This window comes from Phragmites australis, chromosome 11, assembly GCF_958298935.1.
Source record: "Phragmites australis chromosome 11, lpPhrAust1.1, whole genome shotgun sequence".
NCBI classification, from domain to species: domain Eukaryota; kingdom Viridiplantae; phylum Streptophyta; class Magnoliopsida; order Poales; family Poaceae; genus Phragmites; species Phragmites australis.
This window is the reverse complement of record NC_084931.1, coordinates 26,919,564-26,988,761: the sequence shown is the minus strand read 5'-3', so window position 1 is coordinate 26,988,761 and position 69,198 is coordinate 26,919,564. Positions and strand designations below refer to the sequence as shown.

At 43.1% G+C, this 69,198-nt stretch overlaps 7 protein-coding genes and 2 pseudogenes across 10 annotated transcripts; 6 read left to right on the top strand and 3 right to left on the bottom strand.

The window, feature by feature from the left end:
* The first annotated feature begins 9,072 nt into the window (after positions 1–9,072).
* LOC133885668 (probable protein phosphatase 2C 49) lies at positions 9,073–10,850 on the top strand. Its single transcript, XM_062325405.1, has 4 exons — positions 9,073–9,636; positions 9,735–10,082; positions 10,171–10,276; positions 10,391–10,850. The coding sequence occupies exons 1-4, from the start codon at positions 9,256–9,258 to the stop codon at positions 10,738–10,740; spliced, it is 1,185 nt and encodes a 394-aa protein (XP_062181389.1). The 5' UTR covers positions 9,073–9,255; the 3' UTR covers positions 10,741–10,850.
* A 5,499-nt stretch (positions 10,851–16,349) lies between these two features.
* Positions 16,350–18,862, top strand: LOC133883910 (small ribosomal subunit protein uS8z/uS8w). The gene is made up of 4 exons (XM_062323312.1): positions 16,350–16,452; positions 18,105–18,248; positions 18,339–18,499; positions 18,616–18,862. Exons 2-4 carry the CDS (start codon positions 18,116–18,118, stop codon positions 18,712–18,714), a joined length of 393 nt encoding a protein of 130 aa, XP_062179296.1. The 5' UTR covers positions 16,350–16,452; positions 18,105–18,115; the 3' UTR covers positions 18,715–18,862.
* A 909-nt stretch (positions 18,863–19,771) lies between these two features.
* LOC133885795 (CASP-like protein 5B2) lies at positions 19,772–22,293 on the bottom strand. The gene is made up of 3 exons (XM_062325540.1): positions 21,917–22,293; positions 21,054–21,186; positions 19,772–20,190 (listed from the first exon to the last, which is right to left on the bottom strand). Exons 1-3 carry the CDS (start codon positions 22,045–22,047, stop codon positions 19,990–19,992), a joined length of 465 nt encoding a protein of 154 aa, XP_062181524.1. The 5' UTR covers positions 22,048–22,293; the 3' UTR covers positions 19,772–19,989.
* A 1,363-nt stretch (positions 22,294–23,656) lies between these two features.
* LOC133884103 (NADPH-dependent aldo-keto reductase, chloroplastic-like) lies at positions 23,657–28,287 on the top strand (annotated as a pseudogene).
* Positions 28,288–29,584: 1,297 nt separating this feature from the next.
* LOC133885197 (NADPH-dependent aldo-keto reductase, chloroplastic-like) lies at positions 29,585–33,134 on the top strand (annotated as a pseudogene).
* Positions 33,135–35,041: 1,907 nt separating this feature from the next.
* LOC133885071 (uncharacterized protein At2g39795, mitochondrial-like) lies at positions 35,042–36,579 on the top strand. The gene is made up of 3 exons (XM_062324704.1): positions 35,042–35,357; positions 35,694–36,055; positions 36,147–36,579. The coding sequence occupies exons 1-3, from the start codon at positions 35,118–35,120 to the stop codon at positions 36,304–36,306; spliced, it is 762 nt and encodes a 253-aa protein (XP_062180688.1). The 5' UTR covers positions 35,042–35,117; the 3' UTR covers positions 36,307–36,579.
* A 912-nt stretch (positions 36,580–37,491) lies between these two features.
* Positions 37,492–42,492, bottom strand: LOC133885302 (uncharacterized). 2 transcript variants are annotated; one of them, XM_062324993.1, is made up of 7 exons: positions 42,203–42,492; positions 42,069–42,120; positions 41,918–42,004; positions 39,337–39,496; positions 38,411–38,681; positions 37,920–38,135; positions 37,492–37,818 (listed from the first exon to the last, which is right to left on the bottom strand). In XM_062324993.1, the coding sequence occupies exons 1-6, from the start codon at positions 42,254–42,256 to the stop codon at positions 37,944–37,946; spliced, it is 816 nt and encodes a 271-aa protein (XP_062180977.1). In that variant the 5' UTR covers positions 42,257–42,492; the 3' UTR covers positions 37,492–37,818; positions 37,920–37,943. The 2 variants fall into 2 exon arrangements, with proteins under 2 accessions (XP_062180977.1, XP_062180978.1); XM_062324994.1 differs by having other exon boundaries at positions 37,962–38,135.
* Positions 42,493–50,501: 8,009 nt separating this feature from the next.
* On the top strand, positions 50,502–54,295 carry LOC133885522 (uracil phosphoribosyltransferase). The gene is made up of 11 exons (XM_062325248.1): positions 50,502–50,843; positions 50,949–51,027; positions 51,256–51,314; positions 51,840–51,917; positions 52,006–52,087; positions 52,594–52,642; positions 53,063–53,124; positions 53,533–53,600; positions 53,680–53,735; positions 53,813–53,860; positions 54,012–54,295. Exons 1-11 carry the CDS (start codon positions 50,589–50,591, stop codon positions 54,061–54,063), a joined length of 888 nt encoding a protein of 295 aa, XP_062181232.1. The 5' UTR covers positions 50,502–50,588; the 3' UTR covers positions 54,064–54,295.
* Positions 54,296–60,509: 6,214 nt separating this feature from the next.
* Positions 60,510–64,546, bottom strand: LOC133885459 (PRA1 family protein A1-like). 3 transcript variants are annotated; one of them, XM_062325178.1, is made up of 8 exons: positions 64,116–64,546; positions 63,083–63,123; positions 62,926–63,004; positions 61,219–61,305; positions 61,040–61,128; positions 60,883–60,954; positions 60,687–60,811; positions 60,510–60,619 (listed from the first exon to the last, which is right to left on the bottom strand). In XM_062325178.1, the coding sequence occupies exons 1-7, from the start codon at positions 64,271–64,273 to the stop codon at positions 60,708–60,710; spliced, it is 630 nt and encodes a 209-aa protein (XP_062181162.1). In that variant the 5' UTR covers positions 64,274–64,546; the 3' UTR covers positions 60,510–60,619; positions 60,687–60,707. The 3 variants fall into 3 exon arrangements, with proteins under 3 accessions (XP_062181162.1, XP_062181163.1, XP_062181161.1); XM_062325179.1 differs by having other exon boundaries at positions 60,707–60,811; XM_062325177.1 differs by having other exon boundaries at positions 60,510–60,811.
* Positions 64,547–69,198: the final 4,652 nt, after the last annotated feature.

Here is a 69,198-nt window from a genome sequence, read left to right as displayed (position 1 = left end):
GACTATGCTACTATCATTAAGAAGAAAAAACAAAAATTAAGTCTCTTGAAAATATTAATGATAAGCTTAGCTCTAATCATGATAACTTACTTGCTAAATACAATGATTTGCTTAAGAAACATGATGAAGTAGTCGCATCTAGCAAATCTCTTGAAGAGAGCAACAAGAAGATTAAGCTTGAACATGTAGACTTGAAATGCAAATATAAAGAACTTGAGTTAGCTTATGATGCTATTGATCCTAGCATAAATGAATTACTTAATATTGATGTTGTTAAGGTCAATACATCTACTTCTTATGATGATCTTTTTGATATCCCAAGCTCTTCTTCATGTGATACTATATAATCTTCTAAGACTAACCATGCAAGGGAGTAAGAACTCATGAATGAGATTGAAAATCTCAATTTGTTTGTGTCCTGGTTGATTAAGGGAGAGTACAAGCATAAGTAAATCCTCATAAAGAATGTCATGTACTATAAAAAGAGAGGCCTTGTATGTTTCCCTAACCCGGTGGAGAAAATCATCAGGTCACTGGAGATCAAGAAATGCTTCATCAAGGAAGTGGGTTCATATTGCCAACATTGCGAGATCACTGCCCATCACACAAGGGAGTATCCAATTCCTACTAAATCCCTTCCTACTTTGCCTCTAAATAGAAGTCCACTTTTAATGATCATCATTTCCTATTGTATAAGCTTAAAAGTAAAAAAGTCATAGCTAAATTCATTAGAACTCAAGCTAAGGGTAAGCTTCCTAGGCAACTTTGGGTGTCTAAAACTCTTGTGTTTCACTTCAAAGGTACCAACTTGGTTGGTACCAAAACAAAAAGCTTGATCCCATGTGTATTCGCGAACTACAAAGCCAGTAAAAAGCATTGAGTGTTTGACAGTGGATACACACAATATATGACCGTGATGTAAAGATGTTCATCAATCTAGAAGATAAAGTGGGCGATCATGATAAAGTCACTATTGGCGATAATTCTAAGGTAAATGTGGCAGGTTTGGATAAGGTGGTAATCTCTCTATTTCTAATGTGCTCTTAGTAGAGTCTCTTAGATTTAATTTGCTTCATGTAGCTCAACTATGTGATGTAGGCTTCATATGTTTATTTAGTGATGTTGATGTTGTCATAACTAGCAAAAAGTATAATGATCTAATCTTTGAAGGATTTAGACATAGACATATCTATTTTGTAGATTTTTTTTCTCTAATGAAGCTAGCTTGACAATATGCCTCTTCACCAAGACATCCATGGGTTGGCTTTGGTATCGTCGACTTGCACACATTGGAATGAGCTAACTCAAGAAGGTGTTCAAAAATGAAATGGTGATTGGTTTGAAGGATGTAGTGTTCGAGAAGGACAAATTGTGTAGTGCTTGCAAAGAGGGAAAGCAAGTTGCAAGCTCCCATCCATACAAGTTAATGATGTCTACATCAAAAACCTTGGAGCTTCTACACATGAACCTCTTTGGATCAACTACCTACAAAGTATTGGTGGTAATCTCTATTGCCTTGTCATTATTGATGATTATTCGAGATACACTTGGACTTTGTTTTTAGATGACAAGAGCAAGACCATTGGGATCTACAAGAAGTTCACGAAAAGGGCTCAAAATAAGTTTGAGACCACAATTGTGAAGATTCGAAGTGACAACGGCACAGAGTCAAGAACACTCAAGTTGAAGATTATTGTGATGATAGAGGCATCAAGTATGAGTTCTCATCAATCTATACCCCTCAACAAAATAGCATGGTGGAGAGGAAGAACATGACATTGATCACTGTTGCAAGAGCAATGTTAGATGAGTATGGTACGCCAGAGAAGTTTTGGGTCGAAGCAATCAACACAGCGTGTCATGCATCCAACCGAATGTATCTCCACTAACTCGTGAAGAAGACGCCATATGTGTTTCTCATTGGGAGGAAACCCAATATCTCCTATTTTCAATTGTTCGGGTGTAAGTGTTTTATCTACAATAAAAGAGAACACATGTGAGGAACCGTCCAAATAATATTCTAATTAATCACCAAGAGGATCATTATTCCTAATCACAACCTCGATGATTAACTAGAATATCATCTCGGTAGTCCCGGCACGTGTTTTGTGCCCAAGATCGGAACACATACCTTCCCAACATGTATATCACAACAAAGCTTAAGAAAGAGCGGGTAATTAACATTATATTACAAGTTCTTAAGCAAGCAACAAGTTATCACAATTTACAACAAAAGAGAGCTAGGAGTAGACTAAAACCTGCTCAACTCCTAACCAACAAAAGAAGTAAGCAGCGGAAGACTAAAAGCTATACAACAAAAGGATATGGAGCCACATGCCCTTAGGCTCCATACCAAAACACTGAGTTCGGAGTAGAGTGTGCTACTCCTGCCCGCCACCCTGATCGGCAGGCACAAAGTAGCCAAACACCGCCCCTTCCTCGCCAACCAGTGAACTTGCATCAACTTAAGGGCAGCACTCTGAGTATGAAGGTACTCGCAAGTCTTACACAATATAGGTATATAATATCCCGACTCCAAGGATTATGCATTAAGCTGTTAGCAAGAGTAGGCCTAAAGGTTAAGTAAAACATATGCGGTAATCAACCTAGACATATGTGTGAGCAACTAACTTAACCAATATATATGAAATTACCCTGTAACTACCAACTGATCATATGAAACTGAAACCACATTAGTATCAATGTATAACAAGTACCATCTCGACCATCTCCCACATATTCGAACCACAAACCACATATCCGAACCATACAACTGAACCAACCACGAGAACTCTACGACTGGGTGCAAATGAAATAATAGCATGCTCATGACCGAGAGCGCGACAATTTGAATTGTTTATACACCATGCAGGGGGATCCTCCTGGACCCACACGATTCGGGGACCATACGGCTTGTGCCACCCGCTAAAGTGCACATAAGGGGGTACCCATGCCAACCTTTCCCAACCAGCCCCAACTGTGTGCGACATGCAATGCTCGGTGTGGCGGTACCAGAACTATTCCCGGAACAAACTAGTACCGCTTACAAGCCCGCTAGCTCACACCGTCGTTGTTCAGGCCCCACAAAGCCACATCTACGAAGGTATTCGGCTCGCCTTACCATTAGATCGGCATGTGGTGAGTAAGGTAAGTGCTAAAGCCAACGACGATCAGCCTTAAACGATGCATGCGGCCTACGGTGTCCGGATTCCCTTCCCGAACTACCCCCGGACTTTCCTTGAGGGCAGATGACACCCCTAACACCGCCCACATCTCGTCTCATACTCACCACTCGACCAACCAACATCATCGACCCAACATTGTAATCATTGTGAAGGTAATTAACCTACAGCTCGCGAACGATGGGACGTTCCACCGCTCGACTTCTACCGAGGACCTATGCATTGCTAAGCATCTCGCATTACTTTTAAATTAGACCTTAGCATAATTAAACCCAGGCTACAAGGATATGGATCAACAATACATCAAGGTAGAGACAATGCAATTCAACATAGGACCTACCCATCAAAACCCAACATTGACTTCCTATACATGCAAACCTATACATAAGCATAATTTATCAATATTTAGACTCCATTCAATACAACCGACAGAGTTCAATATGATAGATGCTTGCCTTGATGCACTGGTTCACAAAGGTGCGGCGCCTCGGGATCGACCTCGCTCGCCGGGATCGTTGGTTCGACGATCTCTAAAAAGAATAACGCGTGCAATGCAATGAGTATGAATGAAGTGCAAATATATGCCACAATATGCATATAATGGATGAAAATATTTTTCCTTGATATAACAAGTCATAAGGAAACTAGCAAAATTGGATTCATCAATTTTGGACTTATGATGAATTAACGGTGAATTAATGAAGCTTTAACTAATTAATTAATCTTAGAAATATAATTCATTATTTAATAGCTGGGGATATTTTTAATAGGTAGAGTAGGTTATTATGAAAACAAAAAATTTGTTTCATAATTTTTAGAGCTACAGAGAATTTATTATGAATTTTACAAATTTCAGCAAGCAGTAACTGTGCTTTCTGGGTATACAGCGGTTAGACCGCAGGTATACTGGCGGTCAGACAGCCAAGAGTCCCGGTCAGACCGCCGGAAATGCGGTCAGACTATCTCCATGCAGAGGGTTTTGGCCCCTGGTAGTCTGACCGACCTTGGGGTGGCGGTCAGATCGCTGGGAGTCACCAAGGGCACTTTGGGAGCTCATTGGCGATGATTTCGGCGACATTTGGAGTGAGGACTTGGACCTAGAGCATCACATTAACTCCCTCTACCGTGTAGGACAACATGTATACGCCAAAATCGACCAAAACTCGGCTATTGCTTCTAATTCACTAAGAACTCATGAACTTCAAACCCCTAGCTCAAAATTTGAAATCCAACCATCTAAAAGGTGGATTCTTGCCATGGGAGTTTAGGGGACTCACCCAAAGGCCTTTACCGAGGTTGTGGACCACTGATTGAAGGAGGAAATGGAGGGAAAAGCTCGGGAGGCGTTCTTCATATTTCAACCCTAAACACCAAAAGACACTAAATCCGGCTCAAATCCTCCGGGAAAACGAAAATGAATTAGGGGGATGGATAGCTCATGAGCTTTTGATCGCAATGATACCACATACTCACCTCAAATCCCTCTCTTGAGCTCGGATTTTGGAAGAAAAGAGAGAGGGAGTGAGAGGGAGAGTGAGAGGGGAGGGGAGCACGGGTGGGGGATGTGAGGAAGAGTGAGAAGAAGAGAGAGTGAGCTGCCACTTTAGAGGGAGAGAGAATGGGGTGGTTGGCCCACTCCGGTGGGGCTCATGTGTTAGAGAAAGAGCTCGTTTTAACTATGAATTCAATTCTTTTCTTTCCCGAATTTCTTTCTCTCATCCAATTGTTTTCAAATGAAGTGCTCTAGTACATCAAAATAATTTACCTCAAAATTAATTATTATGCTAATGATGCATGATTAAGTTTAATCATGCGATTATGGAATTTGGAACGTGACAACACCTAGGCAAGCTTGAAAAACATTGTGATATTAGTTTTCTTGTTGGTTATTCATCGAACTCCAAAGCATATCGAGTATTCAACAATGCCACCAATTTTGTTAAAGAAACTTGTGATGTGCAGTTTGATGAATCTAATGGCTCCCAAGTAGAACATATTTCTTGTGATGATGTAGATGATGAGGCATTGAGAGATGTGATAAAAAATATGATGATTGGGGATATCAAGCCTAAGGAGGAGGATGAAGATGTACCTTCTACTTCAACTCCCCACACCTCCTTGGTGTTGGGGATGATCTCCCCCCCCCCCTCTTCGGAGGATAGCTCGAAGTCTCCTGGAAAGACCACATGTTTGTCACTACATGTTCGTTTCAGGAACTGCATCTAAAGGTTGCGAAAGTCGCGAAGCACCATCGGTCAAAGGATGTAGGTGTGCCCGCAGTCCTGGCTTCCCGTGTTGGCAAAGACGGTGGCGATCCTTCGATCGAAAGCCTAAGTCTGTGCCAGCGGTCCTGATTGACCGCAGCGGGCGAAGGTAGCAGCCGATCTTCGCTCAGAAGCCGAAGGCCATCCCACGGACGACAGAATGGAGAAGACTTTAGCGGATCTCTGGAGCTGAAGATCATGACTGGATAGCGGGGCCCGCTCTGGTCGCCCGGGGCAGAGTTGTGATTATGTAAATATGCTTAATTGTACCATAATGCCCTCGAATATTCTAAGAATGTAGCAGGTAAGGGGGTAAGGACTGTAAACCACACCTGGAGTGGTCGAGTACGGGTTATAAATAAGGCCATACTGTACCCGGAAGGGAGATCGAAAACAGTTCCACCCCAAACATGAGTCACCCCGAGGACCCTTCGGCATTTCTGTAAGCGAAGGTCCACCTTGTTTGGGATTTCGGTCCTAACACTTAGCACCCCAAGTTGATCAAGATAATTAGAAGAATGATCAACCACATCCATCACAAGATGTTCATATCTCTTAAAAGGAAGCTCGAGCTCGTGCTAAAGATGTTGGACCACTATAAGATATACCTCAAGAACCACAAGTGAAGCAAACGTATATTTCTAAGGATCACCCAATTGACTATATCATTGGGAGCCCATCTAGGAGAGTAAGAACTCCCTCTCGCCAATATGATTTATTTTATGAATATTACTTGTTTGTCTCTTATTTGAAACCCACATATGTAGATGAGGTACTTAAAGATCTGAATTGGGTAATTGCTATGCAAGAAGAACTCAACAACTTCACCCACAATGAAGTATGGATACTTAAAGAAAGACCTCAAGACAAGAATGTGATAAGAACCAAGTGGGTCTTCGGCAACAGGTAAGATGAACATGGTATGGTGGTACGCAACAAGGTAAGACTAGTCACACAAGGCACAAGTTAAATGTTTGGATTTTGGCAAAATATTCACTCCCGTGGCAAGGATTGAAGTCATCCATATCATTCTTGCATTTTCTTAATATCTTAACATCAAGCTTTATCAAATGGATGTAAAGAGTACATTTTAAATGCCTTTATTCATGAACTTGTTTATGTTGAACAACCTCCCTGTTTTAAAGATTCTAGGTATCTTAATCATGTCTATATGTCGTATAAGACGCTTTATGGACTCAAGCAAGCCCCAAGAGTTTGGTGTGAACGCCTACGTGACTTCCTTATCAACCAAGAATTCAAGATCGGAAGGATGAACACTACATTGTTCACAAACATCATCAACAATGAGCATTTCTTGTGTCAAATTTATGTTGATGATATAATATTTTGTTCAACTAACAAAGAGTTTTATAAGTAATTTGGTAACATGATGTCTAGAGAGTTTGAGATGTCAATAATTGGCGAGCTCAACTACTTCTTTAGATTTCAAATCAAGCAATTACCTTCCATCAGGAAAAGTACACGAGGGGCATCCTTAAGAATTTCAAGATAGATGATTACAAGCCAATCAAGACCCCCATGCCTACTAATGGGCATCTCGACTTGGATGAAACGGGTAAATTGACCAAAAATTTTATTGTTCTATGATTGGGTCACTTCTTTCTTTACCTTACTGCATCTAGGCTCGATATTATGTTTAGTGTATACATATGTGCTCATTTTCAAGCTAATACTAAGGTATCACATCTTGGCGCATTTAAGAGGATCCTTAGATACCTAAAGTATACACCTAGCATAGGCTTACGGTACCCTAAAGGTGCTAGTTTTCTACTCTTGGGTTACACGGATTCGGACTTTGCCAGATGCCATATGGATCATAAGAGTATTTTGGGTGGGTGCCACTTTCTAGGGAAGTCCCTAGTCTCATGGTCTTCTAAGAAGCAAAATTCAGTTGTCTTGTCCACCGCGGAAGCCGAATACATAGCCGTCGGAGCATATTATGCTCAAATATTTTATATGAAGCAAACCTTGTTAGACTTTGGTGCTTATTAGAGAAGGTTCCACTCCTTTGTGATAATGAGTGCCGTAAAAATTGCTAACAATTCCGTTCAACACTCTCGCATAAAGCACGTTGATATTCATCATCACATTGTGATCATCTTCGCCCCCATTCTTCCTCACCTCCGGAGGCATTTTCTCGTCATCCTTAGCCCCACCCTATTCGCCTCCTTCGTCCCCGATGACTCTTGCTGGATCCGTCGCTGCCAGCCACCGCCATGCTAAACCCGTGTTGCCAGGAAGTTGATTTGACCCCCCCCCCATCACCAGCCTTGCGCACTGCCCTTCTATTGCTATTGGCTCCGGTAGCACTATTGCCACCCACCTTGCCGCCTGCTCTGACCTCCCTCTAAACCAGAGGTACAAAGAACCCTCGAGCCCTAACCCTAAAATCGGGAGGTGTGTGGTGCCGACGTGGAAGGGCGAGGTGGGACATTAGGGTGGGAGAACATATGGCGGTGTTGGTGCCATGGGAAGGGATGAGAGAAGGAAGAAGAGGATGTCGGTGCCGGAAGGAAGATGATACGCAATTCACTTAAAGACCACATGGCACTTGCGTGTTACGCGATAATGTGTGTATAGTATGCTCCCTCTAGTCACAAATAAGTGTCGTTTTGGATTGCATGTTGTCAATATTTTTAAACTTCGAGTACAAATTACTTTTTTTTTATTGAGTTTGGACATTTAAAAATGATACCGGAAGATTTGTCCCAAAAAATAGTTTTATAATAATATAACTTTGCTAGATTCTATAAATATATTACACAAATAATTAATAGTTAAATATATATTTTAAAGACTATGTCAATATTCAAAATAATACTTGAATCACGGAGGAGCCGATCGCAGCAGCGGCAGCCTTCAGCTCGTCGAGAAGGCCGTGGTGGGCCGTGGGCGAGCTTGCGCACAGCGGGCGGCCTCCAGCTCGGCAGGAGCCTCCGTCTCGGCGCAAGGCCTAGCCATGACTAGCTGCCACGAGCCGCTCCATATTCTCGGCCGGCGTCCACCTTGACGAAAGCTTTGATCGCTCTTACCAATTTCGACAATCACATAGGCCCGACAAGGCGGTCCCACACGACAGTGAGGTCTCCACGATATTTTTAGGAGCCGGATCGGGCGGCCCGCGAGAAAGCAACTGTCGAGCCGCTGTGCCGCGCAGGCATCAACACCACGCCGCCGCGTGTACGCGCTGGCCCGCTAATCACAGGCGCCCCACGAGGCCACGCCGCTCGTAATCTCCGCTGATATCTCTCCCTAGCCAACAGTCGGCGCCCTGTCCCCTCCACGTGTAGGGCCGCAACGGGCGCCGTCCCCCGGGCTGATGGCTCCTCCGGTCCTCGCGCGCGCGCGAGGGGAGCACGGATATTTTACGAGACTCTTTAAAAAAATCTCCAGGACATTTTGATCTATATTATTTTTTCTGATTCAATAATTGTTATGTGTAATTAGAAGAAAAAAAGACATGTAGCATATATAAAAAAGAGTCTTCCTATAAGTTTGAATCTATGAGTTTGAATCTTATAGAATTTGCATGGCGTTCTTAAATCCCGTCGCGGTTCGCGCTCGGAGGCTCGCTCACGCGTCTCGTTTCGGCCGCGCGGTTGGTTGCTCGGGTTCCCTGAGGGCAACGGCAACGGCGACGCGGGTGGCTTAAGGAGACGAGGCGCGACAAAAATCTAGCGCGCGTCGTCGCGGTGGCATTGCGCCTCTGCCTTACGTACGTTCGCTCGTACGTAGGGGGCTGGAACCGATAGCCCTGTCGGCGCGCGCGCGTCGCGAGCCTGACGCGCATGGCCGAGGTCTACTGCGAGGAGGCCAAGTCGACGCCAGCGCCGGCGTCGTCGGTGGCCGCCACCACGCTCGCCAGGAGCCGCGCTAGGGTTGAAATGGCCGTGGCCGGGGGATTCCGCCCCAAGCCGGCTGCGGATGAGGGTGGCAGTGGCGCGCGCGGCGGCAAGCGGCTGAGGGTTGCGTGCGCGACGCCAGGCCGCCCGTGTCCAAGGCGCGGAGCGTGGTCCGGGTCGAGGTGGTGGCCGAGGTACGGCGTCACCTCCGTGTGCGGCCTCCGGCGCGAGATGGAGGATGCTGTGTCCATCAGGCCGGACTTCCTGCGCAGCTCCTCCGGCAAGCACCATTTCTTCGGCGTCTTTGACGGCCACGGTTGCTCCCATGTACGCGTGCCGTGCACACGTCGTGTACATAAGCTACGAGCGATACAGTGAACGAGTGTCGACTTTACGCTGAGCGGGTGGTGTTCTTGTGCCGTCAGGTGGCCAGGATGTGCCAGGACAGGATGCAGGAGCTGGTCGCGGACGAGTTCAGGAAGGCGCGCTCCGGCAAAGGAGCCACGGCTGCGGCGGAGCCAGCGTGGAAGGAGGCGATGGAAAAAGGGTTCGCGCGGATGGACGATGAGGCATCGAGCTGGGCCGCGAGCCGCGGTGGTGATGACCCCGTCTGCCGCTGCGAGTTGCAGTCGCCGGCCCGGTGCGACCTTGTGGGCTCAACCGCCGTTGTCGCGGTCGTCGGCCCCACCCACGTAGTCATCGCCAACGCCGGCGACTCCCGCGCTGTCCTCTCCCGCGCCGGCGTCCCCGTCCCCCTGTCTGTCGATCACAAGGTAATCTTCGAAGGACACTCACACACTTGTCATCTCAGCTTCTTCGTCGCCCGTGTTTCCGTGTTCTTAACTTGCCCATTTGTATCAGCCTGACCGGCCCGACGAGTTAGAGCGCATTCGTGAGGCGGGTGGCCGCGTCATCTACTGGGAAGGCGCCAGGGTGCTCGGCGTCCTTGCCATGTCTCGAGCCATCGGTGAGCGCCGCGCTGTCTTTAGTTTGAAATCTGAGCTTTTGCCGAATCCATCGTCAAGAATACATTTTGCCTTTCGGGCAGCGGTGCTTAGTGTGCTGTGGCCGCTGCGCGCAGGGGACGGCTACCTGAAGCCGTTCGTGACGGCGGAGCCGGAGGTGACGGTGACGGAGCGCTCCGACGACGACGAGTGCCTGATCCTGGCGAGCGACGGGCTGTGGGACGTAGTGACCAACGAGATGGCGTGCGAGGTCGTCAGGGCGTGCTTCCGGAGCAACGGCCCGCCGTCGCCGGGCTCGAGGCCGAACGGCGTGCTCCCGTCCGCCGCCGCGGTGAAGGGGGTGGACAAGGCCGAGTCCAACAGGGCGTGCTCCGACGCGGCCCTGCTGCTCGCGAAGCTCGCACTCGCGCGCCGGAGCTCGGACAACGTCAGCGTCGTCGTCGTCGACCTCCGGCGTGGGTTCTGATTCTTGGGGCAACATTAGATGCCTCGTACGCCATTGTTTCCACCTCCTCTTCTTTTGCTTATTGCTACTACGACATGGTGGATTAATAAATAATAGCCTAATTCTCTGATTATGTGCATATGCAACCTGCCGATAATGGTTGGGTCATTGGGTGTACGTGTCAATCCTTCCGGTTTAATCATGTATGAGTACTTCTCATACAATCCTGCCAGTGTCATGCGTTCTGTCGGAATTATGTTCCGCGATAGACGTCCATAAAATGCGTGATCGGTGTTTAGTCCCACTCGTTAATTGTATTCGATCATTAGCCTGACAGCTTAGATGCTTAATCTGATCAATACGAGGCTCCTGTCGGAATCCAGCTCCTCTGTCGAAGACAACACACTTCTGCATTACATGTAGGTACACACATACAACCTCCAAGTGGCTCACAATTCTGCAAATCACACTCGATTGCTCGAACTACATAGTAGCTAGATACGTAAGCATGTATGTGACCGAGAAGGACAATCGCAGTGTACGCTGGGCTTGCTCCTACTTCCCTATGCCGTGGGACATGTTGTAAATCCCGCGCCCCTGCACGCGCACGCACCACCACGCCGATCGATCAGAACAAATGCCAAAGTAGTACAGTACTGTACCTACTGACGCAACAGAGTACGAGCTGCACTGAAGAATCTGGCATGGGCTAGCAAAAGCTGGGCACTTACAACGAGGAACATGCTGGAGATGGCGAGGGCGAGCGGGATGGCGACGGAGGTGACCACGTCGTAGCGTCCCTTGAGGTACGTCGGCTTGTGGACGCTCTGGAAGTACCTCTGCTTCTCCAGGATCTTCTCCCTCGGCCGGAACGGTGGCTCCGGCTCCGATGACGACGCCGGCGACGACATCTTGTTCCTCCCTCTCACAGAGTCACAGCAACCTTCACGCCCAAGACCACTCACGAGCAATAATGGGCATGTTCCTGCTGTGACAAATAGCGTCAGTCTTGCAGGACAATGCCGATTCCATTAAATAAGCAGGAATAAATACAAGTAAGTAGTTCTGTGAAGTTACCTATAGGAGAAAAGAAAAGACAACTATATCGACAATGTTGATAACATTACAAACTACAGCCAAAGCAACTAAAAAAGCCAACAGAAAAAAAAGACCCTAACAACACCCTCTCAAGCGGCTTATAAGATCGGCAACTCGTTACCGCATGTAAACGACCACAAATTAGTAGGATGATTGCTAGTTTCTGCCCATCTCTCTAGCCGCGTGCGCGCGAAGCAGCCCACCAGCGCCCTCTCCCTCTCTCCCTCTCATTGTCACCGGGTTCCAGTCATCAACGCCTCCTTCAACTTTCAGCCAACTCCATCCCTTGCACAAGATCGTAGTTAACACCAAATCCCCGCGCCAAAATCGGAGATGGGGAGGGAAGATAATCATCTAGAAGGACTCAAATGGAATCTTACTGGTAGGAGACCGGCAGACCGTGTACCTGATGATGGGAGTTGAAATGAGGATAGGACGGGTGCTATCTATGGGAAGCAGCAGCCAGCGAGCAAAGGATACCCAGAGTCTTGAGACAGAAACTACCAGAAGGCGCTCAAGAAAAAGAAAAGGTAGGGTCACGTCCAAGTAGGCTTTGGTTCTCAGACGTTCGATTCGATTAAGCTGGATCTGACGTCTCCAAAAGGGGCCGGAACGTTCCACGGTCTGCTGGAACGTGGCTCCTTTGCCGGAACTCGGCGCTTCAACGAAGTCTTAGCCCAAACTCGTCCCGATTTAGGCCCGGCTCCGGGCACCAGTTCGGCAGCCCAAAATAAACTAGGCACCGCTCAAGCCAGGCCTGGTTCTATTTTGCAATGGACCCGGCGACCCAACCCGGCTGGAAAAAGCATGGGCCGAAATAATTGTCCAGTTGCCCACATAGGATTAGTCAATATTTTAATTGTCGATAACACCTAATCGGTAATTAGAGTGTCGGGCTGATATATATTTCTACAATTTTCTCATATTGAATAATATTTTTGTATTTTTTTAATAAAATAATATTATTTTAAAAAAATCTCTGATATGTCCATGCTTTGCCTGAATCGTGTGTGGATTGCTCCCCATTAGACCTTCCCTATTTATAGGCTACATGCAACCATACAAAATGTCCTAGCATTTATGTGCTAAGGCTCATGCTAGAGAAAAGAAAAGAAAAATTCAACCATACATTATATTTCGATTTGACCGATGGATTAGAAAGTTAAATGTTAGATCTGTCGGAGACGGCGACGACTCGCCTTGACTTGTAGCACATGTGTTGAAGAAATTCAGAAATGAAAACATGATTATATCGGAATACAAATGCTTTATGCTCAGGTCCATTAAGCATGTTGATTAGCATCACAATTTGATAAGCACAGAAACACAGAAGCCAAATATTCAAAAAAAAAAACATAGAAGCCAAATATTCACAAAAAAGAAAGAAACATAGAAGGCAAACACAACTCATAGGGCCAAAAATAACAATATAATGTAGATTCCTTCTGATCTTAAATATAAGTCTATTAGAACATCGACATTATTTTTAATATGCTAGTTTGACTAATAATATCTTAAAAATATACTATATTAAATAGTAAGAATTATATATTATAATATCATTTTTTATGATAAATATAGTAATATCAACCTTATGTTGTCAATTTATATTATTTTTTACTATTGATGGTTAAAGTTAAAAATATTTAACTTAGGATAAATCTAAATGGACTTATATTTAGGATCAAATTAAGTAGAATCATATAAAGGCAATACTAAGTCAAACATAAATTGACTTATATTTGGGATCAACGGGAGTAGAATCATATAAATCTAGTACACACTTGAAGACGTAAAACAACAAATAATCTAAACTGAAATTATCCAAGCGGTTAGTTAACTTAAACGGTAATCCAAGTATTTGATTCTTATGTGTTGCTTGTCTATTTATTAACAAACTCGAAACCGTACTATCCGAGCCGGAGCTAGTCAGAGAACGAGAGAAAATTGTGGTGGTTCCAGACAACTGTGCGCATACATGCCGGCAGAGCCAACAGAAAACCTTCAGCTACCAACGAAACACCCACGGGATTCATTCCTACTCCCGAAAAGATGTATCTATGAATCTATCTGGCACTTGAGTTTTGGTGTCGTATTGTTTCGGACACACTTCACTGAAGCTAGGACATCGACAGCAGTGGTCCTGATGTGAAGCCTCGAGTCTGAGTTCAAGCATATCAGGTTTCCCGTGGAATTCTGCTGCTCTGGATCCCAACCTGAACCCAGTTGGTTGAGACGATCACATCAGTGCCAAACTTCCAACACAAATTATCTATACAATAACAATATCATCTTCCTTATCAGCTGCAGTTGTCCAGGCAAAGGAAAAGCCAGACTGCTGATGCAGCACAAATTAATATATACTAGCATCTGATGATCTGGTGTGAACGAGCATCTGAGCAGCATCTTCAGTCTCCCACATGATCATATAAACAAACCGATCTGAGCTAATTTAGTCCGGTCAATCTCACAATCATGCGTCTATGATTCCATTCCAGCCACACGAGCTGCAACGTTTGTCTTTCTTTAATCATCTATGGGGAAATGCAACTCTACAAACCCTTACGCACGCACATCGACCATCCATTTCTCTTACTTGATTTTTTTCACAAACCCCTTCAGCACAAATCTTAACATAGATGAACGGTCTTGATAAACTATGCACCTGCATACGCATAGTGGAATTTTCATGTTCATCTCTGGTACGAGAAAGTGCTTTAGAAGTCATCGTCTGGATCGATGGATTTGTCTTGCCCCAGCCAAAGTCGGCTGGAGTGACGCAAGATTAACCGGGGTTTGATTTCCTGGCTGGCGCTGGGATTCCCAACGGATTACGCCACCCGGAAACTAGAACTTAGAATTCCACGGGACGCCCAATCATGATCGAAACTCAGAGGCGGCTTTCTTTTCTTTTTTGCAGCAGGTAAGCCGTATGTTTCCAAGGGTTGAAATGGGAAAAAGATATCCCTGCACCGCACTCCCCGCGTCGCTGTCCACTTGTAAAACTCGCCTTCTAAGACTGAACTTCCCTTGCGTTCAAATCTCCTCTCCTACTCCCCTGCCATGCTAGAATTCCACAGCGCATTAAGCTGTTGTTGTGGTACTTGTTATCGTAACACAAACTCTTTTCTTCTAACGTGAATTGGCAGAGCTCCTTCCGTTAAGTTAAAAAAAAAAAAATCCACCGCGCAAAGCCATCCCTTTTGCGAGATAAAATTGCCGAGTTTTATGCGTGTCAGTCAATATCAGTCTGTTCACCCTAAAGTTTAGACTCGAGAAAAGACGAACAGTATACTTCAATACTCCCCCACATCAAAGTAGCACAAGCCTTGCGACACGGACTATAGAAGTAGGTTGCAACTATATTTTCTTATAATAAGTATTAACCTGGTCTTGATCTCGGGACAATTTATCTTGATACCTTTTGAGTTTCATATGCTAGTCAATTCACCTAGAAGCAAATTAAAAGGTGGACAGTACAGCGAAAACCGAGAAGCCATGTTTGAGTATCTGACAGAGACACATTCAATCCATAGTTATTCTCAAGCTGTCAGAGAACAATAATAATTAGCTCCAATTAGATCCTTGGCAAGTGCTCCATTTGGTCTCTATCCACTTCAAGAGCCCAGGTCTTGCATCTTTGTCTCCCTTTTTAAGCTCACCTTCTCCTCCTTTGCCACCCTAGGAGATAACCTCTCTCAAGTGTCCCGATTACCTGTCCTTTCTCTATCATCTTCAGCTCTCGCAAGCAGCATACTCTGAAGGTTCTCATGGAAGGCTTCATCCCGTTCATCTACCGAGCCATAGTGCAGTACAGGAAGGAAGGGCGGGTCTCCTTCGCTGACCTCTTCTTCGACGAGCCGTCGCCGACGTCCTACTTCCGCCTCCCGGGTAACTCCGACCTGTACCAGGTGACGGGGAACGACCTGTTCTCCCGGGCGGCGCCTGAGTCCGGTGCACCCGGCGCGGCACGGCGGTCTCCTGTAAGGTACCCGGCGCACCGCCGGCGTCTCGAGAGCCGCGAATCGTGACGGTGGAAGTGCATGCAGGGAAGCAGAAAAGGAGCCCAAGGAAAAGCAAGCAAAGGCTTGTTCATAGCTAGAAGTGGTGGTAGTGCATGTGGTATGCAGATGCTGAACAACTGTGAATATTAGCCTAAGTTGCAGTCTAAGTGTGCATACTGTTTCTTCCATTTTCAGCTTCTTGTGATCTGTTATGTAATGATGCATGGGTGCTGGTCCTCCCAAGGAGGATTGCACCTTGGAGTGAGAATTGTGTATGGTCCGAATAACAATATGGCATAAGTGCTGGAACAAAGGAATTCCCGCTGAAAAATTCCAGCGTTCCAAACTGCATCCTAGTTCTTCAGTCAGATAACTCGTATTGGACTACCATCCCGAGGAGCAATCCGTTGCCGTCCGATCGAGATCCAACGGAAGCGCGTCCATCCATCGCCTCACTTTTAGGCCTCGTTTGGCTCAGCCCAAACGCCCGGCCCGGCCCAAATGAGACCTTGCCTTTACAACCCAAAACCCTCGACTCGTCTCTCCAGTCCAGCCTAGCCGTCACCTTCTTCCTCCTTGCCTCCCCGCCCTCAGCGGCAGCAGGAGTGAGCCCTGTTTCCCCCTTCGAGAGGTACGCCTCCTGAGGATCCGATCCTTAATCTCTCCGTTTCGTCGTCCGTCAGCAGCGATTGCAGCCATTGAAGCGACCAGCTATCGTCCTAGTGTGGTGTCTAGTGCGTCTTCTGAGTTCGTATAACAAAAGATGTAAAAATGTATCCTGATCTTGACCGAAGTCACCAAACCATTTGTTGTTCGTTGGAATGACTGCTTCATGTTCGAGTATGTTGATGATATTTGCAGCTAATCTGATATTTGCAGCTAAGATTTTGTTTCGTGTGGGCATTCCTTTTGAGAAAGTTGAGTTAGAGCTAGAGGATTCGGATATCTTCGAATGATCTTATCTTCCAATTATTCGCTCGTCATTATCTATTAAGCTTTGCTTTGGCCCAGCTGATATATACGTTCCCAACACGTTTCGATGGGAGTTTTAGGGAACACGTTGTTAGACTGATTAGATTGAACACAATAAAACGCGATGAAATGGTTTCTTATAGCTGAATCAGAACTTCCGAATGGCAAGTATTCTATTTGTATGTTTGCCAAGTGATAGCCTGTGAAATTGTTAGCCAACAAGTGATCCATGTATGTTGTTCTGTGTTTCTGTTCTTAATCAGATCCTTCGGTGTGTCACTACAAATTGCTGCCTCTATTTCTTTTTCCTTTTTTTTTGTGCTTACGTACAACTAGCTTGCTTGTAATGATGTGGAATACGAGGATGATGTAATCATTCTTTAGTGTAATTGTGCAGAGTAGATCTCTTAGTATCATTCAGTGCATGTTTCTTTGGGGATTAATCGATTTTACAGTCATAGATTCAGACGGGAAATAAGTTCCCTTGCAGCAGTGAGATACTAGTTAACCAGGAATCATATTTGGACCTGTCTGTACAATTATTCTTAACGCGTCCAATGTTTTTAATGAAGCAGCAATGTGATTGTGTTTAGTTCTCTTTTTGGTCATAGGAGTCTCTAGACTGGTGGACTTGTGGAAGCCAAATGTTTTAGTTGGATGAATGTTCCTTGCAGCTGCCTACCTATTTTGGCTATGGTTACCATGTATTTCGGCAGGTGTCTTAGCTGATATCGTAATGTTTGTGTAACATTGTCTAGGTGCAACTATTCACCGGCAAAACAAGCTATAAATATACTACATAGGTAGTAAGCCATGTGTCATGATTGTGTGCCACGTGGGGGAAACGAGACTGTCTAGCCTCTTGTTTTAAAATAAACTCGTTGCAGCATCCTATGTTAGCAATTTCTGGGAGGTTTGTTTTTCACACATTGTGGTGCCAAAAAAGGCTCAGCTATTTCACCATTTTGTACATCATCTTTCTTAATCAGTTCGTCAACTACACAAACATTACGATTTTAGAGACTTTTGGGTGATAGTGTTCTATTTTGCCATTTAATGTACATGCAGCGGGTTTTTTTTCATCCCTTCCCATTCTTCTTAAATTATCTTTATTTGCTACTTTTGTGAAATGTTGCCTTTTAGTGTTACTATGTTAGTAAACTATCTTACTAGTCACTATTTCCTATGTATTCAATTTTTTTGTTTCAAAGCTGTTAGTGTAATCCCTTTCAGATTGTTATACATTTTTTTTGAAGCAACAGTTTGTAATACATGGTAGTCTTACAAATCTGTTGATGCATACCTCTGCAGGCTAGGCAAGGATGGTGAGGGTCAGCGTCTTGAACGATGCTCTCAAGAGCATGTATAACGCTGAGAAACGTGGGAAGAGGCAAGTGATGATTAGGCCCTCTTCAAAGGTGATCATAAAGTTCCTTTTGGTGATGCAGAAGCATGGTTAGTTCTCTTTCATTTATGTTTTATTTGGAACTCATTGGGAGCTTGGAATATGGATTCACGAGTCATGACTCCTGCTCTTTTCTATAGGGTACATTGGTGAGTTTGAGTATGTTGATGACCACCGTGCTGGCAAGATTGTGGTTGAGTTGAATGGCAGGCTGAACAAGTGTGGAGTAATCAGCCCTCGCTTTGATGTTGGTGTCAAGGAAATTGAAGGGTGGACCGCTAGGCTGCTTCCATCTCGTCAGGTCAGTTCCTTCGCTATACTACACTGTTTAGAACTACAAAAGTAACTTCAGATATCTGTATGTATGGTGCAGTTTGGTCTTATAGTCTTGACTAATTTTCATTGTTTGATGTGCAGTTTGGTTACATTGTCTTGACAACCTCTGCTGGCATCATGGATCATGAAGAAGCCAGAAGGAAGAACGTTGGTGGCAAGGTGTTAGGGTTTTTCTACTAAATGGAAAGTTTTGTGGAAGGATCTTGCATCAGTGTGGTCGGATTATGCGCTTGTGTTATCCCTTTGGAATATGATATTTATGCGTTTTGATGTGTATTCCTGAAGTTCCAAACGATACAGATTGCACAAATACAGATTACCTTGGATACTACTTGAGCCAGTTTGCTTGCTGAAGTCCAAATTTTGGGAGAAAGGTCCATTCTTTTGGTTCTCTCTTCTTCTAGCCTTCGTTTGTTTAGCAAAGACTTTCAGCCTTTCAACATTGGTACTATGAAAGCATGAGATTTGGTGCTTTTGGATACCGACATTCTGCATGAGTCCGATAATTTTTATTATTGTGTTGTACACTGACGTAAGAAAAGCATTGGATGCACTACATTAGGGTTGTTTGACAAATCATGATTGCAAAGATATTTAACCAGTAATTGTCTGGATTCTTGTTCTTATCTGGACGCCAACAATTAGCTGCGACTGGGCTTCATGTTCATGATTTTCGGAACTGTGCAGTTGTGTTGATGGACTCTGCGCTGTGCTGCTACAAACTATATTCGGCCATTCTTGTTCTGTTCAATGTTGCGGGAGTAACCTGTGAATCCTGTTCATTGCTTCGGTGCTGTCTTCTCTTTTGTATCCGGCAATGCACCTGTCGGCCTTTCATTTTGTCCGCTGAATGGATCAGAATTTCTCGTGTAGATGTCACTCATATGGGTTATTAGTTGCGCTTATGCATAACATGGGGTAAGTTTTCGTAGAAATTCAGAAACAACTCCCTTGATGTGAAATTGCCAGACTTGTTTCATTTGTCGACAGCATGTAGCCACTAGCCAGCATCTAGTTGAGATCGAGTTAAAATGCAATCTCTGTCGCATTTAAGTTCTTGTATTTATAGATTGTTTACACAAGAGCTGCTTGATTGCAGTGTGTAAGGTCGCATGGCATCATCCCATAACTATCCAAAGGTAATCAGATAGAAGTAGAAAGTTGCATGGCTAAGGCAATGTTATTCCATAAGGGCGTCTTCATATGGAGACTGGACTCAAATATAATGAGACGGCGATTAACTCATCAGCATCTGATGCAAAGCTTTTATTAGCAATTTCTGGTAATTAGTATGCACACTCCATGGACTTTACATCATCCCAACATTTCCATTTTTGGGTTGTGTGGTTTGCTAAATATGTGGTCTGGAAAATTATCCTTTATAAAAGCTATAAAGAGAGAAGAACAGAAAAAAGAGACGCTATAAACATCACTAACACCAGATTATACACAAAATCAGGACGCAGCCAGGAGCCAAAACATGATTAGGGCTGATGTAGCACTGAATGCCCAAGACAGGAAAGCAAACGCTGTGGCGAGTTCGTATCTTCCGCAAGGGAGTTGGGGATACCTTCTGCAGAAAAGCACGTCCCTTTCGAATAGAACTACTACACCACCAGCTGAGCAAGACGCAGCGAATGACAGAATTGCTGTCACCTGCATTCCGTAGGTAGATTTCATTAGCGCTGCCGAAACCACTGAACTATATGGGACGTGGTTGGATCAATGCCTTATGAACACAGGTCTAGACAAATCAGACTGCATGTAAAGCACAGATAAGATCTTGTTTCTATGTCAAATTGTATGACCCTAAGCTGACACCAGAAGAGGGAGATCATGAATAAATTAGGCAACATGTACATCAAGCCAAACTAATATAAATACTACTAATGTGCAACAATCAAATGCTTTCGAAAAAAGAAATGGGCAACAATCAACACAAGTTACCTGATAATACTGTCTCATTAATGTGTCGCGCGTTTAGCATATGTGTGTGTGAAGCGGTGCACGGAAGTTGGAAATGAGAAAGTAAGGGAGGAAGATTGTTGTTACTCCCTCAGTCACAAATAAGTGACATTTTGGACATTGATAATATCTAAAACATTATTTTGACCGCCGAAATGTAGTGCAATATGTTTATTAGACCTAGACTTCTCAAGATAAATTTACAAATATCATTTTCATATTAAACATAATTATTCACAAAGATATGATAAGGAAGTTTGACATCACACATCCTAAAATGTCATTTACGTGTTATTCGAGGAGTAAGATAGCAGAATTTATGGATAGATGTCCATATTTCTCTTATATTGGAGAAAGAGTAAGAAGTGTGAAAGTATCATTGGGTCTGATTTTTTCATATGGTCAATTTCAGTGCTTGTATTAAAAGGTGTAACCATATACATGATGTTAAAGGTTTATCAAACAAATTTAAGCAAAGTACCAAAAAAAAAAACTTAGAGAAATCAATACAACAAGCTAGATGACCAGAGTTTAGGGAGGAGTTTAATCATTACCGAATCTCCAACAACAAATAAGCTCACTAGAATCGGGTAGGTGAGATCCTTTTTTGCTTTAATGGCATATCCATCAAGACATGCAAGTCCCAAGCTCCACAATGTTTGTAGTCCCATAGATGCAATCAAGTAGCTGAAATGTGAAAGCCAAAATAAGCTCATTACACGTTTCAAAGGAGAAAGTTTACAAGTCCAACTAGGAGTACTGATCTGAGTCAACAGCTTACTAAAGACCAACGAATAAGCCATCACTGCAACAAGTTAAAAACACAGTCCTATCCTTTCAACTACAAATGCACCACGCGTTTCACACTCCCAACATCATATTAAACAAAATGGCATTTTGAACACCTCTAATTTCACCATGCCAACATCATACCAAACAGAAAAGGGATTGAACACGCTTCACCAATGCGACAGGTACTAACTCTGCATATATTTTCTCAGATTTTCCTCTCATATGTTGTAACCAACCATCCCAACTAAAGCCCGTTGTAAATCAACAAAACCCTACGCACAAATTAACAAAGCCCCATGTAAACTATCCCTCCCTCAGTCCAGTACTCCGCTAAAAGAATCTCGCTATGATGATTGGTAAGTTTTTGACAAGTGATCCGGAGAAAGATTGTATGTTACTCCTCACCGCCAGAACCCCAATTCCCACAGAAGGCTACCAAGCCACAGGTCCACAGCCTACTCGCTCGCATTGCTGCAGCTGAGAGCGAGACGACAGTTCACAGATCGACCACATGCTCGCCGCCAGGATTCACGAAAACCCCAACCAACAGAGGCCGGGTGAGGTAGGCTAGAAAAGGAAACCCCGAAAGGTCAACTTGGGAAGTCGTGGTATGCATATAGCTTACCAGAAGGCGGTGTAGCTGGCGAACCCGGGCGAGGAGCTCATGACGCCGACGCAGGCGGCGGCGAAGCCCGCCTGTCCCACTCGCAGCACTAGTCCGCCCCACGATCCCGGCCTCCCCGCCAGCCCCGCCATCTCCCTCCACTCCTCCCGCCGCCGCTCAGCAGCCGCCCCGATCGGCCATGCGCGCGCCGGCTGAATGGACCGCTGCTCCGATCAGGCTGGGCGAGTAGTAGGTGGGCGGATCGCTGGTGGTTTTAGGTGCGAGCTGAGGTCTCGAGGAGGATGGGGAAGCAAAGTTGGTTAACCAATTGACTGGTACCGAACAGTGTCAGGGGGGGAGGTGGTGGGGGAGAAGGGAAATTCTGGTGGATGCTGGACGGCGCCACGCCACGGCGGCGGAGGTTAGTGCGACGCTGACGCGCGCGGGGGGCCCAGTCTCCCAGATGCTAAGACTATCTCCAACCATATTCCCTTCATTTCGTTCCTTTCCTGATTTCCTTCCCCGTTCTCATTCCCTTTATTTCCTCTCATCTTTAACAGCTTCCTCTCGAGGGGAATCGCGAAGGGAAAGGAGAGAGAATCCTGTCCTGAAAGGAATGACTCTGGGAATCCCGTCGTGACGGGAACCGTGAAGGGAAACCGTTAGAGCACTGAAGGGAACGAAAATCCCGTTGTGAAGGGATTTTGGTCCCTGAAGGGAAACTGTTGGAGATGTTCTTAACGCGGGAGCCGGGTTGCTTGCGCACGCGGCATCCGCGTGCCTGCCTGCCGTCTGACTGACGGGTGGGGTCAGCCGAGAGGGTGGCGGTGCGCGATCTGCTGGCCGGAGTTTCCTCGCGGGTAATTAACGGAGCGGGCCGTACTGAAAAGTGGCTCTTGGTTTGGAACTGGTTCAGGGAGGTGCGCTTACGTGGATGGGATTAGATTGCACGAGTAGTGGATTTGGGTGAGGATTACACATGATCGGAAGATAAATAAACTCCGTGCGGGATTGGGTTAGGTAGGCTTTCGTGAACGTGCACGTGTCCAGGGAATAGCATGTGATGGCGCTATGTCGAGCAGCGGATCTTCAGCCTGCCCTCTCCTCCTTTTTTTAAGAGAAGAAAGAGAAGAATACGGTGGAGAAGAAGAAAGATCAATCCTTCTATAACTTCATTGTGTCGGCTATGTCAAATATTATTCCAATTCATGATCAAAATCGAACCTCTTTACATGTTACATTGACAAGTGACAGCAACCTAGTCAAACCAATTAGATCAAGCCATCGTAGTGGACCGAGTGCAAATGTGCGAATATTCGTTGTAACATTTTGCATCCTTGTTTGAACCTTAAATAATATGAAATGCAACGGGATTGAAAGTTAAGACTCAAGATTCATTAAAAAAAGGAAAAAAATTATTTTGGCTCCTTCAACTATTCCTTCCTGAACCGGAAAACCGGATATATAAGATTCCGCAACAATTGAAACCGTTTATTTTTCCTCCCTAATTAGTTTGGACAGTGGTTTTGTCCTACGTGAGTCATATATGGTAGTTGGCCCCACATATCATATGACATCTCATCTTTTCTTCTTTCCTCTTTTCTCTCTCTAAAAAAAAGGTTAATGTCGGTGGTGGGGTGAGCTAGTGCTTGTCTACGACTACATGGTGAACACCAGCCTCGATAAGCACATGTTCGACGCCGAGAAGATCGTGCCTTGGCCAGCGTGTTCAAGACCGGCAAGGCCACCACGAGCACTGACATGTTCGCCTTCAGTGCCTTCCTGCTTGAGGTGGCCTGCGATCGGAGGCCCATGGAGAACAGCGACAACACCGATTCACGGAGGCTCATCGACCTTGTCCTCAAGTGCTGGAATGGTAGGAGGATCAAAGAGGCGAGGGACCCAAGGAAGGGGAAGTCATGGCTAGGGCTCACCTTGTGGGACGATAAAGTGATGTTTTTTAGTGCCCCCGCACCATTGATTGAGGCCCCATCGTCCTTCATGGCGATGACTCACACAGCTGCGAAGAGGAGTGGGCCCAGCAAAGGCGCAGGCCCCTTGTAGCATCATACAGCCCATGGAGGGCGCTGCTCGGCCGATGGTGCCTTGAGGCGACCGGGTGACTACAGATGGCGACAGCGGAAGCAGGGCAACGTCAACAGCTTCACACTATTCACCAGAGAGAAAACGAGGGCAAGGGTCAGATTCTTGGGATCCTATAGATGGTTTAATAGCAAGGAATTGGACAACGGCTCACCAAAGAAGGAGATCGGGCAGCAATGGCGCCATGGCATGAAAGGAGGAAGATGACTTCGAGCTACTCGACTGCTGCACGATTCACACTGTAACTTGAGGGGTTTTACTGCTAGAAGTAAGGGACATGTGGTGACGCACTTTGACACGGTGGGAGATCGCTGAGACAACATGGACAGTGGTGGAGGATTCGAGCGTGTCAGGACCCGTCCAAATTAAATTCGAATTAATCACTAGGACAATCTTTTAACAAGATAAGAGCTAGTCCACGCATATCTTTTGACGTGCCGCATGCTAACCCGCATCTCGCCACAACAATCGTAGCCACCGATGATTAAAGCAAATCTAATTTCGGCAGTCCTGGTATGTGTACGTTGGTAACTCTCAGAAAAGCTATTACCCACACATACCTCAACAACATGAATATCATAACACGATGAAAAAACATGGTTACAAGAAAAACAATTTGATAAAAAGACAAACGACAAGGCTCATCTAGTGTTAACTTACAACAAACATCGTATCAAAAAAAAACTAAAGAAACAAAACCGGTGGCGCTATTTACCCACAAGGCAACCAACCGGGTGCTAGAGTAACCGACACCTAACTTCACCTGAAAAGAAAATAAGCAGCATGAGTACAAAGGTACTCGCAAGACTACATATAAATAACCCGACTCTAAGGATTATACATTGGTTGTTAGCAAGGAAACAACCACAAGGTTAAGTAAATTCATTATACGAAAGCAAAACTTGACACAACTATGTGAGCATCTACACTAGAACACCTATACCAATCTATCATGTAGATATCCACTTGAAACATAAATGTAACTGGAACTAAAATAAACATAACTATAAAAGAAATCATCGTATCTCACCATAACTAACATACATTCCCAACATACCATCCATCCCACATTCGTGACTCTACGACCGATACAAATGGACAGAAGCGTGCTCGATAACCGAGAGCACAATAATTCAAATTGATGTTACACCCTGTAGGGGTACTTCTGTACCCACACGACTCGAGGACCATTCGGCTTGCGCGACCCGCTAAAGTACATGCAAGGGGGTACTCGTATCAACATTTCTAAATAAGCTCCAACTATTTGATCATGCCCCGATAGGTGCGGGGGTCATCTAGAACTACTCTCAGAGCAAACTGGATACCCCAACCGGCCTCTTATGCCCTACACCATCGACTCGTACGCCAAAAAGCTACAGCTACAAAGGTATTCGGCTCACCCGTCCCATATCCGGGTATGTGGCAAGTACGAAAAAGTGCTAAAGCCAACTGCAGTGATGGACAGTGCTTAAACGATGTAAGTAGTCTGTGGCATCCAGATTCCTTTCCCGACCTACCCCGGAGAACTCCACATCAGGACAGAAGACACCCCTAACACCACCCATATCTCGCCTCAACCTCACTACTCATCCAACCAACATCATCAATCCAATATTGTGATCATTGTGACCTAAGGTGTCAAGGTTCTGTGAAGCTGGCGGTCAGACCGGGAATAAGTGGTGGTCAGATCGAGGAAGGGCTGGCGATCAGATCGATAGGTTTTCTACATTGTCTGGCGGTCAAACAGCCGAGTTGTAGAGAGGTTTGGCGCCTGGAGACCAGATCAAAACCTGGGGTGGTCAGACCGCGGGGCATGACGATTAGACCAGGGAATAAGTGGTGGTCAGACCAAGGAATGGTTTGTGATCAGACCGGTAGGTTTTCTACATGGTCGGGCAGTCAGACCGTCGGGTTGTGAAGAGGTTTGGCGCCTGGTGGTCAGACCAAACCCTAGGGTGGTCAGATCACGAGGCATGGTGGTCAGATCGACCCAATGGCAGTCTAACACTTGATTGTGGATCTTAGCATGAAGCTGATTGGCTAAGTTTCATCCTGACGGTCAGATCGGCCAAGATGGCAGTCAAACCTCTGGGGCTTACCGGCAGCGCCTTAGCAAGGCCGTCAGCGAAGGCTCCGGCGACGCCTTTGACTACGAAGGGTACCAAAACACCCTCGGAGACTAGTAGAGTACTTCTAGGGTAGTTTGGACAACATCCACTGGGTTGATTTGGAAAATTCCATGGATAGGATCCAAGCTAGGGTTAATTTCGGGCCTAAATGAGATGATGGCCGATTCGAGCTTAGAAATGACAGAAAAAGGGTAGGGAATGTCTCACCTCGGTGTAAGGGAAGTTTCTAGCGGAACAATCCACTCCAGAAAAGCTACGACTTGGAGATCGGGCTCTAGGATGACGTGTGGACTCGAGGGCGATGAACGCTCCTCTAGTGAAAGGATGAAGGAGATGAGCTCAGGGAAGTCCTAGGGAATCTTGGGGAAGTCATCTCCGTTGATCTCCGGATGTCATGGTGGTCGAGGTGGAGCTCTCCTCTCTCCCCCGGCTTAGGGCTCGCTCCAATGACAAAGAAGCTTGGAGACGACGTAGGGGACTCGTGGACGACCTCCTCCTTCAATCTCCGACCTCCAGTGAGCTCAAGGTGGGGGGGGGATCTTATCTCTTCTCTTCCTCTCTCTCTCTCTCTCTCTCTCTCTCTCTCTCTCTCTCTCTCTCTCTCTCTCTTGCGGTGGGGAAGAACGGATGGGGGTGGTTAAGAGAATAAGAGTTTAGCGATGCCTTTAAGTGGCGGTTTCGAGCAGTGACAGCCAGACTGTGAGCTTGAACGGTCAGACCACTCGGGGACAGAGGCTCTGGGGTTCTGCACGCCTCTAGCGGTCAGACTGTGGGCTACCCCAGTCATACCGAGAGGGCAGTCTTTTTGCTGATTTTTTTTTCTTCTAAGTTCCCCTCTTTACTTCATTCTTTCCCACTAAGGCATTTGGGTTTTCCTAAAGAGTTTCGGAGATGATTAGGAAACCTCTAACACATACATGACAGAAAACACACATAAACTAAAGACATCCATTTTTTTAAACATTTCAAAATACTCAAAACATGCATGATTTAAAAGATGTCCTAATGCTAATGCATGCTTAATGCCTAAATTCGGATCTTTGGGCCATGGTAGAGCGTGCACGCCAGCAACGAGGAAGACGACGCGCTGATCGTGGAGGCCAGCACGGTGCATGAAGCCATCGAGCTGGAGCTCGCCGTGCCATCGTCCCTAGGCTCTGGCTTATATTTTACAAATCCACACTCCACTTCGTTCTAAGAAAGGAGTTATCCCAACCCCTGAAAACTTATTCCCGGTTGATATTCCTGCTACATGGGGAGCAATGGAGAAGTTATACAACTCTGGCAAGGCTCGTGCAATTGGTGTGAGTAACTTTTCTTGTAAGAAGATGGAGGAGTTGCTTGCCATTGCTCGTGTGCCTCCAGCAGTAAATCAGGTTGAGTCCCATCCAGTTTGGCAGCAAATGAAACTCCGTGAACTTTGCCAGTCAAACGGTGTTCATCTTTCTGTAAGTTTCCTGAGAATGCCTTCTACCAGCAAATCTCCCCCTTCCCCCGCTTAAGATACTGCTCTGGTTTCTTGAGTATAACTTCTACCCTAACTAGTCTAGTTCCTTGTTAGTAAATTTCTACTAGTATTATTGCAGGCATATTCACCGTTAGGTAAACCTAGATCACCTGAGTTCGAGGGACCAACTGTTCTTAGCCACCCTAGTGTCATATCTATTGCAGAGAAGCTACAGAAAACACCTGCACAGGTTGTTTTCTATGCTGGGGTCTTCAAATGGGCCAGAGTGTACTTCCAAAAAGCACCAATGAAGCAAGGATAAAGGAGAATTTAAACATATTTGATTGGTCTATTCCTGAAGATTTGATGGCAAAGTTCTCTAAAATCCAACAGATATATCTGAAGTTCCAATTTGTTTAAAAAAAATCAATCCTGAAGTGCACCTTTATCCCGTGCTGCATGTTCCTATATATCTTTACTTTAGGCTATCTTAAAATAGAAGCATATCCTTACGGTAATCTACATTGCTTTAAATCATTCTTTTTCTCTGAGACGTGGTGCATGGCACCCTTCACGAGTTAACTTCTCATATTGGTTATCTGAGGTTTATTTTGGTTTGAAGTATTCGGGTTAAGATGCTAAGAGCTGAATTTGTAGTTCACCCTCAAGGTATTTTCAAAACTGTGGAGGACTTATGGGATTGTGAAATCTGAAGCATATGAAGTGAACTACTAATGGCATCGCAAGACAGCATGAAGCCGCTACTTGTTTACTTCGATTCTAAGCATATATTTTCCATAGACTGTTGCCAATATATGAGAATAAATGTCTTCTTTTAGCGAACAACTGAAAATAATTGTTCAATCATATATCTTTAATTGCACAGCTGCCATTTTTATTGTTTTTATCCATAAGTAAGATTTGTAGTGTGTACAGTTTTTTTTAACTGCAGCCCTTAATCAAAAGTAGAACATCTTGTTATGCATGCTAGTTGATTGATTAAACAAGATGAGATCTTGAGGTGGTTGAACAATCTAAGCGTGCAACCTCTCGGAGGGACATCGAAGGATGATGTCTGATATCATTTTCTCGGTGTGGAATTGCTTGTATTTTTGGGTACTTGAGGACTGCTTTTTTTAGGAAACATCCGATCTGAGATACTGTTTTTGTTTTCGATTTGGTGTGGTTTACAGTAGCTATTGTCATTAAGGACTGATTCTTTACCATGCGTTTGCAGTATGCACCCTTTTCAGCTTAACTAATATGTTGGTCTTCCGGAAGAGGGAACTTTGCTGTGCCATGAGAACGTGTCTTTTATGATGCTCATGAAGGAGTTATTTGCTTTTGTTTATCCCAGAATTTCGCGCATGCCAATCAACATTATCTGCTTAAGGAAAACTATGCTGTAATCGGTTGTCAAAAGGAACTCAGCATGCTGATGTTGCTGAGGACTTCATCTGTTAGTCTTTCTTTTGATAGGATTTTCTTTGCCAAAAACTATGTACAGATTTGCCTTTTCTATTTAAATTTACTTGACCGTTCCTTAGAAAAATGGTTTAGACGACATGGTGTCTGCTGGTTGAACTACACGGTGCACTAATACCAGTGGCTGATGGCTGGATGGGATTTAGCTTTCTGTATTCAGAAATCTCAATTTGCATAAGCCTCGTCAGATGCATCTTGATCAAAGCTTCACCTCATGTGGGGAGGAGCTGGGTGTAGACTCACGTCCATGGGACCCACTACCACCAGGCTCAACCACTCCATGCCATGACCTCCTGACTTCAGCCACTGATGTTCAGATTGTCTTCTTCACGAATTGGGTGAGTCCAAGTCCACTCTACTATATAATGTTTTTGCTCGTAGTTTGCTCATTTGTTTTTATATCAGTCTCCATCTTCATCCTGCCGAGCTTTAGCAACAAAGGCTATCTGCTATTTGTTCTTTGTCTGCTCAATCTCTACCCATCACCAAGCTCAGCTTGGACTTTGGAGTTTTTGGAGAGCATAGATGGCCAAGTCCTTTGTCCTAAACACCGGCATGACGATCCCATCAGTTGGCCTCGGGACATGGCAGATCTCACCTGGTGTTGTTGAAGATGCCATGCGTGCTGCTCTCAAGGTCTTATCACTTCTAGCTGATATTATTTTTAGAAAAATTCTACGGTGGTCTTGGAAGAACTTGAGCTATTTATTTTTTGGATCAGATGGTCTAGATTGGTTAGAATACTACATATTATTTAGAGGTAGTATGAGTAGTATATGAGAGGAGTATATATGTAGTGTAAAGGTATTTTTGGGAAAAAAGAAATAGCATGGTAGTTATATCGTGTAAATTAATAGATTTAATGTTTAGGCTGGCCTGAATGTTGATTGTTTGGTTGAACGATTATTTAGGAATTAGGTATAAAAAAAGATTGTAGTGCTCTTCAATGATATGGTGGGTAAATATTAATACTACTATCGCAATTACAGAAATATCTAATTACGTAGACGATCAGATTAAATTTATATTACCTCTTGCCTATAGGTAGTATGGATCACCGTAAAAAGGCTATATTTTTAATCCATATGTGATGGTCTTGTTCTCTTCTGTTTCCTGTGATGGTCTTGTTCTCTTCTATTTCTTCTTTTTCTTCTAATTATGCATCCTTGTTCTTTTCCAATAGTGCATTCATTTGCATCTAACAATCCAGAATTGCTCAACTGGAGGGTTTTTGTTTGTTCATCATTCAGTATCCCAAAATGTTAATGAACACTGCGAGAGCATAAAGTTTAGGTACCTTCGGCGGTTGGGCCCTTGACTAACGCATGCCAATTTTTAGTACAGAACGCGTTGAAATGTGTTCAAGTTTTCGAGTTTTTAGTACATATGTCATCTGGTCTTCTTCTATGTGGATGTAATGTTTTCTACTTCTTGTGATGCAGGCAGGTTATCATCATATTGATTGTTCTCCACAATATGGTAACCAGAAGGAGGTAATTACTTTTTAGTCTTTTTGCATGACAAGGAGTCTCCCGAAACATACATGCCGCTAGTTTGTGTTAGTGTTTGATGTCAGATTATACAGCATGTATAAGTTAAACAAGTACGAATAGCTTAACACAGGTTATACCAATGTAGAAGAAAGTAATACTACACTGATGTGTAAGAATCTTTGCAATCGGCCTACGTACATCCTACGATGTAGAGGCTGGAAGTTTATTCCATAATCTAAAAAAAGAATATTTGCAATAATAGCCAGACAAATGTATTCCTTCGTTGAAAGATCCTCAGTTCTCGTAAGACAGTTCTCCAGGAGTACATAAGAGTGGAAACAGGTCTTGTAAGCAATGACTCCTTTGGAAGGTTGGTTTTACTCTGAAGAAACTATTTGAGGAGGGTATAATTAAACGTGAAGATTTATTCATCACCTCCAAGCTGTGGTAATCTGTTAACCTCGATGCCTCCAGTTGCCATGATGTCAAGTGGATTCTCTGAAGATGTTTTGAATTTTTCAGGTGCACTTATCATGATCCAGAAGACATGCCAGAGGCGATTGATCACACACTAAAGGATCTACAGCTTGGGTACTTAGATCTTTACCTGGTAAATTCCAAACCTGTCAATCCAACTTATTTTACCTGATTCTGCTGCTTGTATTTCTTGTTAACTGAAAACTGTGCTGCTTGTAAAAGCAGTTTCATGAAGTTAAATAGTATTTCCACTTGCACCAAAGATTCTTCTTACTTCTCAAGACAGCATTCCAAATTCTTAAAATTGTGACATTCTTCATTTTTCCCCATAATGCATCGCTTCACAGGTCCATGGTCCAGTTCGTGCAAAGAAAGGCACTAGGTTGAGCATCGAAAACATCCTTTTTTTTAAAATACATCGGAGAGCTGCGTATATTTGAATTAAGGGATAAAGCGTAAACGATTACACAACGACCTTAGAAAGGCCAAGAATACAGAGCAGGGTGACCCAATTAGAATTTACAAGATTAGAATCAACTGAACTGAATAAGCGAAGAAGCGAAGAAACGAAAGAAATCAGCCAGCGTTGGCAAACACACGCAGCCGTTCAATGAGCATGGAAAGGTGCTTAGCTCCAGTGCCACACCATCGATCTACATCCTCCCTAATTAACGCCACCAGAGAGACAGGGGAGGTGCGGCGATTGTCGAAGACGACATCATTCCTCGATAGCCAAATTCTCGAGGTGATCAAAAGAGTTAGGGAGTCAAACCCTTCTCGAAGCTCTTTGTCCACTCTCCTCCGAGCTATCATCCACCAATCCAGCATCGAAGTCCCTGCAGAAGGAGTATGCACTTGCATCACGTGCCACCAGGTCTCGCGAGCAAAACAACAGTGCAGCAGCAGGTGGTCGCCGGTCTCGGCCACCTGGGAACAATGTGCACAGGCGTCATCGTTTTGGAGGCCATGTCGTCGTCTCCGCTCTGCAGTCCAAAGCTGACCATGAAGAAGAAGCCAACCGAAGAATTTGACCTTCGCGGGAGCCCATGATCTCCACAACAGCGCAGCGCCCCCAAACCGGAAGCAACCGTTGAACATGAGGCGGTATGCCGAATTTGCAGAGTATTGGCCGGACGGAGTCCACTTCCAAACCACCCGGTCTCATTACCCAGGGTAATGCAATCAAGCCGGCTCCAAAGATGCAGGTATTGAGCTAATGCATCCACCGATAAAGGCTCTGCAATGTCCCTGATCCACCTCCGGTGTGATAATGCGTCCGCGATTGTTCTGCTACCTGATCCACCTCCGGTGTGAAAACATCCTCAAGCCTGACATCCCTGCTACCTGGAAAGCAATGGGGAAGCTGTACGATTCAGGCAAAGCTCGTGCCATTGGCGTGAGTAATTTCTCCTGCAAGAAACTGGAGGACTTGCTCGTTGTCGCACGCGTGCCGCCAGCGGTCAACCAGGTGGAGTGCCATCCGGTTTGGCAGCAAGACAAGCTCCGTAAGCTTTGCCAGTCGAAGGGCATTAATCTCTCTGTAAGTTTTACAGCTTATTCAGAATCACTGTTTGCTTCCAATTCCTTTTGATCAGAGTTCTAAGTTGTGTTGTGTGTTTTTAAGCAAAATTCTGAAACGCTATGTTCTTGCAGGCATATGCACCACTAGGATCACCTGGATCACCAGGAAAGGACGGACCAAACGTCCTTAGCCACCCTACTGTCATTTCTATTGCCCATAAGTTGCAGAGAACCCCTGCAGAAGTCGCTCTTCGCTGGGGCATTCAGATGGAGCAGAGCGTGCTCCCAAAGAGCGACAACGAGGCGTGGACAAGGGAGAACATTGACCTGTTTCATTGGTGCATCCCTGACGAGTTGATGACAAAGTTCGCTGAGATCGAACAGGCATGGTCACACATGTCCTTTTGGAGTTTTGGTTTCTCCGATAGCTGAAAACATGATTTTCAACGTTTATCGGAAGTATCTGAAATGTGTGATCGCTTCCAAAATGCAGGCCGGGCTTTTCAAGTACGAGTTTGTGACTCATCCGACGACCGACAAGCTTTTACAAGTCCGTGGAGGATTTCTGGGACGGCGAGATCTGAAGCGGCCAATGTCTTTCCCCGGTGCTCCAAATGCTAGTACATTGCTCCCGAGCAGGAAGTCCACCCTTGTTGGTTACTTGCATGATCGGCAGATGGATCTTTCTTACCTTCCTCGATCCAATGCCGATCAAAACGAACAGTTGGTAGTTTGTCATGCGTTGCTCTCTTCCGTACCCTTGTCCATTTCTGCCTTGATGAACACTTCGTGTCTGTGATGGAGGGAGCAATGCACGGAAAAGGTTCCTCTGACGTAGCTCGTTTTACGTCAGAGGAGCACAGTAATTTGTGTCTGTTGCTACAGTTCTCTGACGTAGCTACAGTGTCAAACAGTATTTTTAGTACTGTTCACATGAGTACTGTATACCTTTTACTGTTTATCGTGGTACTGTAGCAGATCATCTGATCCGTCGGTTCCAGATCGGACGTCCAAAATTGATTGGACTGCTCTCTGACGTAACGTCAGGGGATCCCATTCCGCAATGCACTCAACGCGCGCCGTAGCCAGGCAGTTGATGGGCGGCACGACTTGGAACGTGGAAAATGTAACTCCATATATTTTTACGTACTCACGACTTATTTTGATCGTATATCTTTTATACCTAACACTTATATCTTCTCTTATCTATTTATAATTTTTCACCTACTATTTTAATATAAATTTTAATATAAATAAATAATCGTGCTAAATAAACTGGAAATGTCCCTTGCCTCTTCCCTGTGCACGCGTATGCTCGGGTGCTCCTCGGCTGCAGCCGGCTGCCGGCGTGGTCTCGGGGCATTGTGCGCCACCGGAGCGCTGGCGAATGACGATTGACGCATTCACCGGAGGCGCTCGGGGAGTCGGGGTGCGATTCGGCGCTGACAGCGTACGATGAACACGGTCGTGCCGAACATTGCGACCTGGCTAAACCTACACGCCAAGGAAACATTAAGGGTGTGTTTGTTTACCCGAATATCCTCAGTCTGTTTCGTACGAGTCATGCAGACTGAGTTGAAGCACGAGGGTCTGTTTGGTTGGCTGCATGTGCTGAGTCTGGCTGAGAAAAGATTGTGTTTGGTTGCTCGCATGAGTATACGTTGCATTACGAAGAAACTCACTTTTTTACCGAATAACCTAGGTTGAAAATATTTTTATAAATTAGTACATAACAGGATAAAAATATTAGTGATTTTTTTATGATTTTTAAATAATTTTAATTAAATATTGACTTAGATTTTTTAGATTAAATTAATTAAAATAGTTTGCTAGTGAGCTCTAGTTTGCTCACGAAAACGTTTAGAATTTTTGGATCACTTTTGTACTACTAAATAAAATCAAAAGTTAAATAAAAAATTATCATACAGTTTTTTTCACCGAGCGAGCCAGCCCCGGCGCGTACGCCCAATTTCGGCGTACGCGCGGAGCCAGGCTCGCTCGATGCGTTTGCACGGGCAGGTGCAGGCGAGAGAGCAACCAAACACGCGCTGAACAGATGTGTTTGCACGCGCGCGGATGCAAGCACGAGGAGAGAATCCTGAAACATCCCTTGAATTCTTATTTTAAGAAATTTAAGTCTTGGTTTCCACAAATGTGGTAATCTAGAAACCTAGAGGGTGATTTCGATCACCACAATACGCTATTTCTGATAGTCATTTGAACCTAGTTATTAAAAAATGGATCATCTGCTCTCATGAAACTAACTTAAAGCTGTAATATCTTTCATCTATCGAAAGAAATGGATTGCTCATGTGAATTTTCTTCTAATACCAGTAACTTGAGCTAAAGAGCAAATTAGCCTAAAAATAACCCCCTTCTGGTTCGATCTGTATCACTATTACTAGGTGCGCATATGTTTGTACCATCCAAACACGCCCTAACCGTTCAATCAGAGGCGCTGAAATACAATCGGACGGCCCAAACCACCCGACAAATGCTAGTATCCCAACGTGCAGTACCGCAGTGGTTCAGCTTGGGAAAAGGAAACCCTCGCAAAACCTCCGGCGATGGCCATCTCCGCCCTCCGCCGCGCTCCCTGGGCGGCGGCGGCCGCGCGGGGCCTCCTGGGGTCCGGGCGCGTCCATGGACCCCGTCCTTCGCAGACCCATCTTCACCGCGCCGAGCGCTCCGCTCTTTTCTCTTCTTTCTCCTCCCCGCAGCCGGGCGCCGCCGCCGACGCCCACCTCTTCCGGGTCATAAACTTCGAGATCTCCTGCGCCCAGCAAGACTGCAAGAAGAGCGACTGGGTATGCGGCCCCTGCCGGCTCGCTTTTTATTTCCCATTCTCTTCGCATCTTCGTTCCTCACATTTAGTGAGCAAACACACAAATGACAACCAAGAAAAGCTCCAGCAGCAAATTCGCCGTCTTCTGACGATGCAGGGACTAGGTGTTGCTAGAAAATTGTATTTCAAGCACCGATATTTTTTGCAATTGATGGCCATATGTAGGTTGCACATGACAAGTTACGTCAGATAGGATTAGTAATTGTGATTTTCCTCCCTGTTAATGTAGATACACTGGGGGCAGTGGAAGATACCATCTTTTTATCTAGAGATGTGATATTTCATTATGTTATGCCAGGCCAAGGAATTAGGAGAAGGGTTCCCTTTTGAGATCCAAGATAAGGAGGGTGCCAGCAGGATAATTCTCACAAGGAGAGATCAGAAGGAGCGCATTGAAGTGGAAGTGTTTTTGCCGAGTCCTGTTGATCCAGAGGAGCAAAATGAAGAGTACCAGGCGGAAGATGACAACCGCCCGAGTCGCGCTAACAGTGGTGTCTCAAATCAGTACTGCATCCCGCTGATGGTGAAAATCCACAAAGGGGTGGCTTCGTGGCTGGAGATCAGTTGTAGTTCTTACCCTAACAAACTCGTCATCGAGAGTTTGGCATTTGGACCGAACAGCGCATCTGTTGATTCGTTAAATGTTGAAGCTAAGATAAGGTGAGCGTTAAACCTTGTTTCGTTGCACTATGACGTTTTTTTGTCATGTATGCAGCAATTTTACTTACCAGGGATCTACATTCTTTTGCAGGAATCTTCCTGAGAAACTTCAGAGGGCGTTCTATTCTTACTTGAAAAGTAGGGGAATTTCGACTGATGTTGCCAACTTCTTGCATGCATACATGATAAATAAAGAGTGCCATGAGTACTTGTCTTGGCTGAGAAAACTCAAGGGTTTGATTAAAAGTTAAATGAAGTGCCACAGAAGTTCCTTATTTTTACATGGTTTTGGACAAGTTTCCTTTGCTCAGTTCTTGAGGACCTTTTCCAGTAGAATTGTGTCGTCTGAGATAACAATTAGGAGGTGACGCTGCTTTAAAATGTGCTGTTTGTAATCAAGATTAATGTATGTGAATGTTGATGTACCTTGCTGCATCCTTTATGGGTTTATTTGGTTAACAAGACTATGTCCTTGGAATCTTACAAGATTTCTTCCTTGAATGTCAAAGCTTTCATCGATGCCATGTTTGTTGTGGTACAATCCTGGTGAAATTTTTCATTCGCACGTCCGTAGGATTGTATAGGGGTACCGGAAAGTTTGTAACTAGTGATTGTGTGTCCAAAATCTAGTTAAGAGTCTTTGTGGGCAGGACGGCCCATTCAACTTACTAGAAAATCATAACACCAAGCCGATGAGAGTATGGTATACCTGAAAATCGAACTCCTGTGGGCACATTCTTTGGTGCCTGTATCAATGGCAGACAGTATTCCCCTGGCGACACAGAAATGCAAACCATCAAATTGAAGTGGTATGCCACCTTCACGTTTGATGAAGAACCAATGGAGGGATCGACCATTCTATAGATCAATGCCTTGATATTTGGTGCACAATTCTGCCGTGTTCGTTGTCAGGTACACTGTGGCCTTGCAGAGAATGGGCATGCGCCGATTTTTCTGTTCAGCATTTGACCATCGTGATCTGAATATTAAATATCTCAGTGGTAAAAACCATGAAATGAAGATCAGATAAACGCCGGGACGGTAAAGTACGACTGCAGAAGCGACTGCCATTGTCACTGTCTGGAACAGCAAGCTGCTATTGCCCTTAAGCCTCCAGCTGCTATCTGGCGTTTGGGATCACCGTTGATTGTAGAAGCTGGTCAGTGGTATCTGAAGATGTTTGCAGTTTCAACGAGTTTCATTGCTGTCTATCCCGATTGCGCACATTAGTACATTTTTTGGGTGATTGTTGCTTCAGCTATTGATTTTCGTCAAGCTAGCAAAATAAAAAGTAACTCCTGCTTTTTGAGCTGGCGCGCAGGAAACATCAAACGTAACTACTAACTATTTCATATGAAATCAACTTGGCAGTTGGATGTGGAATATTATACATAGGAGGATGTCCTGGTACCCAACAATGGATTATACAAAGCAAAAGTACAAACTGTGCGTATTCTTACTTACCAACGTGAGAAGACAGAGAATGTTATTGTGCGTACAAGTTGTACAAAGTTCATAAAGTACATCTTTAAGTGACAAACGCAGTAACTTTGTACCGGGGCAAGCAGTAAAATTCTGTGACTACACGAGCAAGAGTTGAAAAGAAAAGAACTTGCAAATTAGACATTTTAAATTGCACAATGCCTGAGGCTTAGCAATCCAGCGTCAATATGTAAGTCAAATTGTCGGGTAAAACTAGTCCGCCTTGTCCTTTAAAAGATGTTTGCCAAAACATGATGTCGACAAAGAGCACATCAGCTCGCCTGCCAAAAAAAAAAGTTAAAATTATCAGAATCGTGACATCAATTAAGCGTAGAATATCATGGAAAGAGAATACGGGGATGTATATAAAAGAGAGGCGAACCTTAGCAAAATCAACAAGAAAATCTCAGGCAAAAAAGAAAACCTTGATGAACAGTGCCAGAACAAACTGCAGCACTGCTGCACTGGCTATCAAAACCATCATATCAGCACTTCCCGTGCATTCCTTCAAGTTTAAAGCGATGAACCAAGATGATGCACCACCAGCAAGAGCTATGATGACCCACCGAAGAAATTCCACAGGAATGAGCAAAAGTACCTGAAATAAACAAAATACGAGGGCAATTTATATTAAACATAACAGCACCCTTCATTGAGGAGAATAAAAGTGTGAATTCAAAATGCTCACAACCATGATAGTATCATGGATTCTTTACACTAAGAAAATCGTTCTAAGAACCATTATATATAATTGCAATAAAGAGGTCGTGGAAATTCCTATACATGTACACAAAGATAGTACAAATGCAATGACTGCATGTTCTTGTCAGTGATATAGATAAGGAAATAAATGGATGGAACAAGAATACTTACAGATGCCGGTATGAAGACAAACAGAGAATAGCCCCACATACACCAAAATCGAACAAGACTTGGGCGTGATCCAAAATACTGAAACAGGAAAAAGAATACAGCGGGCACAATGATAGCATAACCATACATGACTGATGCCGCCCAATTGAAATAACCAACATCAAAGTTCCATATGTCCAGATCCTTTTTCGTTTGCATAAGATAAGTGGCAAAGTTACCGAACGCAGCTAGCATGAATATCAGAGTAGTGGTGATCCATAAGGGCCCATACCTGCAGAAATCAGAACAATTCATAATACAGCAGAATGTAAATTATAGAGATAAAAAATTGTTAAAGTACAAGAATGTAAAAGATTTGCAGAAAAATCCAGTTAGATAATAACCCAGCAAGTAGCTCACAGACGCAAACTTTTGGGTCAGAACCCCCTGAAAAACAATGATTTGTCCAGTTCCCCTAGAACTTATGCTTCTAGCAAAATAAACCTCATCTAGTCATCTGCTATGATCTGTACATTAGTGCTGTTCTACTATATTGTTGTGTCCTCATGTAAAGTTTCACATTTCCCCTACTCAAATCCCCATCTCATGCTATTAATACTTCACCCCACAACAATGGCATGTTAAAACAGAGTTCTTAGTACTACAGCAGCATATGCATCTTATAGAACTTACAACATCAGTTTCCATGTTAACAATATTTAGAATAATGTAGCAAAACTACCATATGTACCCATTCTTTTATCACGTAATTGCATATTAAACTGTAGCATGGAATTAATCACTAGAAACTATGACATCAAACCAACACAAAGGTAACTATCTTTTGCGGGTAAACACAAAACAACACAAAGGCAATTAAGAGCCAGCTTATTTGATAAATGGAGGCAGATGGCAAACCAGGTCCATCGGAGATAGGAGAAACTTACATGTCAGGATTAGCATCAATCTTCCTGAAAAAACCATCCATTGGATAAACAGAACTGACAAGCCTGTCAACTACTACATCAGTATCAACATTGAAGTATGGAGCGTAAGATGCAACATTGAAGTATCCTTTCCAATTTGCTTGGTTTTCTACATCTCCATCTGCAAAAGCAAATAAGGACTTCAACGTAGAGCAACACATGTACGAAAAGAAAACCACTACCATTCCCTTCAAGATCCAATATTAAGCAAAATTCATTCATTTTAACTCATAAAAACAAAACAGTTTCAGCGATCAAAACTCAAAGTAAGAAAAGAAACAATAAACAGCACACTGGTGCCTCGCTTCTGAGTTGAGATGGTTCGAAGATCATGGTTGCATGGTATTATCTTCTGAAAACAAAAACAAAAAAATGTTCTGCCATGTAGTAGGCATGAGCTATGGCAGTACTGTTCATCAAATGTGCAAGCTTACTGTCATTGTGCTTCATGTAGCAGTCATGATACTCAATGACTCATTCAAGCAAAAGTTATTCTCAACTATCAGCCTCCATCTACAAGATTTACACGTACACAACAGAATTTATCTATGAATACTAGCTACAGTAGCCTTCAAAATTGCCCTGTAAACTGATATGGGCGCAAAGAAGTATTTTGGGAAGGAAAGAATTAGTTTCCTTTTAGGATTCAGAATAATTAGTTTCCTTTTAGGTTTTGGAATAGTTAGATTTCATGATTGATAAGTTTGGTAATTTAGGATAGAATCAGCTAGGAGATAGAGTTGGATTCGGTGTAATAGTTAGTTGGATTAGGATTGGGACTCTTCAGTTGGCTGGCTATATATAGTTGGCAATAGCTGTGTATTAAGATCAAGCAAGAAATAAACAAAGTAAAGATCAAAGCCCGTAATGTGGGGCGATCTAGTTATCTCAGTTATCCATTCTACAATATTTGATATCCACAGACATCGATCCTGCACCTCCATGCCGCCCTGTTCCTGCGCTCGCCACCGCTGCCGTCGCTCTGTTTTCAGCTGCTCCACCAGCCAGGTTCCTGCGCCAACACCTCGTGCATCAACACCTCGTCATTGTCGCTGCTTCCTTGTTCCACGTCGCCACCGATCCTGCACACCCACCACTGTTGTCCTACCACACTAGCCACCGCCACCATTGTCCAGCGCCGCACATCCCTGCTGCCCTGCCAAGCCGTAGTCGCTGCCACAGCCGTCGATGCCGCCTACTCGCCAGCCGCTGCTGTATCATCAACAGCCGGCTGCACCTCTCATCATGGATGATAACGCCTACACCATAGAGCTTCTCAGCAAGATAATGGAGAAAGTTTTGGTGAAGGTTGAAGCAATTGAGGCTCGTCAATTTAGATGGGCAAAAAATTGTAGCACCATTGCAGTGGACATGCTGCTGCCACCTGCCCCAATGATCAGATTAGCACAAGTCGTTTCACCTCCACCAGTGTTAGCTGAAGGGCTACCATCTGCTCTCATGACCACACATCCAGAACCTACCATAGTGCTACCAATTCCTGCCATCACATGCATAGAGATAGAGGCAAAGCAAGAGGCAACATTGCTCCCATATGTGGCGTCATTGATCATCAAACAACCACCTGCTACTTCTGCTCCAATGTCAATTGCATTGCCGGTGGCAAATGTCTCACTCTCAATCCAATTGTCCTCAGTTGCTACAACAGTGCCTATGCTGAGAAACAAGGATGATATCGCCTCCATCCTTCACAATGTGGGTGTGTTTAAGAACTACAAAGAACCTTCCAAGAACATCAGACTTTTATCAGCATGGGGCTTCCATGGGTTGCAAGCATGACCACCACCACAACTCATCATGTTTCATGGCAAGGCGGGAAATGATATGGGTGCAGAGAAGTAATTAGGGAAGGAAAATAATTAGTTTCCTTTTAGGTTTTAGAATAATTAGTTTCCTTTTAGGTTTTAGAATAATTAGTTTCCTTTTAGGTTTTGGAATAATTAGTTTCCTTTTAGGTTTTGGAATAGTTAGATTTCAGGATTGATAAGTTTGATAATTTAAGATAGGATCAGCTATGACATAGAGTTGGATTCGATTTAATAGTTAGTTGGATTAGGGTTTAGTTGGCCGGCTATATATAGTTGACAATAGATGTATAGTAAGATCAAACAAGAAATAAACAAAGTAAAGATCAGAACCTGCAAGGCGGGGAGATCTAGTTATCCCAGTCACCCGTTCTACAATATTGTAAACAAAGAAGTGCAGGACAATTTGTCATATTTGAGGGGGGAGGGAGGGGGCTCACGGGGAAACAATGTGCTTCGTTCAAAATTTCTGACATAGAGATAATGCTAGGCACGTCAAAATATTCTTCTTAAATTCTCCTGAATCCAATGTTCACATTTTGGAAGAGTTGGCATTCAAATATAACCATACATCACAACCCACTAGCACCATAATGTATCCAGCTATCCACAGTTCCATACCCACAAATCGGGTACGTTGTGCAATTGTGCATCCATAGCTAGACCAATTTGAATTCAAACAAACTACTACAGAACATGGTCACAGGAACATGTGTTACCTGCAGGGACGCCTGGAGGCCGATACCCCCCTCCATTACCACCAAGAGCAGGCGGGAACTCCTGCAACCGCGAGGTGGAAGCAGCATCTGCAACCGAAAACAAATTACTAACAACCGCAACACACACACCCGCAAGCAAGCGCACCACTACCTTGGGCGGCGGGGCCACCGACACCGGGCTTCCTGTCCTCGGGAGTCACGGCCTACAGAAACCAACCACCCCAGATCAACAGCAGCCCTAAAGAAACAGAGAGAAACGAAACGGGGCAGGGATTGCGTGGGTACGGGGACCGAGCCGAGCAGGTGGCTGGTGGGGAGGTTGGCGTAGCCCTCGTCCATGGCCGTGGTCGTGGCGTGGTGGCTGCGTCGCCTCTCTCAGCAGCTGCGCGTGGCAGCGCAGCTCGGGGTCGCCGGAGACGGGATGGGATCGGGTGATGGTCTGGGATTTGAGTTGGGGAACGGGGAGAGGGGAAAGGGGAGAAAGCTCTGCCGCGGGGGAGGGGAAGTCGTCGTCGTCGTCGTACGCCCTCGTGTTTGCTTCGGAAGGAAGGAGGTCACGAGGCTGGTGCAGCAGCGACATCGGCCCAACTAGCGAGCGGCCCACCAAGCGTTTATAGGTGTTTTTTTTTTCCCTTCTTGCATGTACCGGAACAAATGGTTTAAAAGATGTGTAATGCTCCTTAAAAAAAGTAGCCCTGTTTGGATGCAAAATATTTTTGAAGTTTTGAGAGAAATCCTGGTTTCTAAAAATACTATAGTATCAAATACTACGAGGGTGTTTGGGTGCATTTCATTCATCGGTAGGATTTTGATCCAGTGGGCGAGAGGGAATGACTGAGATTAATTTGACTTTAAGAACAAGTCACTCCTTTTTTTTTTCTATTGCTATTAGCAAATGCTTCAGCTCCATCGATTCACGTACCATTATTAGTTACCGGCTAGGCGGCTACTACATCTATTGAGGATGAGTACCGTGCACTAAATGTGAACTATTGATGCATCTAAAATACGTATCATATTTTCTAGTAATTTTATGAATATTTTTATAATTATTGCCCAACAATCATTGGTTAACTATGATTTACACGAGATACATTCTTTTTTTAAACCGGCAGAAAAAATAGAAGATTTTGCGCAATCCATACAGATAGATGTGAAGATCTCACAAAAACGAAGCCAACCATACTAGTTGCGTCTCGATTGGAGTTTCCAGAAGGTTTGTATGGGTGCGATACAGCTGCTGGTGATCATATCGACTGATCGAACCACCCCCTACAGGTCCAATTCGTCAAACCAAATAACTTTCATGAAAGTGGCGGTATCGAATGACTTTCAAAGGTGACGCAAATCCTATTCCAATGGTTATTGAAAGACGACATTGATCCATATAAAAGGGGTGATCACATAACCACCACGAGATATTGAAAGGCTGTCAAGATAGAGAGTGACCTAGTCACCCCCATTTCCCCCATAGTTCATCAGTTTCCTCTCCATTAGAACTATTATAATAGGTTTCATCCATTATTTCTCGGTGTAAACATTAATCATATCAAGAAAATTGTTAATATTTGCTTTTAATTGTGTTCTTTATTTATTTTATAATGATCTTTCTTGCTATAATTATGTGTTTCATTTCTATAAGCGAGTAGTCCCCCATGGAAAAAGGGCGCTTAGGCTTCATATAGTGCACTATTAGTGTAGATCGGAAGTAATATTAACGTAGTCTTTCCTTATACAAATCCTTTTATTTGTCTCTCGTATTTACCAGATTTGTTTTGCCGCAGATACAGGGATCAGACCAAGTTGTAGATGTGACTTATTAACATGGACTATACCTAACTGCAACAAAAAAGTTCCACAAGAGATCAATAGTACAACCACGACACATATGATATTATTATAGGATCCATCTCTTAATAGATGTGCATGATAATGATGTCATGTGTACTGAAGGATGATTGTTCTTGTTCAATAGCCCACATAAGAGAAAGGTAGATATGAAAAGATTAGGGTGTGACACCCATATGATAAGCATATTTAATTTATATAATTAATTTTTATCCTATTTATTCACTAACATATAGATCATATATGGGTCTATATGACCAATTAGCTACACAGTTCTGATGTGCCCTCTACTTTATTTTTAATCATTGTTGATATCCTTATTAATTTTAACATTATTTACTTCTCGCATTTAATAGTTGATTTATTATTTAGATTATCTATTTATAAGTATTGAATCCTATGTTGCACGTTCTTCAAAGTGGTATTGGATGAACAACCACATATGACAATGACGCGTTACAAAGCACAACTATCTGCCAAACCATTTGTGCCGATTATTTTCTTCGAAAAGAATTTATGCCGATTAATCAAAACACCTATGATGATTATGAATCTTTATAATCATAGGTTTCCATGCTCGTACGTACAATTTTCCTCCTCCACCTCTTCTTCTATGGAAATTTTGTAGGAGGGACTGGAGGGGGGCTACAATGGTGTAGGAGCCGGTAGGGGGGCTCATGCCTGGATCTGCCACTGATTATAAGTATACTAGCTGAATGTTTATATGTTGCAATAAGAGCTAAAATTTTTATGAGATAAGTTACGGTAGGAGTTGAAAATTTTCAGCATACTCATCATACTTAACAAGTTTGTCACATGTTAATAGTTTTTTTAACCGGAAACCAGCATGAGATTTCCTAGCTATGTATTAATAGAGAAGGAGAAACAAAGAACAGAGGTAGCTGGGGCCGAAATCACCGAAAAAGAAAAATAACATCAACAGTTCAGCACACACAGGGCCAGAAATAGCCTAATGTTATAACACCAAAGCTGGTCCGTATGAAAATAATCAGCCTAGCTAGCTTCACCTAGCTTATTACACATCACATTTAAAATTGCTTCATATTTACATGTGTTAACTGAAATATAAATTGAAGCAGTTAACAGCCCAGTTTCTACAGTTTATATAACCTTAACAGATCTCAAAGCCCACAAACTTTGCTGTTTATCATTGAGCTAGGAAGCAAAGATCTTTGTATTCCTGTATACAAAGCCAAGATAGAAACTTTGGTCTGAGATCATAAATCTGTCATTGTCGGCTGGCTGGATGTATAATCCAAACCAGCGAAATAATCACATCTAATCCTTGATATGTGATGTTGAGGAGTCACATGAACCATATAATTCCTTGGGAGTCTTACAAACCAGGAACATTTGTTTCTGAAACATGGGCCGAAGTCCATAGAAATCAGAAATCCAGTGCACGTGAACACAGACATAAGGATGAAATTTTCAATCGATCAGTCCACTAATCAAGTGCTGGCATAGGGTGATTGGGGCTCCTTGGGTGTTATTGGTACCTATAAAAATGAAAAAAAACAGTGAGACACTGTAAACAAAGCTACCATGTACTATATCTTGGTGAGACTCGTTCATTTTTTACAAACCCATATGGAACTGTTATTGTGTAACCCGTAACATCTGGGAAAAAAATAAGAATAATGTAACACAATATGGTAGCTTTTTTTACTTTGTCTCGAGTACCCATGTCAAGAGAAAAAAAACATAATGGTTGCAGGAGTAAGTAAAACCTGAAAAATCAAATGGCACATACCCTGATCAGTCTTGTGTTCAAATTACTGTATGGTGTTTAAATTAGCAAAATAACCTACAAAGAGACACAAAAAGCATACCGAGAAAAGGGACATTATCCAGAAAATAAGTGCATGAGTGCATTGGTCATAGCATAAGTGTGAAACACCACTTCTATCTGATATACAACCTTTTTGGCACCGCTCCTGCACCATCAAGAATCTACATCAAACTTCTATGGACAATTGAAAATTCAGAAATTAAGGGGGAAGAAGATATATAGCAGGAGTGAAGTAATTTGGGAATTGCATATTCCTTCCGTCTAAGTTTTCAATGCAGGATAAACCTGATATACAAGGAAAGGGCATTTTATACACATGATTGTGGCAACAAACGATACATTAGACATTAGGGCGAAGGAAAGTTTTGCAGCAGGTTCAAACTTTCTAGTCATATGTACCACCTTAATGTTGCTGATAATATTACCACATATATCTCCAGAGAAGCTCCGATTTGGAGATCAGGCTCTGGGGTAGCGTATGAGCTTGCGGTTGGATGAATTCGTATAGGAACTCCCCGACGAAGAGAATGAAGGGGATGAGCTCGAGGAAACCTCCAGGAAGCTTAAGGGAGTCCCCTCCATCGATCTCTTGTCGTCAAAGCCATCGACGTGATCTCTTCTTCTCTCTCTAGGGCTTGAGTGAGGGAGAGTGAGAGAAAGAGTGTGAGAGAGTGTGTGATCGACACTCTTAATTGGTGCTCTGTGTACTGGCGGTCAGACCGCGAGAGCAGTTGGTGCTGAAAGTCTCATTCTTTTTCCTTTTTATCTTATTCTTTTTCTTTTCTAATATATATGGGGTTTCTGCCAATTAGCTTCTAAGCCATTTTCACTCTCAAATACTCATGTGCATGTGGGGGAAATACGTGAAGATTTAAAACACATAACTTTAGGAACGTGTTTAAACTCAAATCGATAATCAATCGTACAAAATATAATGCAATCACGACTAGGCATGCCTAAATACGTAATTAATAATTTGGGACGTGACAAACCTTCCCTCTTAAAAAGAATCTCGACCCGAGATTCGGCAAACTAAGGGAGAAGGTGATGGTGATGAAGTGGAAAGGAATCTCTCGAAAATAGAAAAGAATTTTTGTCTAATTTCATTGATGGAACAAAATGATAGTCATTGTGCCTTCACATAAGCTGGCGGTCAGACTGGAGCTAAGCTCGATTAGACCGCGGCTCGGTTGAATCGTGGGTCGACAGTTAGATCAAAATCTATACAGATGGTTTGGGCTCTGGTGGTCGGATTGATGTTATGCCGGTAGACAGACCACTGACCAACGGTCAGACCGCGAGCCTAGGGTGGTCAGACCGGTCGGGAATAGAGAGCTTTGGGTTCTAAATGCCTCTGGCAATTAGATCGGTAGACCAACAGCGATCAGACCGCCGGGAGTACGTTCTCCCGGTTCAAAAGGTTTCAAAGTGCAATCCTTTGGAAACAAACTTTCTATTCAACATGATGATGTTTATAGACATGTGAGATGCTCCAATTATGTAAAATTACAATGATATTTACATGTTCTCAAAAGGTTTGGGATATTCGAAGCGGATTTTGTCCTCACACTCCCAAGTTGCTTCATTCTCGATTTGGTTGCTCTTTTGGACTTTGATGAACTTAATAGAGTGTCATCGAGTCTTGCGTACCGCTTTATCCAAGATTCGGATTGGCCACTCACAATATAAAAGATCTCGCTGCAACTTTTGGTTTGCAACTTCGATCGCTTCGGTTGGGACTCGAAGGCATTTCTTTAGTTGCGAGACGTGGAACACATTGTGAATAGTGGAGAGGGACAAAGGTAGGTCCAATTGATAAACCATCTCTCCACACCGAGTAATGATTTGGAAAGACCCTACATAACGAGGCACCAACTTCCCTCAGACTTGAAAGCGTCGAACCCCTTTGAGAGGCAATCCGTCGCAGGTCTGGCACAGGAAGACGTCCAAAACAACCCGACGGGCGCCCAAAACCCGACAGGTGCCCAACGGGCTCAGGTTCGAGTTGGAGTTTCCGCCCGATTAGTAAATCAGGTACGGGTCAGGTTGGGGTTGTCGGGTTTCGGGTCGGGCATAGTTTTGCTCCACCCAGACCCGACCCGACCCATTGCCAGCCCTAGCACCAACTGACTATGAATGCATCAGTAAGAACCAGACCAAGAGCAAATCAGGTCATTAAGAATGCTCCAAGCATTAAGGACTTCCTGGCTACTTCTAGATTAACAACAGAGGAACTAGCACAGCTTGTTATGGGAGCGAAAATCCCAAAGTTATATGTTACATGATCGTTTGAGTTGGGCAAACCTTTGCTCAAACCAGATATAGAAAGAAACCTTACAACTCAAATGCGCTGATTACATATATAGTACTTGGAGTAGTTCAGGCAGGGTTTTGATGCATTACTTGTGAGATACAGAAATGAATATTTTCTCAACGAGGACTACTACTTCTGGGTGAAATTCGAGTGCTTGTATGAAATGTACAAGGAAGATGCCCTCGACATGACCATAGTCAGAGCATGAACTCTGTCAGTGACTTATGTATATAATCCACGTTATATGATCTTATACCTTCAAATCAGCTAACCAACTTCTCTCTTTAGTAGAATAGAGATCCACGCATGTAGACAAGAATTATACAATAAAGTAAGATTCATCAATCCTGGGTTTATCAATGAGGAACTTGTAATGGAGAGTCCAGATTTCACCGAAAACTACTTATTGAAGTGTCTACTTCACCACCAACACAAGAAATTCGTACTCTTACCCTACAACTTTGAGTACGCATTTGCATGCCAGAGCATTCTTCTTTTATGGGCAACTCGATTCTAGTACTAATTTTCTATGGTGACATATTCCTGCAATTTTTATTGGGTATTCTTTATCATCCATCCAGAGTTGAGCAAGATCAGTGTTTTAGACTCACAAAAGAGATATAAGAAGACTTACTAAGACCTCATCAACATGCTAAACATATAAACTCGATCATTTAATCTTCTAACCGATTTCATCTATGTTTAATTGGTATTCATATTCACATAAAAGGCGTACACAAGATAAAAACCGATTTTTCGGTACACAGGGAATATTCATGTCTTGCATTTCCTACTAAATAAAAAGTTTCAATTCATTCCACAAATGAATTATTTCCTCTTGAAGTATATGAAGCAGCCACCCAACAACAATCTCTACGGGTTCTATGTTCTTACTTTCATGCACGTATTCAGCGAAGACAGAGACATTGTCCTGTTTAATGATATTGAGGTATGAAATTACATATGGATGCCTTCTTTTCAATTTCTATACGTGTTCATGGACTAATTCTTTCGATTCTTCAAACGCAGCGCTTCAAACAACGCACAAGTGTGATACTCCCTGTGGAAATACATGTCATTCAAGAAAAGATCATCGGATTATTTATCTAATATTTTATTAACCGAAACGACGAGTTTCATGAACTGATTGTGCCATCGACGCATAAGATACCTTCAGATAACATCATACCTTATAGTGCAGAGTATGCGATAAGGAGTAAATCTACCAAAGGGTTTGATAGCGTACATATCGTTAAGCTAAATTAAGTAGATTTATTTGTATATTAATAAAGAATATTAATTACTATGTATTAATGAAGAATATGAATTACTATATATTTATGAATATATCTTTATTATTAATTTATATTAAATATGTCTCATTGTGTACATATATTGAGAGGGAAAGAGACGGAGAGAGGAGAGGATAAAGAGGAAAGAGAGAAATAGGATATAGAGGAGGAGAAAAACACTACTGGCTCAAGGATTCAACCGGTAGTGATTCTACAGTTATCATTATCGGTTGAAACCACTAGCCAGCAGTGATACTAGGACATCACTACCGGCTCAAGCCTTGGATCGGCAGTGATAACCCTCTCCACTGTCGGTTATCCAGGGTGACAGTGATAGTCGATAATTATCACTGTCCGTTAACCACTACTAACTTTAAAACCGGTAGTAAAAAGGGTTTTAAACCGACGATGAAGGAGGTTTATATAGGAGTGCGTGATTCCCGAACAATCCAAGGTCACAGCTCCTAATAGGCTATATAAACGTCCAGATTAATGCATGTCATCTGTATACGCGTCCAGGCGTGGCTTTATTTGCATGAAGAATATTCTACGAACCATTTTTAAAAACAAAATATTGTACTCAATACTACAACTAGCCAAACACATTATGATTTTCTAAAATATGAGGAAAAAACTCTAGTTTCAAAGTATTGTAGTATTACATGATTCTAGTTGCTTAAACTGTAGTTTTTCAATACTCTAGTATTTAGAAACTACAACATCCAAAGAAGCAATGGCAGTTCGAAAAAAACAATGTGCCACGACATCAAGCATCCATCTAAAGATATTGTGTGCCAAGAACCAGCTGTTTGCTACCCACTTGTATTCATATCATCGATGGTTAAGATTTTGGGATTTTAGCTTTAAAGGTTGTCAAAGTTTCGATGTTTTTCTCATACTTAGAAAAAAGGTCATAGGAGGCAGACCGATCTAGCGATAGTGATCAGTATAAGGATAAGTATGTCAACGACCATAGGCAACAAAGTGCCTACAGTGATCAGTATAAGGATAAGTATGTTAACGATCATAGGCAACAAAGGGCCATCGGATAGGCTAAAACTAGGGATGAGGGTGTCACCATACGCGGGAGGTAAGGAAGCATGAGCTTTAGAAGACCAATGTGCGGACGTTATATCTCATTTGACGGTAAGTGAACTGTTATTCTCAGTGGCCTGAAAATTAGTGTACCTAATTTTAAACTTAGTCCTGTTTGCAAAATTTGGAGTGAAATTGCTGGATACACTAACAAGTAACAAGTTGTCAGTGAAACACTATAACCACGCCACGGCACCTGGTGACGCACCAAGTGTACATAACAACCGCGCGGACCCACCGTATCCCACCTCACCCCCCTCCTCACTGCTCTCGCTTTCGCTCGCATCCGCACCTCGCCCCGCCCTCACGATGCCGTCGCCCGCCACGGCCGGGGCCGCGGCCGCGTCGGCGCCTCTCCACCTCCGCGCGTGCGAGCGGCGCCGCCTCTCTCCGTCCTCCTGCTTCCTCCCCACCCGCGCGCTCCTCAATTCCGCGCGCCTAACCGCCCCAGTTCCGGCGACGCTGCCCGTCCACGCGCTGAGGCTGTCCCCGACTGCGGCGAGGGCGGCGGGCCCCGACGCCGCCACTGGAGCGAGGTCGCCCGCATCCGGCGGCCAGATGCTGGTGCGGATCTGGTTCTGCCTCCCTCTGCTTATTGTCTTTGTTTATCCATTTTCACGTGCGCGCTTAGGTGGGTTCTCGTGTGATGTGGCGTGTCTGTTTCCGCAGGTGTTCGTCCCGCCGCATCCGCTGATAAAGCACTGGGTTTCCGTGCTGCGCAACGAGCAGACGCCCTGTGCCATCTTCAGTGAGTGTGCTTCTGAACAACTTGGGAGTTGGATAAGAGTAGTAAATGAACCTGACCAGTGGGTGAAATTTAGTTGCTGAAGCAAATTTGTTTGGCCATGGGTGGGAGTGTTACTGTTGGTGAAGTGATAGCTTAATGAACGAATTTACCCACCTATATATTAAGCTAGTTGCTGTAACAAAGCAATGTGATAGGATTTGACTGAGCAATTATTCATTGTTGTCATAGAGAGTGCCATGGCAGAGCTTGGTCGGCTGCTCATATACGAAGCCTCCAGAGACTGGTTGGTGAGTTCAAATCTTGCATGGATGAGTGCTATCCGTTACTTTTTCTTACATTTGTAATGCTTGTAACTTGAAATTGTCCTGTGGTAGTGAAATTATCCTCTGTAAAAGTTTTAACATGGTATGGAAATTGATATTTGTCTGTTAAAATCTTTACATGCCAGTAATATCTGAAAATTCTCAGTCAGAAATTGCAACAACTTCTTTATTGCCACTTTTTTGCCACCTTTTTTGCATGTACCTTTTCAAATACATAGCTTTCTATCATTTTTTAGAACCCGTCAGGAGCTTTAGCACCTATTAAAGAAGGAGGTTGGCACTCAAACTGATCCTAGGACTCAAACTACGGTTGGCAGGGAGGTTAATACAACCTCCCACCACCACCTATTCCCATATCTTTCTATTACAAAGAATCCATTGCTCCATCATTTCTTTTGGCAAATTCAGTCATTCTCACACACATCAATGAAGCACTTCACTGTAGATAGTGCATAAGATGCCATGATAAATTGTTCTGAACCCTTTCAGCCTACAATCACCGGAGAGATCGAAACACCTGTAGCTGTAGCCAGTGTTGAATTCATTGATCCAAGAGAGCCTGTTATGGTAAGTATGTTTTAACACTAGTTATTGCACGTGACATTTGTAGTGTGTCTATGATTATATTTAGTCTTTCCATTAGCATGTCTAACAGGTTATTCCAATACTGAGAGCTGGTCTTGCACTAGCTGAAAATGCTTCATCAGTTCTGCCAGCCACCAAGACTTATCACCTTGGTAAGTTGATTAGACAATCTAATGCTTTAGTAAATAGAGTCAAATTCTATTATTTCTTTTTTGAATTTTCAATCAGCTTTCTATGCTCACATATTGCTAATGTGAGCTTCACGACACACATACAAGCAATCCAAACTGATTTATTTTGTTTCCCTAAGTACCAACACGATCACTTAATATTCTGGATTTGACGCATGCATGTTTGCGGGTCAGAAGCATAAAGTTTAAAATACGGAGACTAATATCTATATATTCTTTTCTTCACCACCAAGTCACACTATTATTCTGCTTGCCAATTATGTATTTGTGAAAATATGAAATAAAAATTTGTGCGTGCTGCAGCCAGAACAAAGAAGCTAATCAAATTATTTACATACCCTGTAAAGACAATATTTTTGTTGCTTTTGTGACTTTGTCAAGTACTTTTACACAAATTAGTATGTATCTTGATTCTTGAAAGCTATGAACAATTATTCTTATCTGTTCCGTTTCGTTGAAACATGAAGGCCTTCGTAGGGATGAAGAAACACTTCAACCTTCCGTATATCTGAACAAGTATGTGCTAATTTCCTTCTTCCTTGCAAATTCTATTTTATCTTTTCACTTTTCACAAACTGTTTTGTAAGGTTGTCTCATGTTTTAGTTTACGACCCTATTAGACTACTTTAACGAGCATTATATCCTGCAATTGCAAATGCATTATATATATTTTTACTATGCAAGTAAGTTCCTCATTTTGCTACATATTAGGATATGCAAATATTACAAAACAAAGGTTCCATTGCTATCTTGATAGAAGTATAATACCTACTAGTTATTTGTAGTGGCAAGTTTCATGGTTTGTGTTAAGTAATGCCATCTTACTTTCGTATTCAACTGTTCTGTCCTTTCTACCAGCACTGGGAAAGAACTTAAGTACCTACGCTAATTAGAGCTATTCTACAATCATTCTTTATTTTTCTTGTTTCAATCCAGCCTGCCAGACAAGATTCCAGAGGGGACTCGTGTGCTAGTTGTTGATCCAATGCTGGCCACTGGTAAACCTTTGCTCTATGTAAACAACTTGTGTTCTGCCTGGCGTTCTTGATTTGAATGTACCACGTAATTTCAAAACCAAGTGATAGATGTACTCCTTATTCTTCTTCATATGCATGTTGTGTAGTATCATCTCAAGTAACTAAATGTTGCCTTAAAAACAGTAAATGTTTGTCTCCGGAAAGGAAGAAAGTAAGTTTCTATACCTAAGCAGTGTTATGCAAGAAAAGCCTGTTGTTAACAGTTGAGCATATGGCACTAAAGAAGTTCTGATATCTGAGAATTCGAACATGTTTTTTTCTTTTCAGATGAAAAGTAGAAATAAAATTTTAGGTTATGGGTCGATGCAATCAATGGCATGGGATATGTAACTCTCATATGTATGATATAAAGTTGACTTGTTCATTTAGGTGGGACGATTGTTGCTGCTATTGACTTGTTAATCGAACGTGGAGTTACCAGCAAGAATATTAAAGTTGTAAGTTGGTGAAAACTTCCATGTGTTTAGCAGTTACTTACCCACTTTATCAACCTTTAACACTATTCCCCCAATGCAGGTATCTGCTGTTGCAGCACCACCTGCACTGCAAAAGCTCAGCAACAAGTTTCCTGGGTAAGAATAGATGAGCTATATGCGTATATAACAAGTTCATCCTGCATGTAGTATTTACAATTTTCTTCCCATTCCAGGCTCCATGTGTACACGGGAATAATTGATCCTGAAGTAAATGAGAAAGGGTATTTTTCTTAACTTCTAACAGCTATCCGCTAATTGCAAAATGCATGCAGCACACATTGGTGCTTGTTATTGTTGCGCAAATACCGCATCTGGCCCTTGCATGATTGCTTCTGTTGATTAATGACTTCCATTATTCACTTGTGTCCACAGTTTCATAGTTCCAGGGTTGGGGGACGCTGGCGACAGAAGTTTCGCCACTTAATCAGACTGCTCAATTTGACTGGGCCAATGTTCCTCCAGCGAGAATCCTTGCTTGGGGTTGATAAAAACGGAGCAGTTGTGAGTAAAAGAGGTGTTACATACTTGTAGATTGCCTTCATTCGAGATTTTGTTCCTTCTCAGTGATTGAATATGATATAAGACTAGTTCAGATCTCTGTCTCTCCCCCCTTAAAAACAAGATGATTTTCAGGAAATGTATTTGATGTTGAAAGATCTTGCATCTCCCTTCCGACCTTGTGGTTCTGATGGCGAAATCCTTATCATTTTAAAAGAACAAGGTTTCATTCACAATGGCTCTCGCCGGATTAATGAAGTTCTGCTTGCTAATATTTCTCCAATCTTAGGATAAAACCATATCGCCACGTTTTATTGTCTAACAGTGTGCTTCCTAGCGCTCCTCTCCAAACATGTGATTGTACTCCGGAGTATATTATCGCGTGATTATAATGAACAGTAGACAGGGAGATAGAAAATAGAGAATGAATTCTTATATTGATTCATAGAGTGTTTATATATTTATATAAGTTGAATAAATATAATGAAAGGTTATATCTATTGGGAAGATAATAGATATGACTATTGATAATTGATCATATGGTGTTTATTCTCAACACTCCTTCTTGATCAATTATTCTAGTTGTAAATTTCTTGCTGAAAACTCTTCTAAAACCCTATGATAAAATATAAGGAGAAAATAGTATGTTGTTATGTTATTAAAACTCTTTTAAAATCTAATAGGAAAATATAAGGAGAAAATGATATAACATATATTGTTTATTGTCTCATTATAAGCTCATATGAGAAACCTAAATAGGAAAAACTCATTTTGGTGAGTTTAGACCAACTCCAGCAGAGGAGTTATCCAGTGCTACAGTACCTCAAAAGCTACTGTAACACTGAAAATCAGTCTCCAGCCGATACCCACATCCGGTGGTACAGTGCCGCACAGTACTACTACAGTGTTTTGGAGAGAGTATGGAGCTGTGCTTTTGCTGGGGGGGGTACTGTAGCAGTACGCAGCACTGTAGTATTAATCTCCCCCTAATGCCTAGAATTGTCCTCAAAAAGTTATGAGCATACTGGCACTGTGAGGGACTCGAGGTATTATATGATTGACGGATAATTATACCTAATAAAGATCCCCAATACCCTTTGATGTATGTTGTATGGTGGTGATATCGGTACATGCAAAACATAACTGATTCGCAGATGGAAAGTACTTGGCTGAGACTAAATTTCCACATACTAACTGCAATAGAGGAAGCCGTATGATTGTAGTTGAATGAATTTGATTTAATGATGCGGTGTGTAAAGCCGCATGTTACCAACAAAACGTTGGTAAATTGCAATTTTATGGTTGGTCATACAAATGAATTGATTCTCTTGATGAGAAATTCAGCTAGACCATTGTGGATGTGCACATATGATACTTTATGCAGTAATGCTCAAAACCAAACAATAATTGAATGCACGTTAAAAAACGGCATTATCCATGTGAATGAATTTGATCCTGCGTCCAGGATAATTTACTTTAATTTTGAATATCTAAACAACGAGTTTGGCATAAATGTGGTGTCTTATGTATAAGGGACACATATGAGACTATTTTGTAGATGAATTAATCAGCATTGTAGAGTACCTAGATGGTCCATAATATTGCTGAATAGAACCACATGTATATTCTTGAAGGTGTTCAAGAAATTGGGTGGTACATTTTGAATTTTAAGGTAAGAGGACCTTAAAATTAATATTCTCTGTCACAAATGCGTGTACACTAATCTGAAGATTTTGGGAATATTGTGATCAATAGAATTGTTAATAATTTTTCTCATCATCTCTAAAGTAGAGTGAACAAGGCAATCATGCGAAGTCTTGATGTAATCAAGATAGAAAAACTATTTTGTTGGCAATATGTGGTACGAGATTCGATATATGTATAGTACAATTCAGATGGTATATAAGGAAGCTTGCCATATCCGTTGATTAAGAGGAGAATTTCTCATGGGTCTCGATATGGAAACCATTCTGACGGATATCTCTATAACTTATAAGGTATAGGTTGAATCGAGATACTATAGAGCATCAACGATTATGACTTGTGTACCCATAAGGAGAGTAATTATAGCACGATCAGAGCTAATAATCACTACATCGCGTCCAACGATTGTCAAAATATTTCATTGTCTCTAAGTAAGAGTTTGGAAATATTTTGGTTTTCCTAAGTATAGAATTTGTGGTGTAACTATCCACAAGACACATTTCCTCCATCAGATTGACTCCCGTAGAATTCTATATATAGAATTGAAGAATTTGATATGAAATTCTTTTTAGATATACAGAATATATATATATTTTATTGTAGTATCATAGTGCTAGTACAATATTGTATTACAATATTTAATGGAACGTAGATAACATGGTACCTAAAGAAGTGGGAGACTAGATAAGGTCTCTAAACATGTCGTGCGAAGCAAATTCAACAAATATGTTTTCCTTGCTCATAGGATCTTCTAACTGCAGAAGAATCTGTTTGTTACTTGATTTTTGAAGAACTTGTTGTGAACAACTAACCTCCCTGGTGGAGTCAGTTTGAAGATTAAAGTGTGCTTCAAATCTTTTCCCTTGAGCAGGTCAGTTATGTCCCACAGATTATAAATACAGATCAACTAAATGTCTTGGGGTATGGCATTTCTCAATGGAGTGCTTGTAGCATCCATACCTGCGACAAATTTTAGATTTGTCAAGTTTGAAAATGCCTTGACCCTGATCCGATGCACATGGCTTCTGCTTCTTGTTGCATTTGCGTTTACCACTGAAGTTCTTTGGATGGCGTCTAAAAGTGTCATCGAACTTGTTGTTATTCTGGGCTTTAGTATGTACTTCATGTAAATGAGCAGCGCCGATAGGACGCTGATGATGATTCCTTATAAGGAGTTCATCATGCTATTCGATCTGAAGTAATACATGTATTAAGTTAGAATAAATATGATATTCTCTTGCACAAGATTGTTGCTGTAAGATTCTATCAGCGGGAAGCATAGCAGCTTTATCTTTTCCGCATATGTAGGTTCTTGTTCGCAGAAACGTAATTTTGAGCAGATTTTATGAACAACATAATCGTAATCTCTAACGGACATAAAGTCTTGAAGTTTGGAGATATGTCTATTTATGATTTGCATTGGGCAGAATAACTACCTTCTGCTGTTCATATCTTGTTTTAAGATCTAGCCATAGAGTGCTCGGATTCTCTTCCATCAGATACTCAGATTTGAGATCTAGATGTATATGGTGTTTTATTATGTATAAAACTTCATATTTAACTTAATTTGGTAGCGGTGATTCTCCCTCTTGGGGAGGTGATAGTACTGCTATTTTTCCGCGGGACACAAAACTAACCTTGACGTCCATTACCCATGTTAGATAATTGTGACCGTCAAACGCGAGTTTATCGAACTATTTGCCAGTCATTATATCATACGTGGATTTTGAACCATAGATTTGATTAATTTACAGTAGATAAATTAAAAATCATCATAGTAATGTTGTAATAATAATGCAAAATTTGTAAAGTCAAATTGAGACTTGAATTATATACTGTAGACCTCAAATTATGTAGCTAACACGTTAAAGATAATCAACAAAATGTGATGTAGATCTCGCAGTAGTAGGAGGCATAATCTAATATTTGTCAATAGATGTCTATGATCCTATTACTTTGTGTTAAGCTAAGTATAATATTTGAAAGAACACGTTGAAGGTAATCATTAAGTCAAGATGACAAAATGTAGACCTCACAGTAATGGTGAGTCATCTGCAAAAATGCAGTAGATATTATTGTTCCATTACCTTATGTTTCGCAAATATTAAATGGAGGTAATCACATAGAAGGTAATCACCAAAATGGTGTAGACCTCAAATATAGTGATTTAACCCTTTGACGGTAGTCACCGAAAATTGTGTAGACCATATAGCAATGGTTTAATACTTAGACGGTAGTCAACAAAAAAAATGGTGTAGACCGTACACTAGTGACGCGAGTAATTCGCTATTATGAGCATAATATACAAATATTGCAGTAGACTTCATAACATCCATGACCCTGTGTTATACCGATATTAGTTGAGGTAATCACTCAAAATTTTCATAATAATTCTGCTTGAATTAAGCACTATTTGGCATAAAAAGCACTTTAGGCTTATTAAGGTGAATTAATGTATAATCTTGCAAAAAGTGAATCTTAATTGCAAAATTAATATGGTCGTAAACATAATTGCATGTTATAGGGATTCAATGAGGCAAACACATTGAACATTGCACAACATTCCAGAAAATAGGGTCTGAAATGTTAAATTACAACAGTAAACAATACTGAATGTAATTACAGTAAACCACAGGGGCCTAAATATGATAAGTACTTAATACATAGTACTGTTTGTTGGACCATTTTGCAATTTAACAGAAACCCAAGGGTTTTTTTTGCAAAATAGCCTTACTGGCCTGTGGGTATACGGCCGGGCGCGGAGAGGCACGGGCCAGGGAAACCTGGGCTTCGACCTGTTCGCCCTTTAGGCCCAAAGCCCGACCAAGAGCCCCCTCCTACGCCGCATATACGGGACAGGAAGTGGTTGCCCTAACCACCCACAATCCCTTCTAGCCGCCGCCACCGCCTGTATGAGGCGGATACAGCGCCATCCATCGGAGATGGGCCGACCGTCGAATGCCAGATGGAGGTCGTGCCATCTTCAAGTTTTGGGCACCATTGGGGGCTGGGCACCGGCCTTGTGTGGTTTGCCAGTGGGCAGGCCACCCTTGAGGGCTGGCGGATCTAGCCGCCTCGGGGCAGGACGTCGTCGAACTAGTCGGCTTTGGGCAAGGCCGGCTGCCGCCGGAGGAGAGGGGCGCGTGAGGCCGCCATTGGTCGGTCTGCGCGGCGTCACCAGACGGGCTGTGAGCCGCCGATCCTGGGCTATGTGGGGCGCCATCACTAGGAGGGCGAGGAGCCACCGGGTGATGACACCGTTGTGGGAGGAGGTCGCCGCCACAGGGTCGGGACGCTGAGCCACCACCGCTAGTGTGGCTGGCTCGGGCAGGCCTCCCATGGGTAGGCCGCCACTTGGATCTCATGGATCTGCTGGGTGAATGGGTCACCCGGCCATGGGGTGTTGCCAACGGCCACGAGTGGGTCATCGCCGATTAGAGCGCCACTTCTTGGTGAGGGCCGCCTCCAACCTTTGTGTTGTGCGCCACCCGGATGGGGCATGGCCTGACGCCTCCGCGGGCTGCCCGCCGTCGCCGCTTGGGAGTGGCTCCGACTCGGCTGGACTCCCCGAAGGGGTTCTGCCGTCTCTGTTGAGGCTGCTGTCTTTGGATCCAGTGGACTGAGTCGACGCCGAAGGACGTGTGTGACCGTCAAAGGAGCGCACGTCGACACTCGAGGTGAAGGCGTCAGTGTGGTCAAGGAGGGCCACGCCTTGGTCGGTGATGACCAGACATAGGAAGAACGAGATGCTATTCTTCTCCAGCACCATGCTCAAGGTATGAACATCTTTGATCAAAAGATGATGCATTGGTGCTTACCGTGTGTTGATATCTTGGTGCTTACCGATGATTTGTCAGAGACAGGAAATGGAGAACGGCGTCCGATGGAAGCCGATCGTGTCTGCACCACCATCGAGTGGCTTCTTGTCGTGTTCTAGGCGTCGCCTTCGTGCGGTTTGCCGATCTGCCACTGGCTGCCGTGCTTCTGTTGTTCACAGTGGCCGAGTCTCAGTAGAGTCGAGCGATGCATGGCTGTAGCGACAGAAACTAGAGCCGATGCTCCTGTTCCCACTCGATCGCCAGGCATCAAGACATCGTTGTAGGCGAGGGCATGTTCCATGATTGATCGCTTGATGGAGATGGCCGATTAGCGGAGTGGAGAACAACGTGGTTGATAACGTATTTGCGATGTGATTATAATGAACAGTAGACAGAGAGATAGAAAGTAGAGAATGAACTCTTGTATTGATTCATAAAGTGTTTACATATTTATGCAAATTGAATGAACATAATAAAAGGACATGTCTATTGAGAAGACACCTCTTCCTAATAGACATGACTATTGATAATTGATCACATGGTGTTTATTCTCAACATATATATTAGTTGCGCAAAAGAAAAGCTTAACATATCATGATGACTTGATGAGTGAATAATTCACATAAGATCCGAATCCATTTGTTCTAAACTTTCTTGTAACCAATTCTCAAACAAAATCATAATCTGAAAGAAAAATTATTGTGATCTGGAGGGTAGTATGCTAAGGAGCATCGCCTACTGTGTCAACCCAAGTCCACCTCCAAAACGAGCAAGTAATCACATAGTAATGTGCAACGGCGTATCCCTTCATCCATATCTCCCACAGCACAACCCACGAACAGCACGGATATTTCAGCACAAGACACCTCTTCTTACCACATGGAATTAACAAGCTATGAAGATGCAGGATTTCTCCAACTCATATAACAAGGCAGGTACCAATAGCGACCCGACATTAACCTACACATGACATCGCATGTCATGGAAATGAGTCATGCAACAGTTACATACATGTATAGTTACTTACATGAGAGAAACATAGGAGACCTTAAAGCTCACTATAATTCCTCCAAACAGCTCGGAATTCCTCTCTGAACGTATTCAGACGTGCTTTGAGATTAGGTGTTCTGAAGCTTGCATGAAGCACAGTTGCTGCACAAAAAAAAGATCATAAGGGCACTGTGCGCAATACACATAATTTCAAAATCATACACTGGTCATACCGAACAGAGCAATGAGAAGTGACCACAAGACTGCGAGGAGACTGCAGGAGGTCAACCAGAGCATACAGCTAACTGCACACATGAGAACAGGAGGCATCAGTTTTCAGAACGTGGTGTTAAATAGTATTTTGAGAGCAAAATTCACTGTTCTGCACACCTGCAGAAAAAAACAGGACAAACACCCAGCGAGGTCGCCCACAAATATGAATTGATCTCTTTGATCTTGGTCGACCACGAAGAACAGGGCTGACAATGTCATTGCAAATGGCATTAACATCACCTTCTATTGGCTCACAATAAACAAATAAAGGGAACATCAGAAACTATGATACCCACGTTATCGGTGGCCTCATCTTTGCAGCTAAATGTGGTGAAAATTGTCTCACAGTCCTTGTGACTTTCTCATTGAAAGTGACCGCAAAGCTGAAATATCAAACATGATAATTAGTTGATAATTGATAATACTCATCCTGTGTGACATCAACACAGAGAAAGGAACGGAGGATTTCTTGAGACAAAAATTTAAGTGTTCTATCTGTTAATTCCTTGGTCGAAATGCTAGATTGCTTTATTATTAACCACATTGCCCAGTACAGATACATGCATGATTTTGGCACAGTTGCAATCACAATAATATGCCAGGACAATTAACAACACGATAATTTGATTGTCTGTCTCACTGCCAATATTTCATTGATTACTGGAAATACAAGTTGCAAATATCTTCATCTTATCCTGCTGCCATAATGCATTGATTCTTTTGGTAGCTTGTGAAGAAACATGGGACTTCAGAAGGAAATTACATTGCTAGGTAAACACGTCGATGTATTTTCATAGAAATGCATGTCTGAAGCAATCCATGTATCAAAGAATTAATATTCCAGGCGGAGTAAATTGCAGCACGCAGATTTAAGCTTACATGGATATTCTGTATAGGTCTGTAAACTTGAAAAATGTAACAAAATGATCATTAAAGTTGCAAAAAATTATTGACCTGGATGCAATCAATTCAAGTTTAACGGCTTCATGGAATACATCCACAAAACACTTGTACAAATTTTATTGACCTAGACAGTGGCAGAGTCCAACTTCATCAACCGCAGGGTCATTTATTGAGTATATACGTGCAGTGTCAATTTCTTTAAAAAGTAAAATGTACCGGTCCTTAAACTTGTCCTGCGATGTCATCTAGGTCCCTAAACTCAAAATGCAGATATGGGTCCCTAAACTTGTTAAATGTGCCACTCAAGGTCCAAATCTCTTTAATTAGCATGATTAGTTACCCAAATTAGCATGTTTAGGCATGCCACATAGGCAAGCACATGCTGATTAGGGATAATTGGACCTCGAGTGACACACTTAAGAAGTTTAGGAACCCAAATATGCATTTTAAGAGTTTAGGGACCTAGATGATACTACGAAACAGGTTTAATGACCGCTGGTACATTTTACTCTTCTTTAAATTCCTTGATTCTTTCAACTAATTTAAACTTCTATACAATTTTCAATAGTTTTGTAAGGCTTTAATGCTCTGCCTCCTACTCCTCAGGACCTACGGCTTCTGTGTAGATTACCAAGTCTGTGAGGAACTATCAATGTGAAGGTAGAGTACATAAAAGGTATGCACCTAGTGCTAGTGCAAAAGGAGTTTGAAAAAGTTTTTTTCAACTAGCGTACAGCTGAATTACAGAATTAGAAAACTGCAAGTTGTCAATGTTCTACTGTTAGCTTGTACATACAGCTGACTCACGAGTGGTTATTTGTCAAACAAATGAAATGCAAAATTGTCAAGCTTATTATGTAGTTTGCAAGATTAGAGAAACAACACCAACTGCAGACTGACTTTTACATAAAGAACCAAGATCTGAGTTTTACATAAAGAACCAAAATCCTGACGACTACACAGTTCGTGCAGCCCTTGCATTATTCTGAAGATGAAAATGCATCATCTTGTGGTCATAACAGAGGCCAAATATCTAGCGCACGAATAATTGAAAATTTTAAGGAAAACCAAACTACAAATAGAAACACAGAAATGGGTACCTGTCATTGAGAAATGCAATGCTGATTCCAGTCATAAAAGCTGCAATTATAGCAACTGGTTTCCAAAGGAATCCCATACCTGTGTAAATCAGCTGCAGCATGTCAAGAACAACCTAAAAGCAGGAAGAAAAGACAGTATTTATATCATTTTACTTACCAAGGATGAACATGATCAAGATGAAGTAGTTTGTCCTGTAGCTGCAGACAATAACTTAGGTTAGTACAAGAAACACAACACGCTACAACTGTCTGAAAAGTTGGCTAATGTATTATGCACCTCTCTGAGCTCAGCATATCTAAAGAAAAAAAATCAAGAAAGTCTTATGCATTTTGCTCGTCTCATAAATTCACATGTTCAGCAAATATCCAGCATGATGCCTTCAACGAACTAAAGGAAAACAGAAAAAAATACACAAAAATACATTAGTGTGCACAATTCATATGCACATCGCACGATTCTACCACTAAGAGTAAGCCTCTTCGCATATGTAAATGATAATATGGAAGAACTAAGTTTATCCCCATCATTTTCAATAAATATTAATCCAACATATATAAGCCAGCAAACAAGCAGACCAGGCAGAGGTCGGAACAGAGAGCTACCCCCCTCTCGGTCGGTATCAGCACACTATCAATTCATCAAGGATTCTAAACGAACTATAACAAAGCCATATACTAGACTCTTAACGTAATTCCTTAGTGTGACCCAACTTGCTGGGCTCATCAAATATAATGCCCAGTACTCCAATGAGCAGAATATACATTTTCTTCGTCTTAACATCTTATGTCATGAATAAGCCATGGGAGTAAAGCATGGGCTGGTATTCAGCAAATCCATCCGATGGAATTAGCTAGTTATCTCTAGGGGAACTGCACCCGATTTATCTACATTAGTTGTAACAACACCATGCACTGGAGCATTCAAAGGAGTTCTTTCGACGAACCAGACGTCAAAGGAGTTAAAAGCTCGCGCGTCCATACACCCTAATATTCTCTGATCCAGCACAAATCCACTCGAGATGCCCGAAAATCTTAGTGCAACTAGCCGAAACCCGGCCCCCAGCCCCAACACAAATTCCTATCAAATCCTTCAAATTCAACACAGAAGCCTAGTTCCGGACAAATCGTGGATGCGCGCGAGGCACCAAAGTATGAAATGGTGACGGGTTAGGGGAGGAGGCGGATCGTACTAGTAGAGGTTGCACTTGAGGCGGCTGGTCCACTTGGAGTAGGAGCGGGGTACGGTGAAGCGGGAGAAGAACTCCGGGACGGGCCGCGGCGGCGTGGACCAGTCCACCTCCCGCAGCGCGTCCACCAGGTCCTCCGCCGTCACCGCGCTCCAGTCCATCGCCCGCGATCCCCGCCGGCCACCGAACCCTAGCGATCGTGCGACGGCGCGAGCGGGCAGACGGACGGCGGCGACGCGTCTAGACGGCTGGGCTCGGCGAGACGGGCGGTGCGGCCCGGTCGTGCTCGTGCGCGAGGGCGTCGCTTCCTCCGATTTGAGGTGGGGATATTGGGGCTCTGGGCTGCGTGGAAGGGAGAGATGCTTCCTGCCGTTTTGCGTGCGTCGCAGCCGCGTCGTTGTTGCCCTTCTTTCGTTAGCTTGCCCCCCGGGAGGGAGGGGGGAGTTTTTTTTTATTTTTTTATTTTTCAACATTAATATTTAAATAAATAGATATTTAATAAAAAAAAATTATAAAAATAGACATCTACGCCCTTTAATAATGTGATTAGATACTTACCGCCCTTTCAAAGAGCGGTAGTAGTATTTCCCTTCTATCTTTTTTATACAAAATTGCGATATTCTATTGCTAAAAAAAATTTATGTGTTTCATAATTCATATGCAACTCATTTTAATTGGATTCATCTAAAAATCATATGTAGAATTTAAACTAAAATAAATTTTATAACTTTTAATAATTGTTAGTACTCAAATAAATTTTCAAAAATCTAGAAAAAATCACTAATATTCATTTTATGTGATGGACTAAATTCTAAAATTATTTTCAGCCCTGTGATATATGGTGAAAATGAGTTTCTTTGTAATTCTATTCATATGAAACCACTTTTTCACCATATATCCTAGGACTGAAAATAATTTTAGAAATTAGTCCATCACATAAGATGAATATTAGTGAATTTTCTCATATTTTTAAAAATTTATTTGAGGCACTAATCATTGTTAAAAGTTATAAAAGTAGTTTTTTTTTAGAATTTTAGTTTAAATTCTATACATGATTTTTAGATGAACACAATTAAAATAGGTTGCACATGAATTATGAAACACGTATAAAAAGTTTTAAATTTTTTGGAGCAACGGAAGACCACAGTTTTGTATAAAAAAGTAGGAGCGGAAAAATATTACTATGAACAGTGAAAAGTTTTAAATATTTTGAGCAACAGAAGACCACAGTTTTGTATAAAAAAATAGGAGGGAAAATATTACTGAGAACAGTGATTTCTACAAAATACTGTTCACACCGATCAAAGGGCTGTTAGCCCTTAAGTTACACGTCAAACTGCTTACCGCCCTCTAACCACCTATCAAAGGTGGTAGGTGTCTAATTCTGTAAAAAAGTTATCAGAAATCTATTTATTTAAATATTAATATTAAAAAATATAAAAAAAAACTCGAGAGGGGGGCGTGCGCGTGGTGGCGTAGGCGCCACCCAGTCGATTTAGTGGTTCGTGGGCTTGGGACAAAAGGCTCTAAGTGTTTGGACTGCGTACTATACTCCTGGCCCGTCAAGGGGATATTCGGTTGCTGGGCTGTTTGCCCATCAAGGGGCTGTTGTTCATTCATTCGTCGTTCGTCCATCCCGCTCTTTCATCCACCCGCGTTCTACTTTCCGCTGGTGGGCCCATGGCCTTCTGTCCGCATCCCTTCCCCGTTGTTTGATTCCGCCACCTGATTTCACGACTCTAATGCCGCCTCTCAGCCTCCACCTCATCGGCACGACGGCTTCGCTTCCGCGCGGATCCGCCCTATCAGCACTGCCTCCGCTCAGGCTCCCCTTCTTCACCACCCCATTGGTGCTGCCTCTGCACAGGATCCCAGTTGGCGACCACCTTCGCACAGATCCACTTGCCCCACCCTCTTCTCTGGTGCGCCGCTCGTGGAGGCCTGCGACTCGCGGTGCCCACTGCGGGGGAACGGGGTACCCTTGCAGTCGCTTCTCCTCCTCCACGCGAGCCTCGGCTCCCCACCTTCTCTTTGTTCTTTGCCCACGAAGGCGCGGGAAGCAAGGTCGCGACCGTCAAGGCGGTGGTGGAGGAGGCGGTGCCCCTCATCTGGGGTGGCGAGGGAAAGTGGAAGATGGAGAGGGCGGGGCAACGAGGGATGTACAAGGAGCGCAAGCTGCCCCTGGCGGCGCAACTGGTACCCAACAGCGTCACATTCTTCACGATGGGAGCCGTTGCGGGCGTCGTCGCCAAGACGGTCATCGCGCCGCTCAACAGCATCAAGCTCATCATGGAAGTATGACATCGTGATCCACCCCACCCTGATTCCCACCACGCCGCACCAGCGCGTAGCGCCGTCACCTAATATGGTCGCCAGCAGGAGCTAGAGACCCGTTTTTGGTGGCGCTTGGGCGGAAGAGAACATCATCGGCAGTGGATTTGGCCCTTTTCTATGAGCTTGATGTCCCCGCCGCTCAGATCGACCACGCCACCGATGGGTCTTCCAGATCGACGATGCTCAGCGATGAAGCCCTAGCAGCGCGGCTTGGTTTCGTCAAGGTGCAGGTGAGAGCTGGAGGAGTGAGGCGCAGTACTAGATGAGAGTGAGGGAGGCGACGGGCGTGGTTGCACGCGATGGGAAGGTGCTGGATTTCATTCTCTTGTTCTCTTTGTGATATGATTTAATCCTATCTAATTCTGATTTCATTCGCTCCTTTGTGCAATATTCAGTCCCTTGGGGAGTCGGATTTTTGTACGCAATGCGCGCTCCGGTGTTGCAGCACGGTTGTCCTTGGGCTCCCATGGCCGGTGCTTGGGGAACCAACTAGCTCTGTACGCGATCGGGTGATGCAGCACGGCCATCGCTGGACTCCGCCATGTCTACCGGTGAGAGTGGGTCACGGATGGTTGCCGTTCTCCTCAAGCCACGATGACGGCGCCTACTACGTGCGACTATGCACGACCGTCGTGACCACAAGCTCCCTAGCCAACCACCAAGCTAGAATGAGTTGCATGGCAAGTTCCTTCCAAAACCACCATCAGTCATCGGGACACACCATAAAAGGTGCAGTGCTTCTTCCACTTATCTCCCTTTTTCATCTTCTCCACACCCACACACGGGGTAATTTCCTCATCTTTCCTCTCATTCTACTGCTTCTTTATTGCGCAACAATTGCTACTGATTTGTTGTTCCTTTGTGCAAGATTTGGTTGCCAAGGAGGAGGAAAGAGGGGTCGACGCCAAGGTTTGAGAGTTCGCTGCTCGCTGATATTGCCCGTGCAGCTTGCCAGGGCGAAGGAGGTGCATCAGCTGCAAGACGAGACGCACAGGAAGGAACAGGGCCAACTCCTGCCATACTCGTTACCTTCTTCTCCTGCGCTTGCTAGCTTTCCTAAGCCATTAGGTTCTTGCTACTACCTGCTTGCTTCTTGAATAATACTATGTGTGGTAAATGTTGCAATATAGTGGGTGACTCTAAGTTGATTCAACAGCATTCGTATGCTCTCGACTTGATATAGTGCATATTCAGCTATATAATTCTGCAATTAGAATAATCAGAAGAGTCTGCTTTTGCATATTCCAGTATGTAGATGTGGAGGGGAAGTTTGCCTCTTCATGCTTGACGCCCTATAGATGTTCGATGAAATACCAGAGTTGAAATGACGACTTGTGATAAAACTCTGCCGCCGCAGCAAGGTTTCCTACGACAATTTATTAGTGAGAGCGTGATTCTTGGTGGTATCTTAACTTGAATAATTTTTATTCATGAACCACTCAACCGGTGTGTAATTTTGGAGTATGCAAATTGGGTTCAGAAATTAATGTAAACCATCGCTTCTATCACTTCTTGACTGGATGTTTGTAAAAGCTTGACTGCTTGGTAATGCTTCTGCTTGACAGGCTAGTAGTCTTGCGAGTGTCTATATAGCATTCTCAATCTCCACGTCACTTGCCCATAAGTTTTTTGTTTTCTCTATTCTGCATATCGTAATTGATCTAGTCTGCTAACTTCAAAAATGGCATGTTACTACACATCTTTCCATGTCCTTAAGTAGGATAAAGATCGTATATTTTTCAACAGAAGTTATGCTTCTACATAATGTCTTCTGATTTTTTTCTTCTATGCCAAAACTGGAAACTAATTCACGCTATTCATTTGTGTAAGAGCATATATCTATTTGTGCGAGGTTTAGAATACCGTTTGCAACGCATGTGCACTTTCATTAGGCTCTTTATTTAGATAATTTCATCATTGATGGATCCGGTAACGAATAGATACATGGTATGCCAATCTGGTTTTCATGAAAGATTAAGAAAAAAAATTCCCTTCATTTTGATTATCATATGAGCATCAGATTGTCTATATAATATTCTTTTGCATCTACCAATTTACACACATTGAAATTTAAGGATCCTTTGTTGGGGGTAAAGATGATAACGTATCCTGCTCAAGGTGGTTGAGAAAATCTACTCTTGGGATGCAAATGAATATTATATTCCATTGGAATTATGTAAATAAAAGTGCATCCCTTTGGAATTATCCATGCATGACCTTTGCCCATCAAAATGCAAATCTTTTATTCGGTATTTGAAGTAAAAAATTGATAGCTCAAATAAGTATAGGGGCATGATGTTTGCTCTAAAGAAAAACACGAATCATACTATAACTTGTATAGCTGTACTAAATTAAAAATAAATAAATTAGAAGTGCTTATGCTAATGAAATTGTTCGGAGCAGGATCAAACTACTGATTTTAAGCACTGCCGTAACAATTGCCTTTCATAATCCACAAGGTAAAAAGTGGATATTATACAATGCTTAGTAACCGCTTCTTATTAGTACCTGAGTTTGATTTGTAATCATTTTCAGAAGTTATGCATCTCAGTTTCTGCTAGCTAGACCAATAATTGGTGTTTGCTCACTAATGTTGTTAAAATTTTGTTATCTTAATATGCATGGACAAATTGCAAGCATGTGTTCGTGTTATTTTGTATTAATTTCACCTAATCAACTATATTATCTCATAGAAGCTCTTGGCTCCTGTTTTAAAATAGTCTCCTATTGTAGATTATCATATTTCACTCCG

What these genes read in the sequence shown, in the direction of transcription:
- LOC133885668 (XM_062325405.1), top strand. Translation starts at nt 9,256, where the DNA reads ATGGCCGAGGTCTACTGCGAGGAGGCCAAGTCGACGCCAGCGCCGGCG. An exon ending in ACGGCCACGGTTGCTCCCAT is followed by an intron (nt 9,637 to 9,734) that starts GTACGCGTGCCG and finishes TTGTGCCGTCAG; the next exon opens with GTGGCCAGGATGTGCCAGGA. An exon ending in TGCCATGTCTCGAGCCATCG is followed by an intron (nt 10,277 to 10,390) that starts GTGAGCGCCGCG and finishes CGCTGCGCGCAG; the next exon opens with GGGACGGCTACCTGAAGCCG.
- LOC133883910 (XM_062323312.1), top strand. Translation starts at nt 18,116, where the DNA reads ATGGTGAGGGTCAGCGTCTTGAACGATGCTCTCAAGAGCATGTATAAC. An exon ending in TTTGGTGATGCAGAAGCATG is followed by an intron (nt 18,249 to 18,338) that starts GTTAGTTCTCTT and finishes TCTTTTCTATAG; the next exon opens with GGTACATTGGTGAGTTTGAG. An exon ending in GGCTGCTTCCATCTCGTCAG is followed by an intron (nt 18,500 to 18,615) that starts GTCAGTTCCTTC and finishes TTTGATGTGCAG; the next exon opens with TTTGGTTACATTGTCTTGAC.
- LOC133885795 (XM_062325540.1), bottom strand. Translation starts at nt 22,047, where the DNA reads ATGGCGGGGCTGGCGGGGAGGCCGGGATCGTGGGGCGGACTAGTGCTG. An exon ending in GCCAGCTACACCGCCTTCTG is followed by an intron (nt 21,187 to 21,916) that starts GTAAGCTATATG and finishes TTCACATTTCAG; the next exon opens with CTACTTGATTGCATCTATGG. An exon ending in TATTTGTTGTTGGAGATTCG is followed by an intron (nt 20,191 to 21,053) that starts GTAATGATTAAA and finishes TACGGAATGCAG; the next exon opens with GTGACAGCAATTCTGTCATT.
- LOC133885071 (XM_062324704.1), top strand. Translation starts at nt 35,118, where the DNA reads ATGGCCATCTCCGCCCTCCGCCGCGCTCCCTGGGCGGCGGCGGCCGCG. An exon ending in ACTGCAAGAAGAGCGACTGG is followed by an intron (nt 35,358 to 35,693) that starts GTATGCGGCCCC and finishes ATGTTATGCCAG; the next exon opens with GCCAAGGAATTAGGAGAAGG. An exon ending in AATGTTGAAGCTAAGATAAG is followed by an intron (nt 36,056 to 36,146) that starts GTGAGCGTTAAA and finishes ATTCTTTTGCAG; the next exon opens with GAATCTTCCTGAGAAACTTC.
- LOC133885302 (XM_062324993.1), bottom strand. Translation starts at nt 42,256, where the DNA reads ATGGACGAGGGCTACGCCAACCTCCCCACCAGCCACCTGCTCGGCTCG. An exon ending in CGGTGGCCCCGCCGCCCAAG is followed by an intron (nt 42,005 to 42,068) that starts GTAGTGGTGCGC and finishes TTTCGGTTGCAG; the next exon opens with ATGCTGCTTCCACCTCGCGG. An exon ending in ATTGATGCTAATCCTGACAT is followed by an intron (nt 38,682 to 39,336) that starts GTAAGTTTCTCC and finishes TGATTTCTGCAG; the next exon opens with GTATGGGCCCTTATGGATCA.
- LOC133885522 (XM_062325248.1), top strand. Translation starts at nt 50,589, where the DNA reads ATGCCGTCGCCCGCCACGGCCGGGGCCGCGGCCGCGTCGGCGCCTCTC. An exon ending in ATCCAAGAGAGCCTGTTATG is followed by an intron (nt 51,918 to 52,005) that starts GTAAGTATGTTT and finishes CATGTCTAACAG; the next exon opens with GTTATTCCAATACTGAGAGC. An exon ending in CTCAGCAACAAGTTTCCTGG is followed by an intron (nt 53,736 to 53,812) that starts GTAAGAATAGAT and finishes TTCCCATTCCAG; the next exon opens with GCTCCATGTGTACACGGGAA.
- LOC133885459 (XM_062325177.1), bottom strand. Translation starts at nt 64,273, where the DNA reads ATGGACTGGAGCGCGGTGACGGCGGAGGACCTGGTGGACGCGCTGCGG. An exon ending in AAGATGAGGCCACCGATAAC is followed by an intron (nt 61,129 to 61,218) that starts GTGGGTATCATA and finishes TGACATTGTCAG; the next exon opens with CCCTGTTCTTCGTGGTCGAC. An exon ending in TGTCCTGTTTTTTTCTGCAG is followed by an intron (nt 60,955 to 61,039) that starts GTGTGCAGAACA and finishes TCATGTGTGCAG; the next exon opens with TTAGCTGTATGCTCTGGTTG.